This window comes from Magnolia sinica, chromosome 6 (genome assembly GCF_029962835.1).
Source record: "Magnolia sinica isolate HGM2019 chromosome 6, MsV1, whole genome shotgun sequence".
NCBI lineage: Eukaryota > Viridiplantae > Streptophyta > Magnoliopsida > Magnoliales > Magnoliaceae > Magnolia > Magnolia sinica.
In genome coordinates, this window is record NC_080578.1 from 37,431 (window position 1) to 109,519 (window position 72,089).

The 72,089-nt window shown below is 38.7% G+C and overlaps 1 protein-coding gene and 2 long non-coding RNA genes across 7 annotated transcripts; 2 read left to right on the forward strand and 1 right to left on the reverse strand.

Annotated features, from left to right (window-relative positions):
- The first annotated feature begins 29,845 nt into the window (after positions 1 to 29,845).
- Positions 29,846 to 34,669, forward strand: LOC131247832 (uncharacterized). Of its 5 annotated transcripts, none has more exons than XR_009172048.1 (6): positions 29,846 to 29,975; positions 30,126 to 30,206; positions 32,778 to 32,897; positions 32,994 to 33,059; positions 34,004 to 34,259; positions 34,423 to 34,669. It is a non-coding gene; the product is annotated as an uncharacterized LOC131247832 (long non-coding RNA). The 5 variants fall into 5 exon arrangements; XR_009172050.1 differs by lacking the exon at positions 29,846 to 29,975 and adding an exon at positions 30,997 to 31,131 and having other exon boundaries at positions 30,048 to 30,206; XR_009172046.1 differs by lacking the exon at positions 29,846 to 29,975 and having other exon boundaries at positions 30,048 to 30,206.
- Positions 34,670 to 34,821: 152 nt separating this feature from the next.
- On the forward strand, positions 34,822 to 36,714 carry LOC131249820 (uncharacterized). The gene is made up of 2 exons (XR_009172865.1): positions 34,822 to 35,823; positions 36,677 to 36,714. It is a non-coding gene; the product is annotated as an uncharacterized LOC131249820 (long non-coding RNA).
- An 8,567-nt stretch (positions 36,715 to 45,281) lies between these two features.
- Positions 45,282 to 52,629, reverse strand: LOC131247834 (FACT complex subunit SPT16-like). Its single transcript, XM_058247749.1, is given in 2 exon segments — positions 45,282 to 49,031; positions 52,614 to 52,629. A coding segment is annotated over 1 exon segment (3,201 nt). The 5' UTR covers positions 48,896 to 49,031; positions 52,614 to 52,629; the 3' UTR covers positions 45,282 to 45,694.
- Between the last annotated feature and the right edge of the window lie 19,460 nt (positions 52,630 to 72,089).

A 72,089-nucleotide genomic window follows, 5' to 3' on the forward strand; every position in this document is an offset into this window, starting at 1 on the left:
CTGGGCCATTTCTAATTATCCAAACCTTTCACATGCTTGGGCCATTTTAATGGATCAAAATCATTAATGTGTTTGGGCATTTTAGTGGATTTGAACTTCTTATATGATTCGTCCCATTTAGCGATCCAAATTCATCATATGAATCGTGCTGCTGTTAGTGATCTAAACTCATCATATGATTGAAGCCTCTTTCCATGACCCATCCCAATGGATATGCTAAGTTGAACCATCTGTTAGTAATACTTAAGGCTGGTTCTCAGTGATCCATTTCATTAATTTTGTAGGACTCTTCAGTTCTATACAAAATTCAAAGAATCAAGTTCCTTTTTACAACGATCCAAATTCATATGATATGGCCCATATCTACTGATCCAAACCTTCAACATGCGCCATTTTGATGGATAGAAAACATTGACATGCTTGGGCCATTCAATGGATCCAAATTGTTCATATAATTCGGCTTATTCAGCGATCCATTCTCGTCACACGATTGAAGTTGCTTTTCATGATCCAAACTCATCATATGATTCAAGTTGCTTGTCATGATCCACACTCATCATATGAGTGAAGCTACTTTTCATGATCCAAACTCATCATATGATTAAAGCTGCTTTTCATGATCCTTGGCAATGGATATGCTAAGTTGATCCATGCCCAAAATGTTGTAGGACCCTCTTTAGCTTTACTAATGATCCTAATTGTTCATTTGATTTGGCCCGTTTCTAGTGATCCAAACCTTTGACATGCTTGGGCCATTTCAATAGATCAAAACCATTAACGTGTTTGGGCATTTTAGCGGATTTGAACTTCTTATATGATTCGTCCCATTTAGCGATCCAAATGCATCATGTGAATCGTGCTACTGTTTGTGATCTAAACTTTTCATGTGATTGAAGCCTCTTTCCATGACCCATCCCAATGGATATGCTAAGTTGAACCATCTATTAGTAATACTCGAGGCTGGTTCTCAGTGATCCACTTCGTTAATTTTGTAAGACTCTTCAGTTCTATACACAATTCAAAGAATCAAGTTCCTTTTTACAACGATCCAAATTCATATGATTTGGCCCATATCTACTGATCCAAACCTTCAACATGCGCCATTTCGATGGATAGAAAACATTGACATGCTTGGGCCATTCAATGGATCCAAATTGTTCATATAATTCGGCTTATTCAGCGATCCATTCTCGTCGCACGATTGAAGTTGCTTTTCAAGATCCAAACTCATCATATGAGTGAAGCTACTTTTCATGATCCAAACTCATCATATGATTAAAGCTGCTTTTCATGATCCTTGGCAATGGATATGCAAAGTTGATCCATGCGCAAAATTTTGTCGGACCCTCTTCTGTCCCATTTCTAGTGATCGAAACTGTTCATATGATTTGGCCCGTTTCTAGTGATCCAAACCTTTGACATGCTTGGGCCATTTCAATAGATCAAAACCTTTAACGTGCTTGGGCAATTTAGCGGATTTGAACTTCTTATATGATTCAGCCCATTCAGTGATCCAAATGCATCATATGATTTGTGCTGCTGTTAGTGATCTAAACTCATCATATGATTGAAGCCTCTTTCCATGACCCATCCCAATGGATATGTTAAGTTGATCCATCTCTTCATAATATTTGAGGTTGGTTCTCAGTGATCCACATCGTTAATTTTGTAGGACCATCTTCAATTCTATACACAATTCAAACAGTCAGGTTTCTTTTTAAAAGGATCCAAATTCATATGATTTAGCCCATTTCTAGTGATCCAAACCTTTGACATGGGCCATTTCGATGGATAAAAAACATTGACATGCTTGGGCCATTTAGTGGATCCAAATTGTTCATATGATTTGACTCATTTGGCGATCCAAACTCATCATACGATTGAAGTTGCTTTTCATGATCCAAACTCATCATATGATTGAAGTTGCTATTCATGATCCAAACTCATCATATGATTAAAGGCTTTTCATGATCCTTGGCAATGGATATACTAAGTTGATCCATGCCCAAAATTTTGTAGGACCCTCTTCAACATTTACAACGATCCAAATTCATATGATTTGTCCCATTTCTAGTGATCCAAAACTTTGACATGCCTGGGCTATTTTAATGGATCAAAACCTTTGACGTGATTTGGCCATTTCGACGGATTTGGACTTCTCATATGATTCAGCCCATTCAGGGATCCAAATGCATCATATTATTCGTGCTGTTGTTAGTGATCTAAACTCATTATATAATGGAAGCCTCTTTCCATGACCCATCCCAATGGATATGTTAAGTTGATCCATCTATTCATAATATTTAAGGTTGGTTCTCGGTAATCTACATCGTTAATTTTGTAGTACCATCTTTAGTCATATACACAATTGAAACAATCAGGTTTCTTTTTACAACGATCCATATTCATATCATTTGGCCCATTTCTAGTGATCCAACCTTTGGCATGGGCCATTTCGATGGATAAAAAACATTGACATGCGTGGGGCATTCAGTGGATCCAAATTGTTCATATAATTCAGCTTATTCGGCAATCCAAACTCATCATACGATTAAAGCTGCTTTTCATGATCCAAACTCATCATTTGATTGAAGCTGCTTTTCATGATCCAAACTCATCGTATGGTTGAAGCTGCTTTTCATGATCCAAACTCATCATATGATATTAGCGGCTTTTCATGATCCTTGGCAATGGATATGATAAGTTGATCCATGCCCAAAATTTTGTAGGACCCTCTTCAACATTACTAATGATCGAAAATATTCATATGATCTGGGCCATTTCTAGTCATCCAAACCTTTGACATGCTTGGGCCATTTCAATGGATCAAAACCATTAACGTGCTTGGGCAATTTAGTGAATTTGAACTTCTTATATGATTCGGCCCATATAATTCGACTTATTAGGTGATACAAACTCATAATACGTTTGAAGCTGCTTTTCATTACTCATCCCAATGGATATGCTAAGTTGAACAATCTATTTGTAATATTTGAGGTTGGTTCTCGGTGATCCATTTCATTCATATTGTAAGACTCTTTAGTTGTATACAAAATTCAAAGAATAAGGTTTCTTTTTACAGTGATCCAAATTCATATGATTTGGCCCATTTCTATTGATCCAAACCTTTGACATGGGCCATTTCGATGGATAAAAACATTGACATGCTTGGGCCATTCAATGGATCCAAATTGTTCATATAATTCGGCTTATTCGATCCATTCTCGTCACACGATTGAAGTTGCTTTTCATGATCCAAACTCATCATATGATTGAAGTTGCTTGTCATGATCCACACTCATCATATGAGTGAAGCTACTTTTCATGATCCAAACTCATCATATGATTAAAGCTGCTTTTCATGATCCTTGGCAATGGATATGCTAAGTTGATCCATGCCCTAAATTTTGTAGGACCCTCTTCAACGTTACAAATGATCCAAACTGTTCGTATTATCTTTTCAATTTCTAGTGATCCAAACCTTAGACATGCTTGGGAAATTTAAATGGATCAAAACCTCTAACGTGCTTGTGAAATTTAGAGGATTTGAACTTCTAATATGATTCGGCCCATTCAACGATCCAAATGCATCATATGATTCGTGTTGTTAGTGATCTAAACTTTTCATGTGATTGAAGCCTCTTTCCATGACCCATCCCAATGGATATTCTAGGTTGAACCATCTATTAGTAATACTGGAGGCTGGTTCTCAGTGATCCACTTCGTTAATTTTGGGAGACTTCACTTCTATACACAATTCAAAGAATCGAGTTTCTTTTTATAACGATCCAAATTCATATAATTTGGCCAATTTCTATTGAACCAAACCTTTGACATGGGCCATTTCGATGGATAAAAAACATTGACATGCTTGGGCCATCCAGTAGATCCAAATTGTTCATATAATTCGGCTCATTCGGCGATCCAAACTCATCCTACGATTGAAGTTGCTTTTCATGATCCAAACTCATCATATGGTTGAAGCTATTTTTCATGATCCAAACTCATCATATGATTAAAGCTGCTTTTCATCATCCATCGCAATGGATATGCTAAGTTGATCCATGCCCTAAATTTTGTAGGACTCCCTTCTGCTTTACCAATGGTCCAAATTGTTCATATGATCTGGCCATTTCTAGTGATCCAAACCTTTGACATGCTTGGGCCATTTCAATGGATGAAAACCTCTAACGTGCTTGGGCAATTTAGCGGATTTGAACTTCTTCTATGATTCGGCCCATTCTCTGATCCAAATGTATCATGCTACTGTTAGTTATCTAAACTCATCATATGATGGAAGCCTCTTTTCGTGACCCATCCCAATGGATATGTTAAGTTGAACCATCTATTCATAATATTTGAGGTTGCTTCTCAGTGATCCACATCGTTAATTTTGTAGGACCCTCTTCGGTTCTATAGACAATTCAAACAATCAAGATTCTTTTTACAGCGATCCAAATTCCATATGATTTGGCCCGTTTCTATTGATCCAAACCTTTGACATGGGCCATTTCGATGGATAAAAAACATTGACATGCTTGGGCCATTTAGTGGATCCAAATTGTTCACATAATTCGGCTTATTCGGCGATCCATTCTCGTCACACGATTGAAGTTGCTATTCATGATCCAACCTCATCCTACGATTGAAGTTGCTTTTCATGATCCAAACTCATCATATGGTTGAAGCGATTTTTCGTGATCCAAACTCATCATATGATATAACCGGCTTTTCATGATCCTTGGCAATGGATATACTAAGTTGATCCATGCCCAAAATTTTGTTGGACCCTCTTCAACATTACTTATGATCCAAACTGTTCATATGATCTGGGCCATTTCTAATTATCCAAACCTTTCACATGCTTGGGCCATTTTAATGGATCAAAATCATTAATGTGTTTGGGCATTTTAGCGGATTTGAACTTCTTATATGATTCGTCCCATTTAGCGATCCAAATTCATCATATGAATCGTGCTGCTGTTAGTGATCTAAACTCATCATATGATTGAAGCCTCTTTCCATGACTCATCTCAATGGATATGCTAAGTTGAACAATCTATTTGTAATATTTGAGGCTGGTTCTCAGTGATCCATTTCATTAATTTTGTAGGACTCTTCAGTTCTATACAAAATTCAAAGAATCAAGTTCCTTTTTACAACGATCCAAATTCATATGATTTGGCCCATATCTGGCCATTTCTAGTTATCCAAACCTTTGACATGCTTGGGCCATTTCAATGGATCCAAATTGTTCATATAATTCAGCTTATTCGGCGTTTGAAGTTGCTTTTCATGATCCAAACTCATCATATGATTGAAGTTGCTTGTCATGATCCACACTCATCATATGAGTGAAGCTACTTTTCATGATCCAAACTCATCATATGATTAAAGCTGCTTTTCATGATCCTTGGCAATGGATATGCTAAGTTGATCCATGCCCAAAATGTTGTAGGACTCTCTTCTGCTTTACCAATTGTCCAAATTGTTCAGATGATCTGGCCATTTCTACTGATCCAAACCTTTTACATGCTTGGAATATTTCAATGGATCCAAATCTTTAACATGCTTGGGCAATTTAACTGATTTGAACTTATATGATTCAACCCATTCAGCGATCCAAATGCATCATATGATTTGTGCTGCTGTTGGTGATCTAAACACATCATATGATTAAAGCCTCTTTCTATGACCCATCTCAATAGATATGTTAAGTTGAACCATCTAGTGATCCACTTCGTTAATTTTGTAAGACCCTCTTCAGTTCTAGACACAATTCAAATAATCAAGTTTCCTTTTACAACAATCCAAAATCATATGATTTTTTGCCCATTTATAGTCATCCAAACCTTTGACATGGGCCATTTCGATCGATAGAAAACATTAACATGCTGGACCATTTAGTGGATCCAAATTGTTCATATGATTCGACTCATTCGGCGATCCAAACTCATCATACGATTGAAGCTGCCCAAACTCGTCATATGATTGAAGCTGTTTTTCATGATCCATGGCAATGGATATCCTAAGTTGATCCATGCCCTAAATTTTGTGGGACCCTCTTCTACTTTACCAATGATCCAAACTGTTCATACGATTTGGCCCATTTCTAGTGATTTAAACCTTTAACATGCTTGGGCCATTTCAATGGATAAAAACCTTTGACGTGCTTGGGCCAATAAAGTGGAATTGACTTCTTATATCATTCGGCCCCTTTAGCGATCCAAATGCATGATATGATTCGTGCTGCTGTAAGTGTTCTAAACTCATCATATGGTTAAAGCCTCTTTCCATGACCCATCCCACTAGATATGTTAAGTTGATCCATCTATTCATAATATTTGAGGTTGGTTCTCAGTGATTCACAACGTTAATTTTGTAGGACCCTCTTCAATTTTATACACAATTCAAATAATCAGGTTTCTTTTTACATCGATTCAAATTCATATGATTTGGCCCGTTTCTATTGATCCAACCTTTGGCATGGGCCATTTCGATGGATAAAAAACATTGACATGCGTGGGGCATTCAGTGGATCCAAATTGTTCATATAATTCAGCTTATTCGGTGATCCAAACTCATCATACGATTGAAGCTGCTTTTCATGATCCAAACTCATCATATGATTGAAGCTACTTTTCATGATCCAAACTCATCATATGATTAAAGTTGCTTTTCATGTTCCTTTGCAATAGATATGCTAAGTTGATCCATGCCCAAAATGTTGTAGTACCCTCTTTAGCTTTACTAATGATCCAAACTGTTCGTATGATCTAGCCCATTTCTATTAATCCGAACCTTTGACATGCTTGGGCCATTTCAATGGATCAAAACCATTAACGTGTTGTGGGAATTTTAGCGGAATTGAACTTCTTATATGATTCATCCCATTTAGCGATCCAAATGTATCATATGAATCGTGCTACTGTTAGTGATCTAAACTCATCATATGATTGAAGCCTCTTTCCATGACCCATCCCGATGGATGTGTTAAGTTGATCCATCTATTCATAATATTTGAGGTTGGTTCTTAGTGATCCACATCATTAATTTTGTAGAACCCTCTTCAGTTCTATAAACAATTCAAATAATATGGTTTCTTTTTATAGCGATCCAAATTCATATGATTTGGCCCATCTCTATTGATCCAAACCTTTGACATGGGCTATTTCGATGGATAGAAAACATTGACATGCTTGGGCCATTCAATGGATCCAAATTGTTCATATAATTCGGCTTATTCAGCGATCCATTCTCGTCACACGATTGAAGTTGCTTTTCACGATCCAAACTCATCATATGATTGAAGTTGCTTGTCATGATCCACACTCATCATATGAGTGAAGCTACTTTTCATGATCCAAACTCATCATATGATTAAAGCTGCTTTTCATGATCCTTTGCAATAGATATGCTAAGTTGATCCATGCCCAAAATGTTGTAGGACCCTCTTTAGCTTTACTAATGATCCAAACTGTTCATATCATCTGGCCCATTTCTAGTGATCCAAACCTTTGACATGCTTGGGCCATTTCAATGGATCAAGACCTTTAATGTGCTTCAACCATTTTAGCAGATTTGAACTTCCTATATGAATCGGCCTGTTTAGCGATCCAAATGCATCATATGATTCATGCTACTGCCTGCTGTTAGTGATCTAAACTCATCATATGATTGAAGCCTCTTTCCATGACTCATCCCAATGGATATGATAAGTTGAACAATCTATTTGTAATATTTGAGGCTGGTTCTCAGTGATCCATTTCATTAATTTTGTAGGACTCTTCAGTTCTATACAAAATTCAAAGAATCAAGTTCCTTTTTACAACGATCCAAATTCATATGATTTGGCCAATTTCTATTGAACCAAACCTTTAACATGGGCCATTTCGATGGATTAAAAACATTGACATGCTTGGGCCATCCAGTAGATCCAAATTGTTCATATAATTCGGCTCATTCGGCGATCCAAACTCATCCTACGATTGAAGTTGCTTTTCATGGTCCAAACTCATCATATGGTTGAAGCTATTTTTCGTGATCCAAACTCATCATATGATATAACCGGCTTTTCATGATCCTTGGCAATGGATATACTAAGTTGATCCATGCCCAAAATTTTGTTGGACCCTCTTCAACATTACTAATGATCCAAATTGTTCATATGATCGGCCATTTCTAGTTATCCAAACCTTTTACATGCTTGGGCTATTTCAATGGATCAAAACCTTTGACATGCTTGGGCCATTTCAGCAGACTTGAACTTCTTATATGATTCGTCCCATTCAGTGATCCAAATGCATCATATGATTCATGCTGCTGTTAATTATCTAAACTCATCATATGATTAAAGCCTCTTTCCATGACCCATCCCAATGAATATGTTAAGTTGATCCATCTATTCATAATATTTGAGGCTGGTTCTCAGTGATCCACATGGTTAATTTTGTAGGACCTTTTTCAGTTCTATATACAATTCAAAAAATTAGGTTTCTTTTTACAACTATCCAATTTCATATGATTTGGCCCGTTTCTATTGATCCAAACCTTTGACATGGGCCATTTCGATGGATAAAAAACATTTACATGCTTGGGCCATTTAGTGGATCCAAATTGTTCACATAATTCGGCTTATTCGGCGATCCAAACTCATCATACGATTGAAGTTGCTTTTCATGATCCAAACTCATCATATGATTGAAGCTGCTTTTCATGATCCAAACTCATCATATGATTGAAGCTGCTTTTCATGATCCAAACTCATCATATGATATAAGCGGCTTTTCATGATCCTTGGCAATGGATATGCTAAGTTGATCCATGCCCAAAATTTTGTAGGACCCTCTTCAACATTACTAATGATCCAAACTGTTCATATGATCTGGGCTATTTCTAGTGATCCAAACCTTTGACATGCTTGGGCCATTTCAATGGATCAAAACCATTAACGTTTTTGGGGCATTTTAGCGGATTTGAACTTCTTATATGATTCGTCCCATTTAGCGATCCAAATGCATCATATGAATCGTGCTACTGTTAGTGATCTAAACTCATCATATGATTGAAGCCTCTTTCCATGACTCATCCCAATGGATATGCTAAGTTGAACAATCTATTTGTAATATTTGAGGCTGGTTCTCAGTGATCCATTTCATTAATTTTGTAGGACTCTTCAGTTCTATACAAAATTCAAAGAATCAAGTTCCTTTTTACAACGATCCAAATTCATATGATTTGGCCCATATCTACTGATCCAAACCTTCAACATGCGCCATTTCGATGGATAGAAAACATTGACATGCTTGGGCCATTCAATGGATCCAAATTGTTCATATAATTCGGCTTATTCAGCGATCCATTCTCGTCACACGATTGAAGTTGCTTTTCATGATCCAAACTCATCATATGATTGAAGTTGCTTGTCATGATCCACACTCATCATATGAGTGAAGCTACTTTTCATGATCCAAACTCATCATATGATTGAAGCTACTTTTCATGATCCAAACTCATCATATGATTAAAGTTGCTTTTCATGATCCAAACTCATCATATGATTTGGCCCATTTCTAGTGATTCAAACCTTTGACATGCTTGGGATATTTCAATGGATGAAAACCTATAACATGTCTGGGGCATTTTATCGGATTTGAACTTCTTATATGATTCGTCCCATTTAGCGATCCAAATGCATCATATGAATGGTGCTACTGTTAGTGATCTAAACTCATCATATGAATGAAGCCTCTTTCCATGACCCATCCCAATGGATATGCTAAGTTGAACAATCTATTTGTAATATTTGAGGCTGGTTCTCAGTGATCCATTTCATTAATTTTGTAGGACTCTTCAATTCTATACACAATTCAAAGAATCGAGTTTCTTTTTATAACGATCCAAATTCATATAATTTGGCCAATTTCTATTGAACCAAACCTTTGACATGGGCCATTTCGATGGATAAAAAACATTGACATGCTTGGGCCATCCAAATTGTTCATATAATTCGGCTCATTCGGCGATCCAAACTCATCCTACGATTGAAGTTGCTTTTCATGATCCAAACTCATCATATGGTTGAAGCTATTTTTCATGATCCAAACTCATCATATGATTAAAGCTGCTTTTCATGATCCATCGCAATGGATATGCTAAGTTGATCCATGCCCAAAATTTTGTAGGACCCTCTTCAACATTTCTAATGATCCAAACTGTTCATATGATCTGGGCCATTTCTAGTGATCCAAACCTTTGACATGCTTGGGCCATTTCAATGGATCAAAACCTTTGACGTGTTTGTGCCAATTCAGCGGATTCGACTTCTTATATCATTCAGCCCCTTCAGCGATCCAAATGCATTATATGATCCGTGTTGCTGTTAGTGATCTAAACTCATCATATGATTGAAGCCTCTTTCCATGACCCATCCCAATAGATATGTTAAGTTGATCCATCTATTCATAATATTTGAGGTTGGTTCTATTTAGTTTTATACACAATTCAAACAATTAGGTTTTGTTTTACAGCGATCCAATTTCATATGATTTGGCCCGTTTCTATTGATCCAAACCTTTGACATGGGCCATTTCGATGGATAAAAAACATTTACATGCTGGGGCCATTTAGTGGATCCAAATTGTTCACATAATTCAGCTTATTCAGCGATCCAAACTCATCATACGATTGAAGGTGCTTTTCATTATCCAAACTCATCATTTGATTTAAGTTGCTTTTCATGATCCAAACTCATCATATGATTAAAGCGCCTTTTCATGATCCAAACTCATCATATGATATAAGCGGCTTTTCATGATCCTTGGCAATGGATATGCTAAGTTGATCCATGCCCAAAATTTTGTAGGACCCTCTTCAACATTACTAATGATCCAAACTGTTCATATGATCTGGGCCATTTCTAGTGATCCAAACCTTTGACATGCTTGGGCCATTTCAATGGATCAAAACCATTAACGTGTTTGGGGCATTTTAGCGGATTTGAACTTCTTATATGATTCGTCCCATTTAGCGATCCAAATGCATCATATGAATCGTGTTAGTGATCTAAACTCATCATATGATTGAAGCCTCTTTCCATGACTCATCCCAATGGATATGATAAGTTGAACAATCTATTTGTAATATTTGAGGCTGGTTCTCAGTGATCCATTTCATTAATTTTGTAGGACTCTTCAGTTCTATACAAAATTCAAAGAATCAAGTTCCTTTTTACAACGATCCAAATTCATATGATTTGGCCCATATCTACTGATCCAAACCTTCAACATGCGCCATTTCGATGGATAGAAAACATTGACATGCTTGGGCCATTCAATGGATCCAAATTGTTCATATAATTCGGCTTATTCTCGTCACACGATTGAAGTTGCTTTTCACGATCCAAACTCATCATATGATTGAAGTTGCTTGTCATGATCCACACTCATCATATGAGTGAAGCTACTTTTCATGATCCAAACTCATCATATGATTAAAGCTGCTTTTCATGATCCTTTGCAATAGATATGCTAAGTTGATCCATGCCCAAAATGTTGTAGGACCCTCTTTAGCTTTACTAATGATCCAAACTGTTCATATCATCTGGCCCATTTCTAGTGATCCAAACCTTTGACATGCTTGGGCCATTTCAATGGATGAAAACCTCTAACGTGCTTGGGCAATTTAGCGGATTTGAACTTCTTCTATGATTCGGCCCATTCTGTGATCCAAATGTATCATATGATTCGTGCCGCTATTAGTGATCTAAACTTTTCATGTGATTGAAGCCTCTTTCCATGACCCATCCCAATGGATATGCTAAGTTGAACCATCTATTAGTAATACTCGAGGCTGGTTCTCAGTGATCCACTTCGTTAATTTTGTAAGACTCTTCAGTTCTATACACAATTCAAAGAATCGAGTTTCTTTTTATAACGATCCAAATTCATATAATTTGGCCAATTTCTATTGAACCAAACCTTTGACATGGGCCATTTCGATGGATAAAAAACATTGACATGCTTGGGCCATCCAGTAGATCCAAATTGTTCATATAATTCGGCTCATTCGGCGATCCAAACTCATCCTACGATTGAAGTTGCTTTTCATGATCCAAACTCATCATATGGTTGAAGCTATTTTTCATGATCCAAACTCATCATATGATTAAAGCTGCTTTTCATGATCCTTGGCAATGGATATACTAAGTTGATCCATGCCCAAAATTTTGTTGGACCCTCTTCAACATTACTTATGATCCAAACTGTTCATACGATCTGGGCCAGTTCTAATTATCCAAACCTTTGACATGCTTGGGCCATTTCAATGGATCAAAACCATTAACGTGTTTGTGCCAATTCAGCGGATTCGACTTCTTATATGAAGGGCCTGCGATCCAAACTCAACGTATGATTCATGCTGTTGTTAGTGATCTAAACTCATCATAAGGTTGAAGCCTCTTTCCATGACTCATCCCAATGGATCTATTAATTCGATCCATCTATACGTAATATTTGAGGTTGGTTTTCAGTGATCCACATCGTTAATTTTGTAGGACCCTCTTCAGTTCAATACACAATTCAAGCAATCAGGTTTTATTTTACACCAATCCAAATTCATATGATTTGGCCCATTTCTATTGATCCAAACCTTTGACATGGGCCATTTCGATGGACAAAAAACATTGACATGCTTGGGCCGTTCAATGCATCCAAATTGTTCATATAATTCGGCTTATTCGACAATCCAAACTCATCATATGATTGAAGCCTCTTTTCATGATCCAAACTCATCATATGATTAAAGCTGCTTCTCATGATCCAAACTCATCATATTATTAAAGCTGCTTTTCATGATCCAAACTCATCATATGATTAAAGCAGCTTTTCATGATCCTTGGCAACAGATATGCAAAGTTGATCCATGCCCAAAGTTTTGTAGGACCCTCTTCAACGTTACTAATGATCCAAACTGTTCATATGATCTGGGCCATTTCTAGTGATCCAAACCTTTGACATGCTTGGGCCATTTCAATGGATCAAAACCATTAACGTAGCGGATTTGAACTTCTTATATGATTCGTCCCATTTAGCGATCCAATGCATCATATGATTCGCGGTTGTTAGTGATCTAAACTCATCATATGATTGAAGCCTCTTTCCATGACCCATCCCAATGGATATGCTAAGTTAATCCATGCGCTAAATTTTGTAGGAACCTCTGCAGCTTTACAAAATGATCTAAACTCATCACATGATCCATGGCAATGGATATGCTAAGTTGATCCATGCGCTAAATTTTATATAGGAACCATATCTATTGATCCAAACCTTCAACATGCGCAATTTCGATGGATGGAAAACATTGACATGCTTGGGCCATTCAATGGATCCAAATTGTTCATATAATTTGGCTTATTCAGCGATTGAAGTTGCTTTTCATGATCCAAACTCATCATATGATTGAAGTTGCTTGTCATGATCCAAACTCATCATATGAGTGAAGCTACTTTTCATTATCCAAACTCATCATATGATTAAAGCTGCTTTTCATGATCCTTGGCAATGGATATGCTAAGTTGATCCATGCCCAAAATTTTGTAGGACCCTCTTCAACATTACTAATGATCCAAACTGTTCATATGATCTGGGCTATTTCTAGTGATCCAAACCTTTGACATGCTTGGGCCATTTCAATGGATCAAAACCATTAACGTTTTTGGGGCATTTTAGCGGATTTGAACTTCTTATATGATTCGTCCCATTTAGCGATCCAAATGCATCATATGAATCGTGTTAGTGATCTAAACTCATCATATGATTGAAGCCTCATTCCATTACTCATCCCAATGGATATGCTAAGTTGAACAATCTATTTGTAATATTTGAGGCTGGTTCTCAGTGATCCATTTCATTAATTTTGTAGGACTCTTCAGTTCTATACAAAATTCAAAGAATCAAGTTTCTTTTTATAACGATCCAAATTCATATAATTTGGCCAATTTCTATTGAACCAAACCTTTGACATGGGCTATTTCGATGGATCGAAAACATTGACATGCTTGGGCCATTCAATGGATCCAAATTGTTCATATAATTCGGCTTATTCAACGATCCATTCTCGTCACACAATTGAAGTTGCTTTTCATATGATTGAAGTTGCTTGTCATGATCCACACTCATCATATGAGTGAAGCTACTTTTCATGATCCAAACTCATCATATGATTAAAGCTGCTTTTCATGATCCTTGGCAATGGATATGCTAAGTTGATCCATGCCCAAAATGTTGTAGGACCCTCTTTAGCTTTACTAATGATCCAAACTGTTCATATCATCTGGCCCATTTCTAGTGATCCAAACCTTTGACATGCTTGGGCCATTTCAATGGATGAAAACCTTTAACGTGCTTGGGCAATTTAGCGGATTTGAACAACTTCTATGATTCGGCCCATTCTGTGATCCAAATGTATGATATGATTCGTGCCGTTATCAGTGATCTAAACTTTTCATGTGATTGAAGCCTCTTTCCATGACACATCCCGATGGATATGCTAAGTTGAACCATCTATTGGTAATACTTGACGCTGGTTCTCAGTGATCCACTTCGTTAAATTTGTAAGACTCTTCAGTTCTATACACAATTCAAAGAATCGAGTTTCTTTTTGTAACGATCCAAATTCATATAATTTGGCCAATTTCTACTGATCCAAACCTTCAACATGGGCCATTTCGATGGATAGAAGACATTGACATGCTTGGGCCATCCAATAGATCCAAATTGTTCATATAATTCGGCTCATTCGGTGATCCAAACTCATCCTACGATTGAAGTTGCTTTTCATGGTCCAAACTCATCATATGGTTGAAGCTATTTTTCGTGCTCTAAACTCATCATATGATTAAAGCTGCTTTTCATGATCCATCGCAATGGATATGCTAAGTTGATCCATGCCCAAAATTTTGTAGGACCCTCTTCAACATTACTAATGATCCAAACTGTTCATATGATCTGGGCTATTTTTAGTGATCCAAACCTTTGACATGCTTGGGCCATTTCAATGGATAAAAAACTATGACGTGCTTTGGTCATTTAAGCGGATTCGAACTTCTTATATGATTTAGCCCATTCAGTGATCCAAATGCATCATATGATTCATGCTGCTGTTAATAATCGAAACTCATCATATGATTGAAGCCTCTTTCCATGACCCATCCCAATAGATATGTTAAGTTGATCCATCTATTCATAATATTTGAGGTTGGTTCTCATTGATCCACATTATTATTTTGTAGGACGGACCCTCTTCAGTTCTATACACAATTCAAACAATTAGGTTTTGTTTTACAGCGATCCAATTTCATATGATTTGGCCCGTTTCTATTGATCCAAACCTTTGACATGAGCCATTTCGATGGATAAAAAACATTTACATGCTTGGGCCATTTAGTGGATCCAAATTGTTCACATAATTCGGCTTATTCGGCGATCCAAACTCATCATACGAATGAAGGTGCTTTTCATTATCCAAACTCATCATATGATTTAAGTTGCTTTTCATGATCCAAACTCATCATATGATTAAAGCGGCTTTTCATGATCCAAACTCATCATATGATTGAAGCTGCTTTTCATGATCCAAACTCATCATATGATATAAGCGGCTTTTCATGATCCTTGGCAATGGATATGCTAAGTTGATCCATGCCCAAAATTTTGTAGGACCCTCTTCAACATTACTAATGATCCAAACTGTTCATATGATCTGGGCCATTTCTAGTGATCCAAACCTTTGACATGCTTGGGCCATTTCAATGGATCAAAACCATTAACGTGTTTGGGCATTTTAGCGGATTTGAACTTCTTATATGATTCGTCCCATTTAGCGATCCAAATGCATCATATGAATCGTGCTACTTTTAGTGATCTAAACTCATCATATGATTGAAGCCTCTTTCCATTACTCATCCCAATGGATATGCTAAGTTGAACAATCTATTTGTAATATTTGAGGCTGGTTCTCAGTGATCCATTTCATTAATTTTGTAGGACTCTTCAATTCTATACAAAATTCAAAGAATCAAGTTCCTTTTTACAACGATCCAAATTCATATGATTTGGCCCATATCTACTGATCCAAACCTTCAACATGCGCCATTTCTAGTCATCCAAACCTTTGACATGCTTGGGCCATTTCAATGGATCCAAATTGTTCATATAATTCGGCTTATTCGGCCATTCTCGTCACACGATTGAAGTTGCTTTTCATGATCCAAACTCATCATATGATTGAAGTTGCTTGTCATGATCCACACTCATCATATGAGTGAAGCTACTTTTCATGATCCAAACTCATCATATGATTAAAGTTGCTTATCATGATCCTTGGCAATGGATATGCTAAGTTGATCCATGCCCTAAATTTTGTAGGACTCCCTTCTGCTTTACCAATGGTCCAAATTGTTCATATGATCTGGCCATTTCTAGTGATCCAAACCTTTGACATGCTTGGGCCATTTCAATGGATGAAAACCTCTAACGTGCTTGGGCAATTTAGCGGATTTGAACTTCTTATATGATTCGTCCCATTTAGCGATCCGAATGCATCACGTGAATCGTGCTACTGTTAGTGATCTAAACTTTTCATGTGATTGAAGCCTCTTTCCATGACCCATCCCAATGGATATGCTAAGTTGATCCATCTATTAGTAATACTCGAGGCTGGTTCTCAGTGATCCACTTCGTTAATTTTGTAAGACTCTTCAGTTCTATACACAATTCAAAGAATCGAGTTTCTTTTTATAACGATCCAAATTCATATAATTTGGCCAATTTCTATTGAACCAAACCTTTGACATGGGCCATTTCGATGGATAAAAAACATTGACATGCTTGGGCCATCCAGTAGATCCAAATTGTTCATATAATTCGGCTCATTCGGCGATCCAAACTCATCCTACGATTGAAGTTGCTTTTCATGATCCAAACTCATCATATGGTTGAAGCTATTTTTCATGATCCAAACTCATCATATGATTAAAGCTGCTTTTCATGATCCATCGCAATGGATATGCTAAGTTGATCCATGCCCTAAATTTTGTAGGACTCTCTTCTGCTTTACCAATGGTCCAAATTGTTCATATGATCTGGCCATTTCTAGTGATCCAAACCTTTGACATGCTTGGGCCATTTCAATGGATCAAAACCTTTGACGTGATTGTGCCAATTCAGCGGATTCGACTTCTTATATTATTCAGCCCCTTCAGCAATCCAAATGCATTATATGATCCGTGTTGCTGTTAGTGATCTAAACTCATCATATGATTGAAGCCTCTTTCCATGACCCATCCCAATAGATATGTTAAGTTGATCCATCTATTCATAATATTTGAGGTTGGTTCTCATTGATCCACATTATTATTTTGTAGGACGGACCCTCTTCAGTTTTATACACAATTCAAACAATTAGGTTTTGTTTTACAGCGATCCAATTTCATATGATTTGGCCCGTTTCTATTGATCCAAACCTTTGACATGAGCCATTTCGATGGATAAAAAACATTTACATGCTTGGGCCATTTAGTGGATCCAAATTGTTCACATAATTCGGCGATCCAAACTCATCATACGAATGAAGGTGCTTTTCATTATCCAAACTCATCATATGATTTAAGTTGCTTTTCATGATCCAAACTCTTCATATGATTAAAGCGGCTTTTCATGATCCAAACTCATCATATGATTGAAGCTGCTTTTCATGATCCAAACTCATCATATGATATAAGCGGCTTTACATGACCCTTGGCAATGGATATGCAAAGTTGATCCATGCCCAAAATTTTGTAGGACCCTCTTCAACGTTACTAATGATCCAAACTGTTCATATGATCTGGGCCATTTCTAGTGATCCAAACCTTTGACATGCTTGGGCCATTTCAATGGATCAAAACCATTAACGTGTCTGGGGCATTTTAGCGGATTTGAACTTCTTATATGATTCGTCCCATTTAGCGATCCAAATGCATCATGTGAATCGTGCTACTGTTAGTGATCTAAACTTTTCATGTGATTGAAGCCTCTTTCCATGACCCATCCCAATGGATATGCTAAGTTGAACCATCTATTAGTAATACTCGAGGCTGGTTCTCAGTGATCCACTTCGTTAATTTTGTAAGACTCTTCAGTTCTATACACAATTCAAAGAATCAAGTTCCTTTTTACAACGATCCAAATTCATATGATTTGGCCCATATCTACTGATCCAAACCTTCAACATGGGCCATTTCGATGGATAGAAAACATTGACATGGGCCATTTCGATGGATAAAAAACATTGACATGCTTGGGCCATCCAGTAGATCCAAATTGTTCATATAATTCGGCTCATTCGGCGATCCAAACTCATCCTACGATTGAAGTTGCCTTTCATGATCCAAACTCATCATATGGTTGAAGCTATTTTTCATGATCCAAACTCATCATATGATTAAAGCTGCTTTTCATCATCCATCGCAATGGATATGCTAAGTTGATCCATGCCCTAAATTTTGTAGGACTCCCTTCTGCTTTACCAATGGTCCAAATTGTTCATATGATCTGGCCATTTCTAGTGATCCAAACCTTTGACATGCTTGGGCCATTTCAATGGATGAAAACCTCTAACGTGCTTGGGCAATTTAGCGGATTTGAACTTCTTCTATGATTCGGCCCATTCTGTGATCCAAATGTATCATATGATTCGTGCCGTTGTTAGTGATCTAAACTTTTCATGTGATTGAAGCCTCTTTCCATGACCCATCCCAATGGATATTCTAAGTTGAACCATCTATTAGTAATACTGGAGGCTGGTTCTCAGTGATCCACTTCGTTAATTTTGGGAGACTTCAGTTCTATACACAATTCAAAGAATCGAGTTTCTTTTTATAACGATCCAAATTCATATAATTTGGCCAATTTCTATTGAACCAAACCTTTGACATGGGCCATTTCGATGGATAAAAAACATTGACATGCTTGGGCCATCCAGTAGATCCAAATTGTTCATATAATGATGCTCGTTCCGCGATCCAAACTCATCCTACGATTGAAGTTGCTTTTCATGATCCAAACTCATCATATGGTTGAAGCTATTTTTCATGATCCAAACTCATCATATGATTAAAGCTGCTTTTCATCATCCATCGCAATGGATATGCTAAGTTGATCCATGCCCTAAATTTTGTAGGACTCCCTTCTGCTTTACCAATGGTCCAAATTGTTCATATGATCTGGCCATTTCTAGTGATCCAAACCTTTGACATGCTTGGGCCATTTCAATGGATCAAAACCTTTGACGCGATTGTGCCAATTCAGCGGATTCGACTTCTTATATTATTCAGCCCCTTCAGTGATCCAAATGCTTTATATGATCCGTGTTGCTGTTAGTGATCTAAACTCATCATATGATTGAAGCCTCTTTCCATGACCCATCCCAATAGATATGTTAAGTTGATCCATCTATTCATAATATTTGAGGTTGGTTCTCATTGATCCACATTATTATTTTGTAGGACGGACCCTCTTCAGTTCTATACACAATTCAAACAATTAGGTTTTGTTTTACAGCGATCCAATTTCATATGATTTGGCCCGTTTCTATTGATCCAAACCATTGACATGGGCCATTTCGATGGATAAAAAACATTTACATGCTTGGGCCATTTAGTGGATCCAAATTGTTCACATAATTCGGCTTATTCGGCGATCCAAACTCATCATACGAATGAAGGTGCTTTTCATTATCCAAACTCATCATATGATTTAAGTTGCTTTTCATGATCCAAACTCTTCATATGATTAAAGCGGCTTTTCATGATCCAAACTCATCATACGATTAAAGCGGCTTTTCATGATCCAAACTCATCATATGATATCCATCGCAATGGATATGCTAAGTTGATCCATGCCCTAAATTTTGTAGGACTCCCTTCTGCTTTACCAATGGTCCAAATTGTTCATATGATCTGGCCATTTCTAGTGATCCAAACCTTTGACATGCTTGGGCCATTTCAATGGATCAAAACCATTAACGTGTCTGGGGCATTTTAGCGGATTTGAACTTCTTATATGATTCGTCCCATTTAGCGATCCAAATGCATCATATGAATCGTCCTACTGTTAGTGATCTAAACTCATCATGTGATTGAAGCCTCTTTCCATGACTCATCCCAATGGATATGATAAGTTGAACAATCTATTTGTAATATTTGAGGCTGGTTCTCAGTGATCCATTTCATTAATTTTGTAGGACTCTTCAGTTCTATACAAAATTCAAAGAATCAAGTTCCTTTTTACAACGATCCAAATTCATATGATTTGGCCCATATCTACTGATCCAAACCTTCAACATGCGCCATTTCGATGGATAGAAAACATTGACATGCTTGGGCCATTCAATGGATCCAAATTGTTCATATAATTCGGCTTATTCAGCGATCCATTCTCGTCACACGATTGAAGTTGCTTTTCATGATCCAAACTCATCATATGATTCAAGTTGCTTGTCATGATCCACACTCATCATATGAGTGAAGCTACTTTTCATGATCCAAACTCATCATATGATTAAAGCTGCTTTTCATGATCCTTGGCAATGGATATGCTAAGTTGATCCATGCCCAAAATGTTGTAGGACCCTCTTTAGCTTTACTAATGATCCAAACTGTTCATATCATCTGGCCCATTTCTAGTGATCCAAACCTTTGACATGCTTGGGCCATTTCAATGGATGAAAACCTTTAACGTGCTTGGGCAATTTAGCGGATTTGAACTTCTTCTATGATTCGGCCCATTCTGTGATCCAAATGTATCATATGATTCGTGCCGTTGTTAGTGATCTAAACTTTTCATGTGATTGAAGCCTCTTTCCATGACCCATCCCAATGGATATGCTAAGTTGAACCATCTATTAGTAATACTTGAGGCTGGTTCTCAGTGATCCACTTCGTTAATTTTGTAAGACTCTTCAGTTCTATACACAATTCAAAGAATCAAGTTTCTTTTTATAACGATCCAAATTCATATAATTTGGCCAATTTCTATTGAACCAAACCTTTGACATGGGCCAATTCGATGGATAAAAAACATTGAGATGCTTGGGCCATCCAGTAGATCCAAATTGTTCATATAATTCGGCTCATTTGGCGATCCAAACTCATCCTACGATTGAAGTTGCTTTTCATGGTCCAAACTCATCATATGGTTGAAGCTATTTTTCGTGATCCAAACTCATCATATGATTAAAGCTGCTTTTCATGATCCATGCCCAAAATTTTGTAGGACCCTCTTCAACATTACTTATGATCCAAACTGTTCATATGATCTAGGCCATTTCTAGTGATCCAAACCTTTGACACGCTTGGGCCATTTCAATGGATCAAAACCAGTAAATAGAAAAAAAATTAAAAAATAATATAAAATGGCACCCCAAATCTGTAAAATGCATATTAACATTTTCTACTATGATTAACACATCACATGACATGATTAAAACAACAAAACTATCATTAAAAAATTATTTTTCGAATTTAAAAAAAAAGGGCCATAATTAATGCGTAAATAAAAAAATATAAAAAAAATTATAAAATGGCACCCCAAATCTGTAAAATGCACATTAACATATTCTACTATGATTAACACATCATATGGCATGATTAAAACAGCAAAACAACCATTAAAAATTGATTTTTCGAATTTTAAAAAAAATGGCCAAAATTCATGCGTAAATAGAAAAAAATATTAAAAAAAATATAAAATGGCACCCCAAATCTGTAAAATGAACATTAACATGTTCTACTATGATTAACACATCATATGGCATGATTAAAACAGCAATATAACCATTAAAAATTGATTTTTCGAATTTTAAAGAAAATGGCTAAAATTCTTGCGTAAATAGAAAAAAATATAAAAATATATATAAAATGGCACCCCAAATCTGTAAAATGTGCATTAACATGTTCTACTATGATTAACACATCATATGGCATGATTAAAATAGTAAAACAACCATTAAAAATTGATATTTCGAATTTTTTTAAAAAAAAAAAGGATCAAAATTCATGCGTAAATAGAAAAAAATATAAAAAAATATTAAATGGCACCCAAAATCTATAAAATGCACAGTAACATGTTCTACTATGATTAACCCATCATATGGCATGATTAAAACGGCAACAGAGCTTAAAATGAAAAAAAAAAGTTACCGTTTTTGTACCATTACGGGCTAGCTGTTACAGGTCAGTAACGGCCGTTACGCCGGTAACGGGCCCGTATCGGCCGATACGGGCACAAAAAACGATAACCGCCGATACGACCCCGAAACGCGTATCGACCCTTACCATTATCGTTACGTATCGGCCGATACAGCCGATACTTAACCGTTTTGGCACACCCTGGCTATTTCGTAGATTCAAGCCAAGTTATATTCTAAGGCTGATCTTCAGTAATAAAATTAATGATGTATTTAGGCTGATTGACATTGATATAAACCAATCCTTATAAATATTCGAGTTGATTTTCATTGATCCAAACCATTGTTTGGTTGAGCACTATTCGATCTTCCAAGCTATTCATATGATTTGGCTTATGTTTAGTGATACAAACCCTTTATATTCTTCGGTCCATTTTGATGATTCAAGCCAAGTTATATTAGAAGGCTGATGTTTAGTAATCGAATTGAGGATGTATATGGGTGAATTTTCAATGATATCAACTAATCATTATATTTATTTGGGCGGATTTTTCTCTGATCCAAATTTTTGTTTGATTGAGCCCTATTCAATCTTCCAAGCCTTTCATATGATTTGGCGTATGTTTATTCATCCAAACCCTTCCTATGCTTCGGGCTATTTCATAGATTCAAGCCAAGTTATATTCTAAGGCTGATGCTCAGTAATAAAATTGATGATATATTGGGCCGAATGACATTGATATAAACCAATCGTTATATATATTTGAGCTGGTTTTCATTCATCCAAACCATTCGTTTGATTGAGCCATATTCGATCTTCCATGCCATTCATATGATTTGGCTTATGTTTAGTGATCTCGATTCAAGCTAAGTTATATTCGAAGGCTGATGTTTTGTAATCCAATTGAGGATATATTTGGGTTAATTTTCAGTGATATCAACTAATCATTATATATATATTTGGGCGGATTTTTCATTGATCCAAACCATTGTTTGATTGAGCCCTATTCGATCTTCTAAGCCTTGCATATGATTTGGCGTATGTTTAGTGATCCAAACCCTTCATATGCTTCGAGCTATTTCGTAGATTCAAGCCAAGTTATATACTAAGGCTGATGCTCAGTAATAAATTTGATGATATATTTAGGCCGATTGACATTGATATAAACCAATTGTTATATATATTTGGGCTGTTTTTCATTGATCCAAATCATTCGTTTGATTGAGCCTTATTCGATCTTCCATGCCATTCATATGATTTGGCTTACGTAGAGTGATCTCGATTGAAGGTAAGTTATATTCGAAGGCTGATGTTTTGTAATCCAATTGAGGATATATTTGGGTGAATTTTCTGTGATATCAACTAATCATTATATGTATTTGGGTGGATTTTTCATTGATCCAAACCATTGTTTGATTGAACCCTATTCGATCTTCTAAGCTTTTCATATGGTTTGGCGTATGTTTAGTGATCCAAACCCTTCGTATGCTTCGGGCTATTTCGTAGATACAAGCAAAGTTATATTCTAAGGCTGATGCTCAGTAATAAAATTGATGATATATTTGGGCCGATTGACATTGATATAACCAATCATTATATATATTTGGGCTGATTTTCATTGACGCAAATCATTCGTTTGATTGAGCCCTATTCAATCTTCCATGCTATTCATATGATTTGGCATAACCCTTCATATCCTTCGGGCCATTTCATTGATTCAAGCCAAGTTATATTCAAAGGTTGATGTTTAGTAAACCAGTTGAGGATATATATATATATATATATATATATATATGAGTGAATTTTCAATGATATCAGCTAATCATTATATATATTTGGACGGATTTTTTATTTATCCAAACAAAATTTTGATTGGGCCCTATCGATCTTCTAAGCCTTCAATATGATTCGGTGTATGTTTAGTGATCCAAGCCCTTTGTATGCTTCGGGCTATTTCGTAGATTCAAGCCAACTTATATTCTAAGGCTGATCTTCAGTAATAAAATTAATGATATATTTAGGCCGATTGACATTGATATAAACCAATCCGTATATATATTAGGGCTGATTTTCATTGGTCCAAACCATTCGCTTGATTGAGCCCTATTCAATCTTCCATGCCCTTCATATGATTTGGCTCATGATTAGTGATCCAAGCCCATCATATGCTTCGGGCCATTTTGTTGATTTAAGGCAAGTTAGATTCAAAGGCTGATGTTTAGTAATCTAATTGAGGATATATATGGGTGCATTTTCACTGATTTCAACTAATAATTATACATATATTTGGGCAGATTTTTCATTAATCCGAACCATTGTTTGATAGGGCCCTATTGGATCTTCTCAGCCTTTCATATCATTTGAAATATGTTTAGTGATCCAAACCCTTCCCATGCTTCGGGCTATTTCGTAGATTCAAGCCAAGGTATATTCTAAGGCTGATGTTTAGTAATAAAATTGATGATATATTTAGATGATTGACATTGATATAAAGCAATCGTTATATACATTTGGGCTGATTTTCATTGATCCAAACCATTCATTTCATTGCGCCTTATTCGATCTTCCATCCCATTCATATGATTTTGCTTATGTTTAGTGATCTCGATTCAAGCTAAGTTATATTCGAAGGCTGATGTTTCGTAATCCAATTGACAATATATTTGGGTGAATTTTCAATGACATCAACTAATCATTATATTTATTTGGGCGGATTTTTCATTGATCCAAACCATTGTTTGATTGAGCCCTATTCGATCTTCTAAGCCTTTCATATGTTTTGGCGTATGTTTAGTGATCCAAACCCTTCGTATGCTATGGGCTATTTTGTAGATTCAAGCCAAGTTATATTCCAAGGCTGATGCTCAGTAATAAAATTGATGATATATTTGGGCTGATTGACATACATAACCAATCGTTATATATATTTGGGCTGATTTTCATTGACACAAGCCATTCATTTGATTGAGCCCTATTTGATCTTCCATGATATTCATATGATTTGGCTTATGTTTAGTGATCCAAACCCTTCATATTCTTCAGGCCATTTCATTGATTCAAGCCTAGTTGTATTCGAAGGTTGATGGTTAGTAAACCAGTTGAGGATAAATATATGGGTGAATTTCCAATGATATCAACTAATCATTATATATATTTGGGCGGATTTTTTATTAATCCAAACCATTGTTTGATTGGGCCCTATCGATCTTCTATGCCTTCAATATGATTCACCGTATGTTTAGTGACCCAAACCCTTCGTATGCTTTGGGCTATTTCGTAAATTCAAGCCAACTTATATTCTAAGGCTGATGTTCAGTAATAAAATTAATGATATATTTAGGCCGATTGACATTGCTATAAACCAATCCTTATATATATTAGGGCTGATTTTGATTGATCAAAACAATTCGTTTGATTGAGACCTATTCGATCGTCCATACCCTTCATATGATTTGGCTTATGATTAGTGATCCAAACCCATCATATGCTTCGGGCCATTTCGTTGATTTAAGCCAAGTTATATTTGAAGGCTGATGTTTAGTAATCCATTGATGATATAAAAGGGTGCATTTTCACTGACATCAACTAATCATTATATATATTTGGGCGGATTTTTCATTTATCCAAACCATTGTTTGATTGAGCCTTATTTGATCTTCTAAGCCTTTCATATCATTTGGTGTTTGTTTAGTGATCCAAACCCTTTCTATGCTTCGAACTATTTTGTAGATTCAAGCCAAGGTATATTCTAAGGCTGATGTTCAGTAATAAAATTGATGATATATTTAGCCGATTGACATTGATATAGACCAATCGTTATATGGATTTGGGCTCATTTTTGTTGATCTAAACCATTCGTATGATAGAGCCCTATTCGATCTTCCATGCCATTCATATGATTTTGCTTATGTTTAGTGATCTCGATTCAAGCTAACTTATATTTGAAGGCTGATGTTTTGTATTCCAATTGAGGATATATTTGGGTGAATTTTCAGTGATATCAACTAATCATTATATATATTTGGGCGGATTTTTCATTGATCCAAACCATTCTTTGATTGAGCCCTATTTGATCTTCTAAGCCTTTCATATGTTTTGGCGTATGTTTAGTGATCCAAACCCTTCGTATGCTTTGGGCTATTTCATAGATTCAAGCCAAGTTATATTCTAAGGCTAATGCTCAGTAATAAAATTGATGATATATTTGGGCTGATTGACATTGATATAAACCAATCGTTATATATATTTGGGCTGATTTTCATTGACGCAAACCATTCGTTTGATTGAGTCCTATTCGATCTTCCATGATATTAATATGATTTGGCTTATGTTTAGTGATCTAAGCCCTTCATATTCTTCGGGCCATTTCATCGATTCAAGCCATGTTATATTCGAAGGTTGATGGTTAGTAAACCAGTTGAGGATTTATATATGGGTGAATTTTCAATGATATCAACTAATCATTATATATATTTGGGTGGATTTTTTCTTAATACAAACCATTGTTTAATTGGGCCCTATCGATCTTCTAAGCCTTCAATATGATTCGGCATATGTTTAGTGATCCAAACCCTTCGTATGCTTTGGGCTATTTCGTAGATTCAAGCCAACTTATATTCTAAGGCTGATGTTCAGTAATAAAATTAATGATATATTTAGGCCGATTGACATCGCTATAAACCAATCCTTATATATATTAGAGCTGATTTTCATTGGTGCAAACCATTCGCTTGATTGAGCCCTATTCGATCTTCCATGCTCTTCATATGATTTGGCTTATAATTAGTGATCCAAACCAGTGTTCGAGTTGTCGGTATCGCTACAAGTTTCGCTGGCCAGAGATAAAGATATAATATCGTTATCGCCGATAATATCGCCGATAACTAGAAATGCAGGGAAAAAGGGGGAAACATGGAGAAAATGGTGGAATTTTTCAGTGAAACTTCATGACATGTCTAAATACACATATTTACATATTTAGGATTGAAAAAATTACAAAAAGAATGCATTAAATAAGAAGTTTCCATTTAATGGGGGCCAAAAGGCACGCGTTGTCGTAAGAAATCACTCAAATAATAACCAAAATGAGTTTATGTAATACAAATGTAAGCTTATAATAATTAAGACATGCAAAAGTAAATGCATTTAAAAAAAAATACACATTTATGGCCACATTTCATCCCTATATAGAATGACAAGGTGACTCGTAATCATTGTTCAGATCTCGTGGCCGTTGAGAGTAATACTGTGGCCCACTATGAATGTGCGCGGGTTATCCACGCTGACCATCTATTTTTTCAGCTCATTTTAATAGTTGTTTCGAAATTTGAAGCATGTCCAAAGCTCAAGTGGACCACACCACATGAAACATTGGTAATAATGATTTTCACAGTTGAAACCTTGGTCGGGCCTACAGTGATGTTTATTTGTCATCTAACCTGTCCATAAGGTCGCAAAGACATGGATGAAGGAAAAACACAAATAATATATTGATCCAGATTTTCTTAGGCCTCATGGAATTTTAGATGTTATAATTTCAATTCACATTGTTTCCGTGGTGAGGTCCACTTGAGATTTGGATATAATTGGTTTTTGAGCTAAAGCCCTCAAATTATTTGTTAAAATGGATGGACGGAGTGGATAAAATATGTAAATCATGGTGGACCCCACATAATTTACTCAGTACTCAAATACATATGTACTTGAGTCGGTGGCTTAGCTACGACGGGTTGAGCGGCAAGACTTGCCACCGTAGTGACGTGTAGCTGTTATCTGGCCCACCATGGTTTATGTTTCGTATCCACACCGTCCAACCATTGGAAGATATCATTTTACTGTACAAGATAAAGAATGTGTCAGATCCAAATCTCTAATGAACCACACCACATGAAAACAATAATGATTGGATATCCACCGTTAAAATCCTCCTATGGCCCACTGTACTATTTATTTGATATTCAATCTGTATGATTACGTCATACAGACCTAGATGAGGGCAAAAATCAAATATTAGCTTCATCCAATACTTTTATAGGTCCCAAAAGGTTTTTAATGGTCCACGTTATTCCTGTCATGTGGTCCACTTGAGATTGGGATATACCTCATTTTTGATCTCATACTCTAAAATTGTCTCGAAAAATAGATGGACGGTAAGGATACAATACATACATCATGGTGGGGCCTACAAAACGTTATGGTGGCCCAACGAATTGTTTAATGGTGAAAATCATTATCTCCGCTGCTATTTGTGGTGTGGTCCACATGATCTTTGGATATGATTCATTTTCTGGATAATGCCCTAAAATAATCTCTAAAAATAGATGAACGGTGTAGATATAATAAATACATCACTGTGGGGCCCACGTAACTTTAATCTCCTTTGAACCGTTCGTAAACTCGGAGCTCGAGGAGCGTTAGTGCTCGTCTGCGCACGCCACGTACCTATAGCAGCTATACAGCTACTGTGTGTACACCACCCATTCCACTTCCCTTTTTTTGATGAACCGACCCCGACGATGGCGATTTCGATGGGTTTTTGTTAAAGCTTCCAAAAATCTCTCCCCAAATTCTGATATTTTTTCAAATCCCAAATCAAATCCCCGTAAGCCTAGGTAGAATCCAGTTTCCTTTCAAAGCTATTCCATTCGAAGAAAAAAGGGGATTTTAGGTTTTTCGTTCTTGTGAAAGATCCGGCGCTGTTGACCACGATTGGACAACCAAATTCAGCCGAAGGCCACTCCTTGGGTAGATCTTGAGTAAAAAGGTAAGAGAGCTTCTTCTTCTTCTTCTTCTTCTTCTTCTTCTTCTATATTTTTTTTTTCCGAATAAGAGGGTCGTCGCCTAATGTCGCCGAAAACACGGCATTTGTTTTGCCTATTTTATCGAAATCTATAGGGGAGATTTGGCCAGTGATCCGAAAATATCGCCGATAATATCGAAAATATCGGCGACATCTAGAAGAGAAACGAAATATTGGGGTTTCGGTATCGCAGGTCTGGCGACACCGATAATATCGGCGATATTATCGATTTCTCGCCGATAACTCAAACACTGTTCACTACCAAAAAAAGGGAAAAGGATACAGACCACGTTAGCTTTTTGTTACGGATATAAACCGTAGATATAGTTACTACGGTTTTAATCCGTAGCTGAAAAGTTTTCACACCATTAATAATTAAAGGTGGTGTAAGGGGCTCTATAGGGCCTAAAAAACTATATGTATTCTATCTAAGCTGTCCATATATTTTGAAATATTATTTTAGATCATGAAATCAAAAATCAGCTAGATTTAAGGCTCAAGTGAACCACACGGTAGGAAATATGATGATTAAATCAAATTTGCTTCATATGGTGTGGTCCACTTGGGCCTTAAATATACTTTAATTTTGGAATCATGAAGTAAAATAATTTATTAAAATTAATGGTCGGAATGGATAAACCAAATACATCATGGTGGGCCCCACGGAGCCCCTAACTGGACCGTCAATGGTCCGTCTCTCGAAACGACGCCCAAAAACTAGGCGCGCTCTCAAAACAGAGCTGCGCCCAAAAAACTCTCTCTCTCTCTCTCTCTCTCTCTCTCTCTCTCTCTTTTTCTCTCTCTCTCCATCTCTCCCTATCTCTGCTCCATCTTTCTCATTCTCCTCCCTCTCTCTCCAATGCATCTCCGCCGTCTCTTCTATCTCTCTCCATTGCAGCAGCCGTGAAGCTCCACTACAAGAAAACCCGGCATAGACAGCACCTTGGGGTATCTTTTGCCGACACTAACAAAAAATGAGCGCTGTTAAAGATTCCTATAAATACGTTACAAAAAAAAAAAAACCTACCCTATTTTCCACTGCTCTCCCCGCCCCTCTCTCTCTCTCTCTCTCTCTCTCTCTCTCTCATGCGCGCGCAGGGCATTGAATGTTGGATCTAGCATGGCGTCGGCACTGAGAAGTGAAGCATCTCTCTCTATCTCTGTAGCAGATCTTGAAAGGTAATTTTCGTGCCCTAATTTCTTCGATCTCTGTTTGCAATGATTTGAGGAGAGGATTTCGTTCTGTTTTTGGAAATCTAACATGGATTTTGTTTATTTTCTAATGACTTTACTTCTTGCTTGGGATTTCTGAGGGTTTTTATTGGAAGTTCTTTTCAAATCATATTGGGATGTGCTACTATGTATATTTTTTGCTTTTAAGGTTTCACATTTGCTACTTTTAGACGAGATTTTTATGGATATTTCACATTTTCAGTGGTGATTTCTAAGGAGTATTTAGGCTTCTACTTTTTTCTTTTTCTTTTTTTCCTTTTTTTTTTTAATAAGAAACTAAATCAGGCACATAACATGGGTCTTTCAAAAACTTGAAGAAGTCCTGCAAATCCATTCGCATGTTTTCCTCCACAGACTCGACTCAAGACCATTTGTGCAGACCAGGCTGTTGAATTTCTATGCAAAATATGAAGAGATTGGGTGTGCATGTGGGGTGTTTGATGAAATTCCTAAGAGGAATTTGATCATGTGGAGTGTAATGATTTGTGTGACTCAATCATTTCAAAATCTGAGAACTTTGAATTAAAAACTCCATGGGAAGTGTTGATGATAATCAAATAGTCTACAACAAGCCAACCAATCAGTGGCCTGCAAAAGCAGCGGTTTTCTCAAAACAGAGATGATCTGTGTAGCTCATCATGATGCCCTAGCTTAATGGTCCTGTGGGTCCTGATAACTATCTTTCATGTGTGGTAGGATTCCTTGATTGATTGATTCAAAGACATTTGATTCTCAGGTTCATGTCGCCCATGATGCCCTGGCTTAACGGTTGTTGTTTTCTCGCATCAATGAAGAGCTTGATCAAATAAAGAAAGTGAAAAATGGATGAAGATGGTCAGGTCATGCAGGTGGACCGTTCACCCATTTGAAGGTGGGCCCCTCAATCACAGCCCTTCCAATCCACATGAATAGAGATATACCGTGATTGATGCTCCTGTGCTTGGTGGATAGATATGTGCTATGATTTGGCTGGCTGATAGTAGTTGTACAAGATTGGCTCAAATTCTTTAATATTGAGCAATGCTCGAGTCCGATTCCCAGATTTTTAGACGGGGTCCACATGTACTTTCCAGCCATATCTCTAACAGCCCAACTAATCCATGGTCCCACGTATGACAGATTGGGTCGCACGCTATATTAACTACTACATTTAAAATGCCAGATGGGCTTTCTCTCCATAGGGTTGTGTAGTCCACAAATTCCCAATTGAATTGACCTGGATGGTTGGACTATTTAAACTTTGAATTAAAAACAATACTGAGTGTCATAGCCCTACCCAATGTTGTCAAATCGCATATGCGATCGCATGCGATCAGCATATGCTGTTCGCATATGCGATCGCACAATCACATATGCCATGGCATATTTTTTAAAAAATAACAAAAATTTGACAAAAAAAAAAAAAGGAAAAAATTTAAAAAAAAAATTGAAAAAAAATCTTTAAAAAAAAAAGGGAAAAACTCGTCTAATTATTACACATGATTGGATTGGGTTATTTTACTTATTTCATTATAGTTTGAGTGTTTCATTAAGTGATATATTTAATTACTTATATTATATTATACAAATTTAACAAAACAATCAATAAGCTACATTAAAAGATAACTAATTATTATAAACTTCGAACAAAGAAATTTTAATGATAAATGGATAACTTGAAATAACTTACAAGTTATAACTTACAACTTAATTTACAAAAAGTAAGCACAACTTATAAAATACAAAAAATAAACATAATTGAAATAATTGTAGAGAGATTAGAGTAAGAAAGAAAGAGGTGTAAGAGATTAAGAGATTTAGAGCTTTGGAGTAAAGAATAGTGAAAATGGAGGGGATATGAGTGCCTATTTATAGGCGAAAGTTCTCCAATTTGAAAAAATAAAAAATAAAAATAAAAATCTTCCGCTCTTGGCTATTGGGAAATATGCGATTGCATATGCAGTATGCGATCGCATATAAAAGTATGCCATGGCATACTTGCCAGGATCACGTATGCCATGGCATATGCGATTTGATCAACAGTATGCGCATATGCGATCGCATTTGACAACAATGGCCCTACCATCTTCTTTCTACTTTTCTGTTTGCTATTTTACCTTTTGATTATGGAATTTTACTAAATTAAAATATCTTTCTAGCTATGCAAATATATTGACAACACGGAAGATTGCATTAATATTCAAGTAATTGTTTGTACATGAAGAATTCTCTCTTTTACAATACATGTGGTTTTATTTGGATGGAAATAGAATGTTACTGCTTTATTTTTTCTTTTAAAAAAATAAATAAAGCCATGTTAGTCATGGTTTTTTTTCCCCTCTGCCGCAGCTTGACAATCATCGAAATCAATTGATTCAGGTGAGATTTTATAAGGACATTGGTAATGAACTGCCCATGCATTAGATTCTTTTCTTCAGTTTGATCTCCAAGTTCTTCCATTTTACTACTGACAGTAGTTGTTTAAATTGCAATGCACTGTTTGGGGATATAGTTATCTTTTCTTCTATTCCATTGCAGTTAGAGATCTTCCTTAGCTCAGGAACTGTTTGCCTCTCTATTTATTCATTGGTTGCCGGGATCTTTGGCGTGAATCTCCCATATACATGGAATCTAAACCATGGATATCTATTTAAATGGGTACATTTTCTCTTCCTTTTTTTTTCTTTCAAATAGACAATCTGTGCTTGACCAAGCACATGTTGTTTTCATATATATTAACATTCCTCCCTTCAGGAATTGACTCTGCTTCCCAACTGCTACATTGAGGATAAGATGTGGCTGCTGAAATTGTACATTAAGGTTAGAGAAAACCCAGTTAGCCCAGGGTTGTCAGTGGGCTCGTCACAGCCTCCAGCCAATTCAAACTCTGGACTTAAACCAACCCAGTTCAGATGATCTGCCATTAAGGGCCCATTTGAACGGGTGGATTGGAAGGGATTGAATGGTATTAGGGTGGATGGCATGGATTTCAAGGCAATGATGGTGTTGTCAGTGGATTGTCTTAAGATCCATGGGATTGCTATTCCGAGGATTGCTATATCGAGTCTGTTTGGCACGCCCTGCCAATCCCGGGATTAAACCTTCCCATCCCTTCCAATCCCTCGAACCAAACACGTCCCAGGCAAATTTGAATGGATTAGGGTGGATTGGATGGGATTTAAAGGTAATGATGGTGTTGTCAGTGGATTGTCTTAAGATCCATGGGATTGCTATATCTCAGGATCAGATCACCCAGTCTGTTTGGCACGCCCAGCCAATCCCAGGATTCAACTTCCAATTCCTTCCAATCCGCCCGGCCAAATGGGCCCTAAAGCAGTTAAATCAGGTGGTCAATCTGTACAAAAAAATGAACTCTTGATTGCAAGTGGTTTTAAAAAAAAAAAAAAAAAACTTTATTTTAAAGATTGACATTGGCATACCCTTAGGCAGCCTAATTGTTTTGGTCCGATGATCTAATGATGGTTTCACCTGATAAACTGGATTGGATCTCCTGTGCATGTGCCAGGTTGGCATGTCTATTGGTGTAGAGATGACTGTGGAGGGGATTGCAAACCTCTAAGGCCTTGTGCCTGGATACAGTAATTTGCCACATTTAGCTGTAGGTTTCTTGCAATTTCGTTTTTAGTAACTAGCAATATCCTGGCCATGCCTGGACAATCTCCTTTTGATTTTTACATGGATGCTTATTCAAAAAATGATGCGTGTAGAGTTGTTGGTTGACATGAGCTGGTTTTTGGCTACAGGTAATTGATTATGGAGTTCATAAGCTTTGGAAATACAATAACGTTGGGGTATTTCATCTATTACCTACCTTGTCAATTCCATGTTGAATTGCCTCATTGAGCTGCTTGTGAAAACTATCCGGTCCTCTTCTTAATAGACCTTTTTTTTTTTTTCAAAAGGAGGGGTCTCACCCCCATATTTGACAATATGAACAGGGGATGTACAATCCACACACATTCAGGTGGGCACCACAAAAATGTCGGGCCTCACAATCAAGTAACTCATGCTGCAATGGAATTCTTCACAGCAATTACTGGGGATCTCCTTGAACTTTGTTTGACATGTTCTTCCTACAAACTAGGACTTTCTTTTTTATTGCTGGTATCTCCTTCCAACTTTGTTTGATGTGTTACTTGGAATTTTCATTTTTTATTGGTAGGTGTTGCTGCAAATTCGTTTAAAGCAAGCCGTTTCATATTTCTGGTGTGGCCCTATTTAAATCAAGGGAAGGCATCTCCTCTCACATTGTTCCCTTGTGTTGTGGCCCACATGACTGTTGGATCAGGTGGATTTAGGTAATGTGTGGTGATACATCTGATAGATAGGGTTGGTGGCCTTCATACATCAAGTGGGTGCCACATACCAGTACCACTCTAGCATAGCTGGGATGAGACCATGATGATGATGATGGCCAATCTTTCCTTTTTTTTCTTTTTTCTTTTTTGCTTCCATTTGCTATGGTATTACATTGCTATCAAATTGGATGTGGCACTGCAGTCTATTATCTGGGAAGCTCCTTGGGTGGGCCACTCTTGAAAAATGGTACAGACTGGATGATCTTACCAATATGAATGCTGGGCTTTTCATGTTTCCCGTGGTGCGGTCAACTGAGATTTTGATGTCCCTCATTTTTTGACTCATGCCCTAAAATAAATTGTCAAGATGGATAGAAGGTGTGGGTAAAACACATACATCATGGTGGGGCCTCAAAGCACTATGGAACGGCAAGTCACCGATGACAATGTCAGTAGGCAAACGTCCCAAATAAATACCCACCCTTGACACCTTCTAAAGGGTGTGTTCGTGAAATCCAGCCCGTCCAAAAGGTGCAACCCATCATGATGTCCACATGAACTAATAATCAGGCTGATCTAATCATCAAGTGGGCCACAATTGAATTTGGAGGGTTTTGGGTTGTGTACACTTTTTATGGTATGGCCCACCTAATTGCTGGATTGGCCTGATTTTTTGTTTGTGTGATCAAAATGGTGGGAGGCACCTGTTGGATGGGTTGGATATCATATACACATGGACACATGCGCCCCAATGCGGACCCCACAATGCCTTGACCCTACTACCTTTTTTAAGAAGAATAATAGATGACGTCATTTTAGTCATTTTACTCACCAAAAAGCAATCTATTGTACTTTAAAAAGGTTGGGGCACTCTTTGGTATAATCAAAATTCCATGATCAGTTAACTTCTGTCCGCATTTCGTTGTAGGACAGGGATTTGCTTTCCTTTATCAGATCTCTCAAGGGTATGATACAATCTACCAATGCAGTTGCGATGATTACTTTCCCTCCATCTGTTCTGTCACCTTCCTTCTGTAAGAGATGTCAGCATTTGGCGGATACTCTGCTCTCTGTCAGGGCAATCCCAGGTTATTATTCTACATATCCGTTCATCTACAGCCCAAGTGTATCTGTGATAATTTGTGGATCTGTTTGGGGAAACCTTTTTGAATCAGATGAGGACAGAGATGGCGAAACTCCTCACAGGTTATCAGGACATGGTTGGCCTTCTGCATGTCCATAAAGTGGCTCAGATTAATACTCAGGTATTCCTGAAAGCTTAAAGTGCCTTCATCTGATGTCTGCTTTCATCTTAGAAAATGATATTTATGCAGCTTGCGTCCTCCAAGTTCCATGTAACTCCATCCTTACAGCGGTAGCCATCCAATTAACGGCCATTAAAAGGAATGATGAGAGCAATGACTCACATTTAACCTGAAAACTCACAACTGGTGGTCCTAGTTTTGTTCGACCACTGTCATTTTTGGCCTATAACCTATCCACATCAACATTGCCGACCCTGCATGTTTTCCATGCGTACCACAGGGAGGATTGAATTGAACTTCGGTGAAAAATGAGCTCCATTATAGCAATTTATACAATGTTAGTTTACTTCTCCGGTTCTTTGCCACTTTTATGATGTGGGCATGATAGAATTTCTTGACTCGATTCTTCTCTCTCTCTCTCTCTCTCTCTCTCTCTCTCTCTCTCTCTCTCTTTTATTCACCTTTTTTGGTCGTGTGGGCATGCTCGAATTTATGGACTTTGGATCATTTTCATGTTGTTTTACCATTATATTGATACAGTTATGATTGGATTGTATGATTCTAGTCCAATCTCTGCTCTTTTTCTTTTTGCCATTTTATGTATGTATGATTGAACTTTATGATTCCAATGCAGTTGTCTGTTCTCTTTCCATTTGTATTGTGGATATTATTTTTGGGGTGGGAAGGTTGAAAAGCTTAATCTGCATATTCATTTCATGTCTGCCCCAAACTTGCGGTTTGCACAGAATGGGATTTTTTTTTCACTTATCTTGAGGAACATCTGAAAATTTGTAGTTGTTGGATTTGTTGTTAGATGGTTAGATGTTGATGAAAGGATTTAATTTTATGGCAGGATGATTATGTGGCGCCCGATGACGATGAATATGAGGAGAAGATGAAGAAAGAAAATATATCGTTTTTCTTTTTAGATTGGTTTAAACATCTGCTTCTCTCAATTTTTATTTATATATATTTTTTTAAAATTCAGATATTATAATTTTTATCAGGGAATGTACTGGTAAGAGAAACCATCACTATGAAAAAATTAACAAAGGCTATTAGCTACGGCTATTAACTGTAGCTTATTATCTAGAAACCGTAGCTGTTGCTGACTAGAACTTATTGCACAGTTCTCGCTGTACTTTCAGCTACAAATATAACCCGTGGCTGTATGCACTTTTAGGTACGGATACTATAGATACAGCTACCGATTGAATTCGTAGCTAGACCTATAGCGACAGTACCGATTGCTACGGGCTCAACCGTGGCTAGTAGTAATTAGCTACGGCTTTTATTCGTAGCTTTTTGCCCTTTTTATGGTAGTGTATTATTCTGTTATCACAATTACCATTTAATCCTGAACTGACCCACTCTTAAGGCCGGGAGATTTTCAAAATGAAAGAGTAAGCCACGTGATGGATGGTGAAGTAGAAAGGAAACTGAGATTTTTGTCCATCAACTTTGGTTCTCTTTTTCATTCCTATTGCTATATCAAAACAGCCTATAGTCGCCATCTAATGTGGATTAATAAACAAAAGGGAAAGAATTCTGATACTCCAGCGGAGTGAGAACAGCTCACGACACATACGTAAATTAACTGTCCAGATCAGGGGGACCCATTTAAGATTCCCATGACCAAAATAATCACACCGACCAGATGATCCCAATGGGCTGATCGTTGGACATCTAACTGATTGTTAAAATAAGAAATATTCAAATCTCCAAATTCAACAAACATCCCTGAATCACAGGTCAGAACCACCAAATCAATCTGATCAGGGGCTCCACCCAATCTATAGTGGGTCACACTCTTTGGATGATTTTGATTTAGGTACAAAGGCAACTGCATAGAATGAGATCAGACACCAAAAATGAGTGGTTATTCTTAATTGCAACCGAAGAAGATCAAAACTAATCCACAAAAGCAACCTAAAAACCATGATTTCTACAATGGAATATAGACAGGAGTACAAGAGACTGTCATTTGCTTGATCAGCAAGCTTTCAGAGTCAGGACACACCGATATGCCACATCAGCATTGTCTTAAGACATTTCAAAGACCAACGATATGCTAAACTAGTGCCAATGTAGTTGGGTTTAAGGGTTCTAGATAAGGGTTCGGGGTTTATAATCAGTCATCTGTAAGCAGTCAAAAATCTGTTCTATACTATGAAAAGAAGGTGAGAGAGGAATCATCTCATTCCTAGTATGCCATCTGCATTGGAATGGTCAGGAATCCAGGGTGTCAGTAGAATGCACCCATAAGATTGGGATTGCCATCGATTCATTACCATATGTAGTTGGTGTTGCAGTTGTGCCCTGAAAAGCCAATGTGATGTTCTGATCCATTGAATTAACAATGTTGACCATAGATCATGATGACCATAGTGTCCTATTTAGACATTTTATTAATGTTATAACCAATAAGTGAACATCTCCTGATCATGTGTTATAGAAAAAATGGACCAACTAATAAAAAAATGTCAGATTGGGACTCTATGCATTTCGCCAGATCGAACGACAACGGATACGACTAAAAATCAAACCTCTGACCACAGACCGAGTGAGAAATGAGGTCGGGCTTGGTATCTCGCCAGCAGGTCAGAATATCCACTGATCCCTAGACCGAGCGGGAAATAGGGTCGAGCTCGGTATCTCGTCAGCAGGTCGGAAGATTCACTAATCTACCCGATACCAAAAGAAGCTCAACCACTCGCCAAAGGAGTCAGGTCAGCACAACCCACGTTCTGTTAGTCCCGACTTGATCCCAACTGCATCTATCCAAGATCATAGCCGAAGATCTAGGAAGTCGACCACAATACGAATCCACCCGAGATCCTAGCCAAGAATCTAGGGAGATCCTCACAACTTGTGTAAGATCTGAATCCTACTACAACACATCCCTGCTAAATAGGGAGATCTCCTCTACACCACCGACTCTCCTCACCTATAAATGGGAGTTCCTCCAATGGTGAGAGGGACACATAATTCTAAGCCTAAAACCTTACTCTCGACTAGACCTAGATTCCCTAGCCTGACTTTGGCATCAGAGGGTCTCCTTTGTCTGTTCCTTGTGCAGGCATTCGAAGGTTCAGGGAAGGCTAACCAGTTTTCTGCATTAACAACATGTATTCTGTTATTTCACAACCACTTAGCAAGTTGTAGGATGAACATATGATTATTTTCATTTGATCATCGTATGTCAGGGAAGCAATAATGTCGGGATGAAACGTCCCCATGATCGAGCTTAATGACAAGTTGGTGTCAATGCCCTATCCTACATATGAACATAGGATCATTAGTATTCATAGATAATGGGAACTTCTTATTAGACCCGTTGAGTACTTACATTGGAGATCACTTCCAAGTCTCTAAATTGGGTGACCCATCATGCCTGATATAGATTGATTTGCATATATACTAACTTTAACTAATCCTTAGACTTAAAGGATGTGCGAAGGGTTCAAATTCTTGATATAATGTGCTTTAACCCTTAACCCTAAACCTTAAACCCTCAACCCTAACCCTAAACCCTAAATGCCTTTAAGCCCTAGGCCCTTACCACTAATCCCTAAGCCCTAAGCTTAAAGCCCTAATAACTAAGCCCTAAGCGTTCAGCCCTAAGCCTTAAACCCTGATCCCTGATCCTTAAGCCTTTAACCCTAAGCCATAACCCTAAAAACCCTAAACCCTCGACCCTATACCCTAAACCCTAAGCCCTAAGTCCTACTCCCTACGCCCTAAGCCCTATTCCCTAAGCCCTAAACCCTAAACCTTAAACCCTCGACCCTATACCCTAAACCCTAAGCACTAAGTCTTACTCCCTACACCCTGAGCCCTATTCCTAAGCCCTAAACCCTAAAAACCCTAAACCTGAACTTTTCGATTGCCATTTTTCAATCTCGATGGTTAATCTTTCAAAATCATGCGATCCAACGAAAACGCTCATTTCTCCCTCGTTACATGTCGAACTGGGTCGATCTTAGCGTCATTGGAAAGATAATTTAGTGCTCTTCAATACTAACCGGAATCGTCGCATTCCGAGACCATTTGGGTATCCAAAAGCAAGGTTAACGTCATCGGGCCTTAATTTTTTCGACATCTCATGTTCCCACGGAAACCCTCATAATTCCATCATCAGATGTCTGATTTCTACAATTTTTAGGTCGTTGGAAAGGTGACTTGACAAGCTTTTCTACAAGACAAGAATGTCTGATTCGAAGACTCTTCGCTATCCCAAAAGCTCGGTAGAAGACTTTGGTCATCATTTTTCTATCTTGATCGTTAATCTTTTTAAATCTCGTGATCCAACGAAAATGCTCATAACCGTTCCCACTAAAACACTCATTACTCCCTCGTTAGAGGTTGGATTTAGACAATATTTAGCTCATTAGAAATGTAACACGACCAGCTTTCAAAAAAGAGAAGAATTGCCATATTCGGAGACCGTTCGATATCCCAAATGCACGCTAGAAGTCTTCGATCATCATTTTTAAATCTCGATCATTATTCTTTTAAAATCGCATGATCCAACAAAAGCACTATCTCCCTCGTTACATGTCGGATTAGGTTGATCTAGCGTCATTAGAAAGGTAATTCAAATTTTGTTTTGGTATCCAAAAATGGGGTCAAAGTCATCAGTCCTAAATTTTTATGACATCTCATGTTCCCACGGAAACCCTGATAACTCCCCCATCAAAAGTTAAATTTGGATTAATTTTTGTTCGTTGGAAAGGTAATTTGACAAGCTTTCCAATGAGACAGGAACCGTCTGATTCGGAGACCGTTCGATGTACCAAAAGCCCGGTAGAAGACTTTGGTTGTCATTTTTTGATCTCAATCGTTAATCTTTTTAAATCACGTGATCCAATGAAAATGCACATAACGTCTTCGTTATATGTCGAATTGGGTCGACATTAGGGTCATTGGAAAGGTAATTCAGTGCTCTTTCAATCCTGATTGAAATCATCGCATTCGGAGATCATTCATGCATCCAAAAGTGGGGTCAAAGTCGTTCGTCCTAATTTTTTATGACATCTCCTGTTCCCATGGAAACTCCCCCATCAGATGTCGGATTTGGACGGTTTTTAGCTCATTGGAAAGGTAACTTCACAAGCTTCCATACGAGACAATAATTGTCTGATCCGTAGTCCATTCGATATCCTAAAATCACTCTAAAAATCTTTGATCGTCTTTTTTCGATCTCGATCGTTAATCTTTAGAAATTGCGTAATCCAACAAAAATACTCATTACTCCCTCGTTACATGTCAAATAGGCTGAATCGTAGGGTCATTGGAAATGTAATTCAGTGTTCTTTCAATCCTGACTAAAATCGTCGCACTCAGAGGCCATTTGGGCATCTAAAAGTGGGGTCAAAGTTGTCAGTTATGAATTTTTATAACATCTCTTGTTCCCATGGAAACATTCATAACTCCCTCATCAGAGGTCAAATTTAGACGATGTTTAGTTCCTTGGAAAGGTAACTTGACAAGCTTTCCAACAAGACAAGAATCGTCTGATTCGAAAACCGTTTGATATCCTAAAAGCACGGTAGAAGACTTTGGTTGTCATTTTTCGATCTCGATAATTATTCTTTTTAAATCATCTGATCCAAGGAAAACGCTCATTACTCCGTTACATATCGAATTGGGTCAATATTAGGGTCATTGGGAAGGTATTTCAGTACTCTTTCAATGCTGACCAAAATCGCCGCATTTAGAGACCATTCGGGCATCCAAAAGTGAGGTCAAAGTCATCGGTCTTAAATTTTTTCAACACTTCATGTTCCCATGGAAACCCTCATAACTCCCCCCATCATAAGTCGAATTTGGACGATTTTTAGCTCGTTGGAAAGGTAACTTCACAAGTTTTCATACGAGACAATAATACCTGATTCAGAGTCCATTCGATATCCTAAAAGCATGCTAGAAGTCTTCGATTGTCTTTTTTCAATCTCAATCATTAATCTTTCGAAATCGTGTGATCCAATGAAAACACTCATTACTTCCCTGTTACATGTCAAATTGGCTAAATTTAGGGTCACTAGAAAGGTAATTCAGTGCTCTTTCAATCCTGGCTAGAATTGTCACATTCAGAGGCCATTTGGGCATTTAAAAGTGGGGTCAAGGTTGTCGGTTTTGAATTTTTCTGACATCTCATGTTCTCACGGAAACCCTCATAACTCTCTCATCAGGGGTCTGATTTGGACGATTTTTAGCACATTGGAAAGGTAACTTGACAAGCTTTCAAAAAACACAAGAATCACCTGATTTGGAGACCATTTGACATCCCAAAAGCATTGTAGAAGTCTTCAATCATCCTTTTTCAATCTTGATCATTAATCTTTCAAAATCATTTGATCCAATGAAAACGCTCATATCTCCCTCGTTACCTATCAGATTGGATCGATTTTAGGGTCATTGAAAAGGTCATTCAGTTCTCTTTCAATCCTAATTAGATTCGTCGCATTCAAAGACCATTTAATATCCAAAAGTATGGTCAAATTCATCGACATGAATTTTTCCAACATCTTATGTTCCCACAGAAACCTAACTCCCTCATCAGAAGTCGGATATGGACGATTTTTAGCTCGTTGGAAGGTAACTTAACAAGCTTTCCAACAAGACAACCGAAATCCCCCTTAACCTTGTGAAGTTATAATGATGCGGTTAGTTTATTAGGACCTGTTTGGAAGAGGCCTAAAAATGAGTTCATCGTAATTATTTATTTGAGATCATATTTCTTTTTGGTCAAGACTAGAAAGTAATTTTTATAACTAACAATCATAATTTCTCTAATACATAATTATTAAAAATGAGTTCATCTCATTTTTGTTAACAGTTATTATAGCTTATACAAATTAAATGTTTTAGTAAGAATTAAAGGAATCTCCATGTAAATATGAATGTTACCATAAAATGGGATTAAATTTTATATCTACCATATCATAATTCCTATTTTATAGCAAAGGGCAGAAGACATTTTTACCCCTTCCATTCTCATCCATCCTCTCTCATGGAGACCCCATAAAATCACATCTCATCATCTCACACTGATTGCCTGCGACACATGGAACTCTTGCAGTTACTAAGTGGGGCCCACTTCGATGTTTGTGAGAAATCGACCACATCCATCCGTTTTGTCAGAACGTGTTAGTACATGAGCCCAAAAATGAGGCAGATCCTAAACTCAAATGGGCTGCATAACAGGAAGAAGTAGGCAAGGAAATGCCTACCGTTGAAGGCTCCTTGGGGTCCACGGTCATGTTTATATGCCATTCAAACTGATTCCTACCAAAAATATTAGCCTGATCCTACCGAGTGTTTCATAACTTCCGTGTCCCCAGAAATGTTTCAGCGGGGAAACATTCTATCTGTTTCTTGCCCTGTGTCACACTTGAGTTTTGGACTTGCCTCATTTTTGGGATGATATATTAAAATAAGCTGGAAAAATGGATGGGGTGGATATGAAACACATACATCAAGGTGGCCCCACAGTCACGGCTCTGACATGACTGAATCATCTCCCGTCCCAATGGTCTCCTACCAGCGAGAGTTGTAAAGAGCTTCTGCATCAGTGAAGGGATTGGTCGCATGGGGTGGGACCCACCATGCTGTGTTGCCGAAACCATTGAGACCATCAGGTGCATAGACCATTTAAGCATAGGAGCCCATCTGTAATTCAGGTGGACCATGTATAGGGCAATGTGCTATAGCGTTTTACATAATAAGCTTTGAAGCCATGCTGAATTACAGATTGTCCTGTTTTTAGGCCCTAGGCATAAATGTTTTTGTGGCATCTAATGATTCAATTTTCACATAAGTATATCCTGTAAAAATCAAGGGTCAACATATTCGTTTGGTGGGGCTCATTTGAATCACATCTCAACCTGGTTTTTTGGCCTTGGGCCTAGCCCGGGATTACACATCTAATAGTTGGGCACCACTTTTAAGGAGTAATTCGCTTCTGCAAGGGAGATGGGAAACTGAGTTTCAGTTAAGGGTTAATTAGACTCTTCACCTTCCATCCATACGTTTAGAGGAATGTTTTAAGTAAATATAAAAGGTCAAAAATGTTCTTAGAATATCGTTCACTCCCATGAATTTTCGGAGTTAAAAATTTATTTTATTTTTTATTTTTTTTTTTTTTAAGAATTAAAAAAGTAACTTTTATAATCCATACTTTATATATAAAAAAATCCATCCAGTTCACTCGTGTTGTGCGCACGTGTGCTGAATATTGGACAATGGTCATTTTCTTTTACCACCCCAACTGGCACCTGTGATGGGAGATGGCCGTATAATTTCTCCTGATGGGGGATGAGGATCGAATTTCTCTTTACCTTAGGGGCTGTTTGGGAGCACCAAAAGTAAATTGGATGAAGGTCACGTTTTAGTGGAAAACATTTCCCAAGAATGCATTTTTATGGAAAGTCCTAAAAGATTTTCCAGCACATTAGGAAAAAAAAAAGAATAAAGAGACCAAAACCTAAGGTGTTTGGACACGCCAACAAATTGATTTGGAGATACTAGTATAATAAGTAGAAACGACCAAATTGCAGACTTGGGTAGCTCGATAATTCCTCATTTTGGAACACCAGGAGCATCCCGATATCCTCTTGATTAAACTGAATATTTAAAATTCAATTCAATTGCTCATCCAAACACAGCCCCATCTTAAAACACGGAAGAGAGAGAGAGAGAGAGAGAGAGAGAGAGAGAGAGAGAGAGAGAGACCATTCTCTCATTCTAACAGAACCAGTGTCAATTCACAAGCTATAGTGCAGCAACGAAAACAACAACAACCACGTCTTACTTTGATGCCCCTAAAAAACCCCCACCCCCCCCCCCCCAAAAAAAAAAAAAAAAAATCTAGAATATTGTTCTACTATAAGGAGAGCTTCCGGTAAAGAGCTCCTAAACTAAAAGAGGATCCCTGGCACTGCAGCAGTACTAGAAAACCCAGAAAGCACCTATTTACCTAAGCTTAGGCCTCTTGGACGGGACGCTTCTTACATCCCTCCTATCAGGGACACGGGACTTGCCAAAAGCTTTGATCTTCCCAAAAGCTTTGATCTTCCTCCTCTTCCTCTCTTCTTCACTGTCTGATTCGTCACCTTTCTCCCTGTCGGCATTGCTCGCCTCCCTCTCCAGCTCCTCCCAAGTCTTCCCCTTCTCTTCCTCTGAATCGCCCTTGCTGTCCTCATCTTCGTCCTCATTAGACTCCACCAACGACTCGCTTTCATCTTCCTCCTCCTCTGAGACAGATTCCAACTGCACGTCGGAGGGCTCATACCCTTGATCAGATTCCTCCGAGTTCTCGGAATCTGAGTCGCTCGCCTCCATGTTCAAGAACTCCCACCCGCCAAAAAAAAAAACAACAACAACAACAACAAAGAATAGACCAAAACCTAAGGTGTTTGGACGCACCAACAAACTGATTTGGAGATACTAATATAATAAGTAGAAACAACCGAATTGCAGACTTGGGTAGCTCGATAATTCCTCATTTTGGAACAGCAGGAGCATCCTGATATCCTCTTGATTAAACTGAATATTTAAAATTCAATTCAATTGCTCATCCAAACACAGCCCCATCTTAAAACACGGAAGAGAGAGAGAGAGAGAGAGAGAGAGAGAGAGAGAGAGAGAGACCATTCTCTCATTCTAACAGAACCAGTGTCAATTCACAAGCTAGAGTGCAGAAACTAAAACAACAACACCCACGTCTTACTTTGATGCCCCCCCCGGCAAAAAAAAAAAAAATCTAGAATATTGTTCTATGATAAGGAGAGCTTCCGGTAAAGAGCTCCTAAACTAAAAGAGGATCCCTGGCACTGCAGCAGTACTAGAAAACCCAGAAAGCACCTATTTACCTAAGCTTAGGCCTCTTGGACGGGACACTTCTTACATCCCTCCTATCAGCGACGCGGGACTTGCCAAAAGCTTTGATCTTCCTCCTCTTCCTCTCTTCTTCACTGTCTGATTCGTCACCTTTCTCCCTGTCGGCATTGCTCGCCTCCCTCTCCAGCTCCTCCCAAGTCTTCCCCTTCTCTTCCTCTGAATCGCCCCCGCTGTCCTCATCTTCGTCCTCATAAGACTCCACCAATGACTCGCTTTCATCATCTTCCTCCTCTGAGACAGATTCCGACTGCACGTCGGAGGGCTCATACCCTTGATCAGATTCCTCTGAGTTCTCGGAATCTGAATCGCTCACTTCCATGTTCAAGAACTCCCACCCGCCGTCCTCAATGAACTTCTCAGGATCATCAGTGATTGTCTTCAGGATGGGCCGCCAGTTCAGGTTCAGCCTGCTTTCATAGTACTTGAGGTCTGTGGTGTCAAGCCACTCCTTGATGCCATCAAGGGACGAGGATGGGATCGAGTCTATGCGGAGGACGTCCCGCTTGAAGTCCTTGAACACGATCGTCATGTCGAAGTTCTTCTGCCCAAGCCCCACCCTCTCTAGATTAACAATCTCAATCTCACTCAAAGTGATCACCAAGAATGGCGTTTCAATCAGTTCAACCAAGCAGCTCGATGTCGGAACAATGAAGGCGGAAGCTTTGTGAGGAACTCCATGGAAACCAAGCTCCCTCAGTGGCTGGTCGAACTCAAGATCAAGTCCTTTAAACTGTGGCTGGCCCCAAAGGTCATTGACCCGATTGACGAAATTGTTGAAATCCATGTTTATCTTGTTCTTCCTATCCCTCTCTCTCTGCTCTTCCTCAATCTCATCTGGGTCGTTCGCTGATCTCTTCCCGCCTCCCAATGTCTGCACAATGTCCATCACCTCAACATAGAACTGGACATCTTTGGTCTTCTTGTTGCCTACCATGATATGATTATGCAGGTGGAAATGCAGGAGAGTAATCATCTCCTTCTCTGCGGGCTGAAAGAACGCGTGCTTGATGTTCCCATACATGATGTCTACACGCTCGTTGGGCCTTGAGGTTGAATAACGGAAACCATTGGCGTGGCCTTCTAAGGTACCCGGCAGCTTCCTTCCCCGGCCGCCGAATACTGGACGGATCCACAAGTCGGTCAGTCTTATCGGCTTGAACTTGGAGCCTGCGAGCTGCAGTTTCTCCTGAGTGACCAAGGTGGCCCGCTCAGCTCTCTCCGACTCTCTTGAAGCAACCTGCCGACGGAGGGTCTTGATCAGCTGCACCACTTCGCTGATGTGCCTTGAATCCTTGGATCGGAACGAAACCTCCTTCAGATAAATGGATCCTTGGAATTTCAGAGAATTGGCATCGGGGGGATTGAACGGGGTTCCAGGTACATTGAAGAATATACGGATATAGCAATTTTTGCCGTCCTGCTGGCTTGAAACACTCTTGACGGTAGCAATGTGAAACGGCACCATGCTGCCGTGGATTGGCAAAAGGACAGCCTCATTCTTTTGGTCGATCTGTATCATTAATTCCCTCGACTGTGGGATATCATTGACATTCTTGTAGGCAATGAGATCGCTTGAAGCTTTTGCAGAACCACGGCCATCTCCAGCTGCAGAACCGCCCCCAGCCAACCTCCTCGCAGTTTCTTCATTCTTCTGCCGGGCCAGCTCAGCCTGATGCTGCCTCCGCAGCTCCTCCTTTGACATCTCCTGATTATCTGACCTTAGAGTCGCTTTCGACAAGAATGCCTCAGCTCCATTGGATTCAGCTTTGACCTTTGGATACTATTCTTCCTCCTCCTCTTCCTCATTGAATGAGTATGCAACATCCTTAACTAACTTGGAGCTGATTGAAGTCACAACTTCTGCAGCTTTTTCATTGACAATAATGGTGTCTGCAAGCAACAACGAGAACATCTTAGTCTTTGGATTGTTGGTTTCTGATTGCAAGTTCTGGAACCCAAGAGATACATTAAAAACCATTCCAGGCTTCAACACCCGATCGTTCCTGGCATTTAAACTCAATCCCGACTCACGGAACTCGAGACCGATTCCCGTTCCTGCTGACTTTGTAAGATGAGAGGCAAATTCAGGAGCATCCCTCTCTACCACCGAGACTGCTGCTTGGTAAACAGCACTGACCTTATTCCCAGCCTTCAATGCACCTATCGCTGCCTCATGGGCCTTGAGGAGAACCTCATAAGCCTTACTCTGCGTTGCATTTGCATCAATGAGAAATGTTCTGGCAATGTTTGAGCAGTAGCTGTTGTAGCGCGATCCGATTGCGCATAAGATCACACTTGTCGAGTCATAGTAGAGATCCTCATCATTGCTTGATGCACTCGGCTTGAGATCAAATTCACCCCCACTCTGAAAAATTGGGGGGTAACAGATGTCAACATTCTCCGCTTTTAGTTTGACTTTGACTTTTGCTGGATCAAGTATGGCCTTCTCTGTGTCATCCATCAGTGATGAATGAGAAACCTTCTTCTCCTCATCAATGATCTTCTCGAGCTTTGGGACAACGAAGTGTTTCATCACAGATGAAGTTAAGTACGCAGCCTTCTTCACGTTTGTAAGCTCAGTGCCATCCTTGACAGAGAATAGTTCGGAAAATCCATTTGTTATATCACTGAGCTGGAATGAGGAGGACTTCAACTTCTCAGCCCAGGTCTCTAAAAGCCTCCCCTCAGGGGCCTCTCTTGCAATGTATCCGACAATTGGACTATCAGACTGAGAGTGGACAGCCTGGAATATCTCATCCATTAAAGCACTCCCATCATCACTCTTTGCCTTGACGTGTATCACGATCTCAAGGTTGACAGCCTCCCTGGCAGATTTCTTCAGGGTTCCTAACAAAGAAGCCTTCTTCTGAGTACACAAGAAATGAATCTGTTTCTCCATGAAGACCATGATTGTTTCTGGGAACTCATATCCGAGCAACCAGACGTTCAACGCTGAAGATTTCAGATAACGTAGATCATCAGAAGCTGGGGGACTAGCAATTACAAGCACATCCGAAGCAGCCCAGAACTCAGTTTTGTGTTCCTTCCAGTGAGAATAGAACACTTTCAGCCGCTTCTGGAAGTTATCAAGATTGATCATGTAAGCACTGGGTGCCCCAGCAGCATTGTTGTCAGAAGGTTTTGCATTGCCATTTCGGTGTTCCGCCATTGAAGCTATGTCGGATCTAGAACAACTGAAATCCGCAACAAACCCAACAGAAAAATGCAGAGATAACCACAAATTTCAGAGAAGGTATGTCTCTTCTTTCCTTTCTCTTCTATTTCACGAACATAATGTAGTTCATCTGCAAATTACAGTTTTTTTAAGGATTTAGAACTTTTTAAAAAAATGAATACTGGTTGAAAAGAAGAAAAAATAACATTTTCATTATATATATATATATATATATATATATAACCCACGATCCAAACTTCAATTCCTGGTTTCCAAATTCCTGTTATACAATCATCATCTGAGCCTTTCTTCCATCGATTTGGGGTTGGCTTTAAATGGTAGATTGGCAAAAAGAAATTATGATTGGCTGCCAACTAGACACTCACCTTCCTCTTTACCAAGGTCTTGGAACCGGAAATGGCAAAGGCTCACATTGATACTGACTCACATGCCAAACATAATTCCACACTACACAATTAAGACTGCCAACAAGCTACTCGCATATTGCAGCAACATTTTAAAAAGGCAAAAATGCCCCTATTCCCAGTGGAGGTAAACTCCACGCTGTTGATGGGGCCGACAGGTATAATCTGAAACGTTGGTTGCTACACACATGTATGCCTCCAAATTACCTAAATACATGTTACGTTTGTTTCAAATTCCTCCCCATGTTCCTTGAAAATCCAAAGTTCATGATCCTCTGAAAACTATTTGCATGGGAAAAATTGCCCCTGGCTGATGCATACAGAGCTTTGCTAAGCCCACATGCATGTTCAAGTCAGCTAATGCACATGCCACCACATATTCAAGCAAGGTGAATAAGTGGAATGTCCAAGCCATCCATCATAAGGGTACCATGATGAGATTCCCTATCCCAAGAATCAGGTCAGTCCACTAGTCAGGTGGGCCACAATCAACTTAATGAATGTACGGTTGTGAAAAAAAAAAATAGCCAAAGTTTTCCAATCCGCTTGGCTTATTTCTACTATCATGGCACACCAACCGAATGGACCATCTTTATCTTTGGGCTCTACACAGTGAACTCCACCTAGTGGATGGCTAGGATGTTTCACTGGCCTACCATACTAGCATATACAGTGGGATGTGCATTAGCTGACTTGTAGACACGTGTGAGCTTAGCAAAGCTCCATACATACGTATATAGATTTACACTAGAATTGCTCTTTGACGATACGTTATCGTCCACCCAGCAGATAACCTCAAGTATATCCGCTGATAAATAACAAAATACTAAGTGTTGTCTACCTGATGAGTGGATGGGGGTGAATTTTACACAAGGTGATCCTCAAAGTGGGGCTAACCAATTAGACAGGTTGGATGTTGCACACAAATGCATTTTGAAAGTTATATCCGCTGGCAGATAGTAGCCTATCGTCCAACCATACATAAATATGGATGTACATATGTACAGACATAAAAACATACAGACGGTAACTTATCAATCTCTTCCAACCGGTTGGGTATGAGCATTTGTGTGTGTGTGTGTGGAGAGAGAGAGAGAGAGAGAAAGAGACTAGCGGTATCACATGCAATGCACATGGGAAGAGTGTTCAAAGGTTGCATATGGAGAGAGAGCTCAAAGAGGAAGGGTGCACGCTACATGCAAAGAAAGAGAGGGAGGGCAACGTGAGGAGAAAAAAGCTTTGTGGTGCATACAACCATGTCTGTGTGAATGACATCCAATCTGTCTATCAGTTGTATCCACTCATATTAGGATGTGATAACGAAAATCAGGTAAACCAAAATCTCAACTGGCCTGCAAAACAGGAAACAATGCAATGGAGATGCCCGACATTTAAGTTCTTAGGACCCACCAAGAGTTTGGATTAGGTTGATATTTTTAGTTTCACTTCATCCTGTTGGGACTCACCTTATGAACAAGTTGGATGATATACAAACATCGCAATGGGCCCTAAGGAGGATTTGATGGTGCTCATCCCCATCCCCACAGTTTCTTGTGATGTGACCCACTTGAGTATTATGTCTCTCATTTTGGCTGAGGTCCTAACATTAGCTGGAGAAACTAATGGAGTGAAGTGGATGTCACATAGACATCACTGTGGGCCCCACAGAGCTTTTGTTACAGTATTCCAAGGAATACTGTCGATTAAAGGGTGGGTGAGTTACATGCCAGGAGGAAAGTGAGGTAGCCACTCCGACTCACATCAAAAATATAAATGACAGAATTATCCCCAGTTGAAGATGCAGAGGCAACAACATCCCCTTTAAAAACCCAAAGTTTTCCGACACTTCCGTGACTAATTATGGGGGTGAAATTGCCCATATGTATATACTTTTTTTGAAGGATTCCATGTGTGCATACGTATGAGTGTTCATTGGGAATTTATCACATGCAATCAACTGTTTCACAATTTACAGCGAGTCACGCTGTGAAAGGACCACAGTGATGTGTCAGACATCCAACCCGTGCATCAATTGTGTCTCCAGTGTTAGGCCCAAAGCCCAAAAATCATGACTCATATGGGCCACACCACATGGAACAATGGATAAGGAATCCCACCATAGGTTCATGCATGTGGCCCACCATGATGTGTATATACTATCCAACCCATTCATCATGTGCATCCCAGCTGGATGAAGGCAAAACCCGAAAAACAGACCATTCCAAAACTGAGGTGGGACAAGCCACATGATTTTAGAGGTTTTAGGTATGATTTTACATTGCAAAGTTGACTGTGCGACGTGGTCTATAGTTCACTGTGTGATGATAGACATGCACATGCAATATTCCCATAGGTAAATCAACTGTACAGGTTGCAGTACGTTTGAGCTACCGTCAATCTGTTAATGACATCCACTGTTCATTAGTTGCGTGATTGCACCCCCTCATGTTAATCATACATACCAGAAATCAGGCCAATCCATAACTCCGGCAGGCCCACCATAGGGAACTGTGTAAAATCACACTTAAAACCTCCAAATCCATGTGTTGCAGCCCACATGAGTTTCCAAATGGCCGATTTTGTGTCCATCCTGATGGGGTGAATCATATAAGTGGATTGGATGGCATATACACAACATGGTGGGCCCCACAGAATGACCGGTGGACATCCCTCTCAACTTTTCTCTGTGGTGAGGCCCAAACTAAGTATTGAATTGACCTAATTCTTGGGCATACAATGGGATGGCCTATCTGACTGACGGGTTGGACGTTCCCATAGGGTTGACTGTATTGGACAACACATCCGATGGACAGGCCAGAAAATGGAACGCCACATCTGATGGACAGGTTGGAAGTTCCCATAGGGTTGAGTAGGTTGACTGTATGGAACAGCACCTCTGATGGACAGGTTGGAAGGTCCCATAGGGTTGACTTTATGGGATCGAACATTTTACACACAATCACCCAAATAACACAGGCTTTTTATAAACAGCAATAGGCCATGTTAAACAATGAAAACCCCATGATCTTCATAGAAAAGAAAATCAACTAAATGACTTCATTCATTTGATGTAAGATTATCCTGAAATGTACAAGCACAGCATTCAATTAATAAATAAGGAAGCGTACATGCAGCTGTTTTTGGTATGAAACTTTTAACAATTTTCATGCAGACAATGGGCCATAAACAGCTTCAAGGGATGGAAGGCGTTACTAACAAAAGCAGTCAACTTTGTTAACAAGACTATACATGAGGTCAATCAGGGCAATTGATAAGTAAAAACATACTCAAAGAGGAAGGTCAAGAGCAGTTTCCTTAGCAGGGTGCTGACCAACTGATTAGACTCCCTAGGTAGTAGATACATGATTGAGTATAATGTTAGACCCCACCACTAACATCCTAATGTAACTTGCAACAAAAGAGTGATCATGGTTCTGGACCCAAACCGGATGCCCCAGAAAATGAAATTACAGTTCTATTCAACTATAAGACATGAAATGGCTCTTTCAAGTCTTCAAGGGCATTCTAACCAAAGTCATTCTGATGGTCATCCTTAACTTGGAAGAAATTTGAACGAATCTAATCACTTAACTTGATGGAACAGAGGAAAATATTTTCCTTGTGTAAATAAAATCCAAAGAAAGTACAAATCCTTCATTAAATTAACTACACTGTTATCGAATTAGTCGATGGCAAATGAAGAATACAGCAGAAACATGCATTGCAACTCCAGTTTTACGCTGAAGAGTTATGCTAAAGTCGACATGATATGATTGAACAAAACCTCCAACTTCCCAATGGCCATGAACAAGGGCATTGCCCAGGAAGTTGCTGCTCATAATGGAAAAAATAAGATAAGGAGAAGAATGGGCATTCAGAATAATAATTAGGTGATTTGGAAATGAAGAAGGAGAAGAATACATTGGCATACACCAAGCAAGAAACCGCAATCCTAAGGGAGGCAACAACTGCCTCAAAATCAGGCCAACACAAAGCTTGATATGAGACCCAACAGCAGCAACGAGGGGACCTGCATATGTTCTGTTTGGATTTGGAAGCCAATAAAAGGGCTGATGCCATGCTCACATCAGCATGATGTCAAACCATATGCATAAGAGTACATGTGCATGGGGAGAAGGGATTTGATACTCTAGGAAAGCATGACGCTTGTTAGGCAGGCACTTAGAAATTGTACACGTGACAATCATTAACTCAAACTAAACCGACTAAACGGTGCAACCCACTGTCAAGACTGACTGCAGTATTTTTCCTTCTAGAAGGGGGAAAAAAGTGAGACACGTCTGGAGTTTGGAGTACTTTGAGGCCCTATCTATCAAGTTGGTGTTCTCTGCTCTTATTTTCCTCACAAGCGCATCTACAATATGTAATATGTTACACATTACTGTGGCAGAAATAATACAGCTATTGCCGACATTTCACTTGTGAGAGTTAAAATCCCTTCCTATTGACTGAAAATTCTCTACTTGCTGGAAATTGATTCCTAGCTGTTCCCAGCAGCTGGGATCTGACCCTAACTATTGGAAATTGGATTTTATCACTTGATTCTGTGTTCAAGCCTACAGAAGCCTACACACATCTGCTGGAGATTGCAATCAATCAAACATCTTTAAAAGATTGATAGAACTGCATCATTAGGCAATTGAAAAGGAGGAATTTAATTAGGTCCAAAGAAAGATAACAAAAGTGCAGACAGAATGTGAAGCCAAGTGCAAAGATTATCAGCAGCAATAACTAGGGCTGCAACTTGGGCAGGGCAGGTCAGGTCAGCTTTAGGGTCAACCCAAGCCCAACCCAACCTCAAGAGGACCCAAACCACAGTCCGACCTGACCCAAATTCCAACTTGAGGTGCCCAACCCAACTCGATTTCTTTTATGCTCAAACCTAACCCAACCCCAATATACGTGATTATTCCCAACACGAATTGAATTTGCTCAACCGAAACCCAACCCAATTTCAAATCAGGTTGGAGTTTTCCAACCCTAACTCGACCAGAGGACCATGGCAAACCGACCCAACCCATCCCAAACTTGGGTTGGCTCAGCAATAACATAAAAGGAAAACAGAATATGGTGAAGATTATTCACTACCCCTCTTTTTATTACAAAACGAAAAAAAAAAAAAGTTTCATACAAGAGAGCCTCTCCCTCATACTAGGACCCATTACAATTAGTCCATGAACCAAAAGCCATGTGCTTATAGCTGGCGACAGGTTGGGTCATTTCAAGAACCTTACAATCCCATCCACTTTAATAGACACCCCCACCTTTAAATTCTGCTAATATAGACCAGAACTTGTCAAGATATATATAAATTAGACTGGCTCATTGGTCGACCAAGCCAGGTCGGAATTCCCAGTTTTCACACAATGCCATGAAGCTGAAAAAGAAAACAAGAAAAAAGAATAAGGTTTCTTTTTGTTGGCACCAGTATAATTATCAAATAAATCCAACCACAGGTTTTGTATAACTAACTCAACACAATTATTGTTTGAAACCTACAATCGGATCCCCTCCCTAAAATTCATAGAACACCTAGTCCAAAAAAAAAAAAAAAAACTAATAATCAAATCATTGGCATAGCAGAAAGAGCCATAGTTTTTTCTTAATCAATAAGTACAACCACTATAGCAAATAACAAGAAGAGAGAGAGAGAGAGAGAGAGAGAGAGAGAGAGAGAGATGGTATTAGGGAAAAAAATCAAATCCAACCATAATTACCACGAGCCCACAACTAAAGAGCTTCCATCATATAGGAAGCAGAAGCCAGCATGACGGTCCAGAGGCAGAAACACCTGATGGTCAGATGATATAAACCATCAATCAGTCGTCTCTAAAAATGGTTCACAGTTAACAGGAAAATGTGCACCAACAGTTCATTTTGGATCTCCTGACACTGCAATTCTTGTCCACTGGTCCATCCACAGTATGGCACGCCTCTTGAATGCTTCTGATCACCGAAAGATTCCCCCAAAGAAAATTTGCGAAAATCAACCCATGAATTTCTTTAAAGCCTAAAAACAAATAAATAAAAAGAAAACAGGATTGAACCAACAACTCTTTTTTGTTTTATTCATACTAGATAGGTTCCTTATCTTCATTGCTTCCCGCTTATAAATATCACTTCAACAACATAATTACCATCACAGACAAAAACAATACCAAAAGCTAACAATAAAAACAATGTACAGGTACCGAAAATCACAATCCCTGCCAAACAGGCCAGAAAATCCCACTCGAAGAACAAATCAAAAGAACAGCGGAAGAGATAAACCAGAACCATGGATTCTTCCACCAACCACTAAATCAAGAGACAGAAACATAGGAAATACACCAAATTGCAGCCCAAGGGCTTAAGAGAAAAATTGCTTGAAAATACAATAATTACATCAAACCCTAAACTTTTCGGATGGGGGAGGTGTCTCTCTCTCTCTCTCTCTCTCTCTCTCTCTCTCTCTCTCTCTCTCTCTCTCTCTCTCTCTCTCTCTCGAAATTATCAAAAGCCCCCAAAAAATCGATATTAAGAACAAAAGACCCAATTTCATTTTCATTCCAATGAGGCCCTTGAAAGGTCACTCGCCAGGAAAACGAGAAAGGGCCCCCACCCCGCCCCACCGAATCAGACTGGGATTTCATCATATTTCGTCATTTCTGCAGTACAGAAAACAGGAAAAAGGAAATTGGATTTCTCTACAGTTGCCATGGATTTACTTTGCACGTCAGATGCGAAGATGTTGGTCTCAGTGGAAAAGGAATGCAAGCTGAAACCCTAAAACACTTGGGGCGAGAGAAGATCCAATTGTCAATTTTGGGGAGGAATTTCGGGTTGGATTGATATTAGGATTTGAGATAGCATCGGATGGGATATCGTATGGACTTTCAGGGATTCTCTATGGGATATAGAAATAGGGTTTGAGAGTGAGAAATTTTGAGAGAGAGAAAGAGAGAGAGAGAGAGGCTCTCTTTCGCTATGTATGGTTATTGAAAAAGAGGAGTTATATAATACTCTGGCTTGGTTTGAGCTTGATACGCAGGCACTCATGAATTGAGCACGTAGCATATTTTACCCCAAATAAAACCAATAAGATTGTGCATCTCACTGTCTCAAAGTCATATAACCGGTATTCCATTGATTGAACAATCCTATCCTCTGATTCGTATATACTTTCTTGTGGAAATAGGACTGTTGGGTATTTTTCATTTTTAACCGTCCAATAAATGTCCATTAATCCGATATTCAGATAATCAAATAAATTTTTTATTTTTTTGCTCATGATACATCTTTAATTAGTTCCATAATTTGTAAGTACAGTTTAATTTGACCAATCGTATTCCACATGTGCAATTTCTTAGTGATTTCTAAGTGCCTGCATTTTATCCATCATGCTCAACTAGAGTATCAATGTTTTTCTCTGATGGGAAAAAGGGGAGTTATATGATACTTAGGCTGCATATGACGCTTTATCCGCAAGCACTCGGATGTTGTATACGCTTCCTCACTGACCATCCTGCTTGAGAATATCATTGCAGATCCAGAAGATCCAACACATGGGAAGCTTTCGTGTGCTCCTCTTTGTTCTATGTGAACGTTATTTCCTCCTCTAAGGATCGGTAGATTGGCGCATACCAACTTTGCTGGACCACGCTACATCGCCGTGAAATTGCTACAACAATCTTCTCACAAATTCAATGGTATCCAGGTATTGCAGACAGGTATTTTTAGTGGTGATGCATGTAATGGAATTCCATTGCGTTATTGGGGAATAGAGGATCTAAAAACACCGTGTGATCGATCTTTTCCCTTGCATGTTGGGAGTCCTTATCTCTGTGTATACGACAATACACCCTATGAGTTGCAGTCGCATCTCTATGGGTGTTGGACCAAGATTTCCTCTCCCCCTACTATGCAGGCAACCCACGCAGTACATCATAAATATCGTTTTACAGACTGTTGTACCACCATGACATTTCTGCAATTCTGGAGAAAATCCGATAGATGGATTCACCCCCGGAGACTTGTGACATGACTTGTGCATGTCAATGTGACTGGGAGTAATGATCTTCTTCCGCAGTCAGAATCATATCGGGAATGGCTATATAAGAAAATTTTCAATGCTGGATGAAGAACCACCTTCCATGTCATCTGAAATATTTTTGGGGTTTCCTCTAAATCGCAGGTGTTGAAGGACAGAGGAGGTAATATTCCAATCTCAACGTCAATGACATTTGTAAATGATCATCACTGTTCTTCTATTATCAATGTTTCGTACGCAGCATATAAGAAGACATTCTGTGGGATTAATGCTACGAAATTATGCCTGTGAAGATGAACTTCTTAATATTTTCGGTTATTTTGAAATGAATATCCACATGATGCGTGATAGTTACTTCAAGAATACTGTGAAGGTTTCCATATAGCACCGTGAAATATACATTGTTGTCAGGACTAACTGTAACCCTATCCTGCGGTCCAGCCTTGCAAGAGTCCCGAGTCTCCCGACCCCCAAAGTTACCAGTATTTTTCATTTGAAACTATTAATAGGTGCGTTGTATACTGGTCACTTTATGCAATACTTGATGTAACTATGAGCATATTGATATACTTCTATAATTATTGCATTTTTTCTGTATGTTGCCCCGATTACTATTTCATATTTTTGCATAAACTAGCATACAAATTAACTTTTGTTACGTTTGATTCATGAAGGATTATTACTATCTTCAAGGAAATTTATATTGTGTAACAGATACATTATTTGTAGAATTCTTGTATGAGTATTATTATAAACAGTGTTATGGCATTGCTGTACATTTGGGATTTTCCTGTTATCGAAAATAATGTAAGCAGGGTAACTTGGAAAAGTAACAGGCCAGAACACATCACTCATGTGGTCTCACGGTGATAACTCTACGCAGGAAGACTCCTCCAATAGTGATTGGAATGAAACAGAAATTGCAGCAACATTAACCGCAATTACAGCCTCTGCATGTGTTATGGGAGCTGCTAAATACCATCGTTGATATTGTATAAAGTCGTTGCCTCCAGATTGTCATATAAGTAGAAATAGATTTATTAATGGAATCATCAAGAAGAGTGACATAAACTGTGTTACACAACTACGAATGGGTCGTGATAAATTCTTTGAGTTATGTTCTTTGTTAAGAAATAGGAATTTGTTATCCGATACGAGAAGATGCAGTTTAGAGGAACAAGTCGTCATCTTCCTTCATACTATTGGCCACAACGTGCGTAACCATGTCATTGGTAATCGGTTCTCACAGTCTGGTGAAACAGTGAGTCGACATTTCAATAGAGTTCTTGATATTATAATAAGTCTTTATCCGGAATACGTAAAGTTTCCCAGTTTACATACACCGAAAGAGATATCTGATAATCCAATGTGGAGTCCTTATTTTCAGGTAATACAGTGAACAGAATATGCAATTATAATACATTTAAATTGTTGTTAATATAATATAAACCTAAAAGTTAGCTTAATGTTTCTCGTAGGCTTGCATTGGGGCACTTGATGGCACCCACATACCGGCCTATTTGCCGAAAGAAACATCAAGGACCTTTCAAAATCGAAAAGATTTCTTGTCCCAGAATGTAATGGCAGCCTGTACTTTCGATATGAAATTCGCATGTGCTGGCGGGTTAGGATGGTTCTGCCAGCGATGCTCGTGTTTTGCAAAATGCTTTAACTCGTCGCCCTGATTGTTTTCTTGTGCCTCATGGTAAGGAATAATTGTTGCAAGTTTGATATAAATATGTTGCATGTAATGTGGCTAGTGCTTAATATTTATATATTGCTTTTGTAGGAAAATACTATGTTGTCGATGCGGGATATGGCTATACTCCAGGATTTATGGCACCTTATCGAGGTGTACAATATCATTTGAATGAATTTCGTACTGGGAGGAAGCCTGCTAATAAGAAAGAATTCTTCAATTATCGTCATGCTCAATTACGCAATGTAATTAAACACTGTTTCGGACTTTTAAAAGGAAGATTTCCTATACTGTGCATAGCACCACAATTCAAATTTAAAACGCAAGTAAAAATTGTTATAACTTGCTGTGTTATGCACAACTTCATCCGTGTTAGCAGTGAAGATAGATTTCTCAAAACAATAGAAGATGCTGAAGATAGTATGGAGGAAATTTCGCTATCCCCTATAGACATATCTGTCGCAGAGGAGGAGCGCGCAATGTCTACTGTGACAGACCGTGCGAAAGAGGAATGGACAAAAAAGAGGGATGAGATTGCGGAGAGGATGTGGAATGGCAGCCTTCCTCGAACGCGACAGCGACTTTAATTTCCTTTTTTCACAGTCACTGTTTTATGTTGTTATTATAACAGCCGTACTGCATGTTTGGATAATTTCATCTTGGATATGTAATGTTGGGGTGTTTGTTTCATTACATTTTCTGATATTTTATATGGATTATAAGATATGTGAGCACTTAGTTTAAATGTTATTGCAATATGCGTTATTATAATATGCTTGGATCAATCTAAAACTGTAATTTGTGTCTTTTAATTTCGATCATGAGATTGTATTTCCATTGACTATTACTGCAACGTAGGTAGGATGAATTTCCTTCAAAGCTCGAACAAGGGAGGGAAAGATAAGAATGAAGCTACCTCCCCCTCCAAAAGTACAACTTCACCCAAGAAGATTGTCGCATCAACGAGCAATATGTTCGGTATCCCGACAAAGACAGACTCAACGACACTACAACAAGCTCCACCCTCCATGTCTCCGAGTGCCCACACTCAAAGAACCGGAGAATCTAAGAATACAGCTCGCATTCAGTGGAGCGATCCAATGGATAATGCATTGGTTGATGTATTAGTCGAGCAAGCCAATCTGGGTCGTAAAAATGATATTGGTTTTAAGCCCGAAGCCTATAAGGCAACCATCTCTGAAATTTTCAACAAATGTGGGATGGAGTTAGAGAATAAGCATAATTCCAACCGCCTCCGAACGTTAAAAAAATTTTATTGGGCAGTCCAGGATATGCTAAATGCCAGTGGTTTCGGGTGGGATGCAGACCGCAGTATGGTGGTGGCAACAAATGATGTTTGGGATGGCTATATTTTGGTAAGTGGGATTAGCATTTCAATCATCGAAATTTCTGTCCCTATAAATACACCCTTATCGTACAGTTGTTACTATGTATAGCTGTTGAATAATCTTCATAGTTGCTTATACACATATGATTGTTTTGCAGTCTCATCCATGCGCTGAGAGAGTGCGTGGCAAACACATTGAGTGCTACAATGATTTGGCATATTTATTTGGTAATGATTGTGCACACGGTGCATTTGCCAGCACAGCGTACTCATCTCCTCTTTCTGGCAAACGTCGCGGCAAAGATGAACTCAATGCTGATGACATGTCTGATGACAATGGTACTGCAACTGTTCGCCTATCTTCGGATTCTGATGATGACCATGTAAGTGGTGCGCCATTTCATCCTAATGAAGGATCACAACAGCGGTCAAAGAGGATCCACAAAGGGTCTATGGAGACCTCTTATGGGTCTAGAAATAGCAAAAGCACCGCTACTGGCATATCCCGATGAAGAATGGGAAAGCCCAGTGATCATATAGGTGATAGAATGGGGGAAATGGTAGAGGCCGTCAAGACCTTTACCATAACAATGGCACAGGGCAAAACTATGACCCGACTACAAAAGTAGTTGGACATACTAGAGGAGGTAGATGGTCTGAGCCACGAAGATCAGGTCCGCGCAGCTAGGTTGATGCAAGAAGATATTGTCAGTGCAGGTTTCTTCAACAAAATGGGGCATGAGAGGTGCAAGGAGTGGGTGGAAAAGCTCCTAGACCGCAATCCGCCAATCTGAAACTGTGCTGCTTGGCCGGAATTGGAAACTTTAACAACTGAACTCTTTTTTCAACCATGTTTTGGTTTTTTTAAAAAAAATTATCAAGTGGATTGTGCATGGATATTTGGGCGCTAGATGAGCAGCCAACACGCTGCTGGTTGGACTTACTACAAACTGTTCTTAATGATGGTCGGACCATCACTGATATACGTATGTGGATAATCAGTTTCTTCTATTATCTAACTTCAAACAGGATTGGTATTTTACTCATTAGTGCAGGTACAGCAAGGGAATTTGCATCTGAACCAATGCATAAACTGCATATGTGATGTCTATACTGTGGTACTGTTTGATTGCTTTGAGATGTTTAGCTTGTTTCCATTTGTGATGTTTACACTATTGTGGTTATTTGATTGCTATGAGCTGTTCAGCTAGTTTCAATCCAGGGTGCTATGTTTGTTTAAAAGTCCAGGTTTGTAATTTTAACGGCTGTTTGTCTCTTTATGATATCTGAATGATAACAATGCCCTCTCTTAATTATTGAACTTGTACACATTTTATATCAGTAAGCAGGGTACGTATAAATCAACTACAGCAGGAAAAAATTTTGTTTCCACATTGACACGGTATTCAGATGTCGAGTTATTGTATGATTGTGAAATGTTGGGGTGAGACTACGAATGTATAACTATCGGTGAAATTTGCATGACTGCTTATATGAAATATTACCCACATAGTAAATTTTTCAATCAATTTTAGGATTTTGACCTGTTCATATAAGCTACAGTCAGCATAAAACATGAATGATTGACGATTCTAATATCCCCTATTTTATGCATGAAATCATGAAGAAATATTATGTGGTATTTGAGGGAAGAGTTTCAGGCCTTTATTACAATTGGGAGGATGCAAAAGCGCAGGTGGATCCATATTCAAGATGTAGACATCAGTCATACAAATCGTTCGAGGAGGCCGCAACAACTTGGCTTAACTTTCAAGTACGTTATATGCTTCATAATTCTGGATAGACGCACCTTCGGTGGTTTCTGTGTACTGATTTTTTGTTAATGAAATCACTCATCTAAGATTATCTGAGATTACTTTTCTTTTTTTTTTGATACCCCATAATATTTTCTTAAAATTCATTGTAGGCCATAAGGCAAAATTACTATAATGCGGGACCTTCGAAGAGACCCGTTGCTGAATCTTCACGTACTCATTATCCCGCTATAGATGAAGATCAAATTGTAGAGCCGCATTTCTCCGACGCTGCCGTTCCGGATGTGAAAGGAGATGAGGAGTCTTCGGTTGATGGTTCCGCAATATTGAAAGTTCTGATGGGGGGGTTGGTAATATATGTGGTGCTCGAATGGATTATTACAAAAATCATCTCTTAAGGAAGGTCTGCAACGTGATAGGCCTGCTGATGGAAGCATTTTAACTGAATGAAGGAGATGTATGTCCCTGCTTCATGTCTCTGATACTGCTACTCGGTTTTAAAGTTCATTCTCTTTGTGATGTAAGACCGAGTTGCCTGTGAACAGTATTTTACATTTTTTTTTTAAGTTCTATTTTCACTTCCATAATTTTAATTTCGTTCTTTTTTCATTTCACAACAGAAATGATCCGTCTAGTGTGTGGAGCCCACCACACACTTTCCTATTTGAAATGTACAGTGACTGCGGGTGTTGGTCAAGATGATTATATGCATGATGCTACGATATTGAGATGGTGATAAATCACAGCTGGACCACGCTCGTGGACTTGAATAAGGAAGGTGGATATCCGTCGTTGAAATATATGTGATAGGGTTATGTATCACATATTGAAAGCGTTCATGTGTTCAACGCTGATTGGATATCCACCTTTCGAAAACCCCATGAGAGGGTTATAAATCAGAGGTGGACCACACCACAAAAGTGACATTACTTGGATATCAACCGTATGTTACTTCTGAAAGGGTTAGAAATCGCAGGTGGACCAAGCCACATGACCTCGTTCATGTTTGGAATCCCCAGTAGCCAATCCGTTGCCCTACTTTTTCTAAGGAAAGACGCCGCGATATATATATATATATATATATATATATATATATATATATATATATATATATATATTGTACTCCGTTAATTACACATGGTGGGCCAAGCGCAGAGTACTCCGTTAATTACACATGGTAGGCCAGGCGCAGAGTCTCTTCCCAAACGTCGTGTTGGAATTCCACAATTAATACATATACGAATTCTGGTCATAAACAAATAGTGTCGTAGTTTACAACCTTTGGGACGTACACTATGCTACAGTGTGTGGAATACTGGCTCCGTACTAATTTACAGTGCAAAACAATACTATACGTGAATCCAAACACGCCCTAAGGGTAACACCCGGTAAAGTGCTTGCCAAGTAACACCTAATCCACTGCCTGGTTTGTAGGGCTGTCAATGGGTCGGGCCTGGGATAGGTCTTGGCCCGGATTTTGAAATGTTTCGGGCCGGTTTTATTCGAAATTATAAATTTTTAGGCCTGAGCCCAGCCCATTGACACCCCTATTGGTTTCAGATGCATTCCTCTCTTCTTTTTCTTCTTTTTTTTTTTCTTTTTTTTTTTTTTGAGATAATCTAAATATAAGAACTATAGTTTAGACGGTTCCATTTGAGTTACGTGTATGCCAGGTATATAATTTCTATGTAATAAGCTAGGGAACAATTTAATGTGCATGAAATCAAGACCATCCATCAGGTAGACCACTTTTTGTGTGGCCTTGATCCAAAACATCAGGTTGATTCAACACTCAACTAGGCCACCCAAAAAAAGTTGCACCTAGAATCTCTGAATTCACTAGTCATGGCTAACCTGCATTTTGTATTATTATGATTTTTGGGCAATAATTTCACCTGATGAGTCACCCAGGATGAATGGATTGGATGACATTTGAACACAACTTGCGAGCAGTTATGAAACAATACATTCATACGAAAGTATAGCTTAAATAAGGATCTTGAGAATATATTCATGTGTAGCTTAAATAAGAATCTTGAGATGGATGAGTGACATTGCAAGATATTATAGAATAAAAAATGAATGCATTCCATAAAGTTAGGAATAACATTTATAGATAATAAAATAAAGAAAATAGACTTGGATGATTTGATCACATGCAATGGAGACAAAAAAAAAATTTACATGAATGAGAATGAATAAGTTGGTACAAGTTGAAATCTCTAAGAGGACAGAAAATGGTAAGAAAAGACTTTATGACCTATGACTTGACCATAGTTATGGCCATTGATAGATTAAAATGGTAAAAATATCCATGTAGCCAACCTCAATTAGTTAAGATAAACCTTTTGATGATGATCATCATTTTTTGGTCTAATGGTTGAAAAAAGGCAACATACTTAATGGAGAAGGTGGATTTCATGAAAGTTTCACACATGTAGTTCTCGATTTGAGAAAGTAACTCACAAGAGTCTCAACACGAGGTCATGGTTCAAGTACCCATTGTGGTGAAATCCCACTGGGTGGTGTGAGTGCATGGGTGTATGTATGGAGTGTGAGTGCATGTTTTTTTTTTTTTTAAGTACATTAGTAGGGTTCATATGGTTATAGAGAGGTATGGTATTTGTGAAGCTCATGCAAATGTATAAAGCCTCTTCTATAAACATCAATGTATGTGCAAGTGTGCGGTGCTAAAGTGGGATGGATCTCTTTTATCTTAGCAGTGGTCCATTCTTAAGAAGGGCCACCATGTTAGAAATATATTGATGACTTAGAGAAACCTTTCCAAGTTCTTTTGTAGCCATCCATCTATTTTTTTAAACTATGCCCAGTAGTGGCTATGAAAAAAAATAGTCTTTTTATTATAATAAAGTTTGGATATGATCTTGATCATTCATTGGGTTGGAACATGTTTAGTTGCTCATCCCTCCCAAAAGTTTTGTTTGATTGCATCATTCTAACCATCCCATCCATGACTAAGAAATGAATTGTCCACTTTTTATATAAGAAAAGGCTTGATAATTGTAAATCATGCTGCATCATCCTAACCATCTCTCTTAAAAATAATTCTAATATGAATGGGGTTATATTTTGCCCAACCTATAGGAAGTTAATATGTTACGCTTTGGAGGTTGTCTCTCTTGCTAACTCACCGGGAGATTCCTCTCTCTTGTACTTTGTTTTATTAATAAAATCTCTGTTACCTTTTTATTTAAAAAAATAAAAAATAAAAATAAAAAAATCCTAATATGATGATAAACTATACCCAGCCAGTGGCTATGAAAATAAATAGTCTATGTTGATTATAATAAAGTTTTGATAATTGATCTTGATCGTTCACTGCGTTGAACCATGTTTAGTTGCCCATCCTCCAAAAGTTATGTTTGATTGCATCATCCTAGCCATCCCATCCATGACTAAGAAATGAATTGTCCACTGTTTATGTAAGAAAAGGCTCAATAATTATAAATCATGCTGCATCATCCTAACCATCCCTCTTAAAAATAACTCTAATATGATGATATTAACTGCTTGATCAGTGTATGAAAAATGGAAGATCCATCTTTATTATCTTGAAAAGGATCAGATCATTGGTATGAGATGTCCGTCATTTCAGGCAACATAATTTGTGTATGGGTCAGACCAAGGCAAGATTTAGCTTGCTAACAGTGTTGCTAGGCAACATAATTTGTGTATGGACAACCAGATAGATCTGGTATATGCTGTAATCGCAGCCTAGGAATAGATGATCACAGTTTTCTTGAAGTCTATTACAGAACTTGCATTGCCGTTTTACTCAGATCCTGAACTAGGCCAACATGTTGGCTACTGAGCTGTACTTAGCTTGCACTGGATGGCCATCCAAGATGTCAACAAGTGCTTGGAATGTGTCATTTCACCAGAAAAAAAAACCTGTCCATTGAACCTTGGGATGTGCTTTCTAGTGATGTTCTAGGCTGATGAGGGAAGAACTAACAACTTAAGCAACAGTCCAGCAAGATTCCACGTTGGGGATAAAATTCTTCCTTTGGAAAAAACATTGCATTAAGCAAAACCTGTGCTTGGTGGACCATGAAATTGTAATTAACGGACCAGATTTCACAAGCAATGTCAGTCACCTATATGCACATGCAACTCATTATCATTTGTAAAGGGCCTATCCTTGTGAAACCCATACATCTGTATCATGGAAAAAAACCCACTCAACTACACAAAAACCACATCGAAATACAAATCCCTAATTCAGGGTTTTAATTTCGAATCCATAATTAGGGTTTTTTAGTTTTGAATCTATAATCTGCAAATTAGGGAATCGACACTACAAATCCCTAATTAGGGATTCGAAGTTCGAAAATTGCGAATACCCAAATCATTGCACAGTGCTACTTAGGGATTAAAAAACACCCGAATTAATGAGATATGGATAGATAATGGAAGAAAGAGAGAGAGGGGGATACCTGATGTCGCTACTGCTGCTCCTTAACGTGCTGGACCAAAGAAAAGAAGAAAAATAATGAAATGAAATTAAAAAAAAAAAAAAAAACTAGAAAGAGGTCGACAGCGGAGAGGGGAGGGAGAGGGTTCGAAAGCTGAGGAGAGGGAGAGGGAGAGGGAGGGGGAGCGGAATGGGTACTAACCTCCAGTCCGCACGAGCGCGGATTAGGTGTTACACGGGTAACATCATAGTGGTTGTTACCCTTGCCGTAGGGCCCACCTTGATGATATGTTGTTATATCCACTCCGTCCATCCGTTTTTACAGCCCATTTTACAGTACGTTCCCAAAATTAATCATATCTAGATATTAAGTGGACTACAACACAAGAATTGTAATGATTAAATGCTCACAGTTAAAAATTTACTAATGCCCACTTTAAGCAGATCCATATTGTTTGTTTCCATCCAACGCGTTAATAAGGTCATATAGACACTTAACGAAGGTAAAACGCAAATATCATATTGATCCAAAGTTTCTGCGGCCCCAGCAGGTTTTCAGTAGTATGCGTTCAATGCCCATTGTTTTATGTGGTGTGGTCCACTTGAGCATTTAATCTGCCTCCTAAAACGAGTGTGCAAAGCTGGATGAACTGCATGGATAAAATACATACATCAAAATGGCCTACACATAAGTCTCTAGCTAGGTGCTGGTGGGGTAGTACCAATCGATGTCCATCACTGAGGTGGCTAGCGATCAGTACCATGTGGGCCCACCATAATGTATATTTTCATCCATGCCATCTATTCATTTTTATAGATCATTGTAGGGACTGGTACTAAAAGTGAAGCAGATATAAATATCAGCTGGACCACACCACAGGAAAACAATAATAATTGAATATCCACCGTTAAAAACCTCATAAGGCCCACTGTAGTGTTTATTTTACATCGAACCATTGATTAAGTCATACATTCGTGGATGAATAGAAAAACAAATATCAGCTTGATCCAATGAAAATAGTAATGAATAACCATTAAAACAATTTGTGGGCCACAAAAGTATTGGATCAATCTAATCTTTATCCATATCTTCTTGACATTATGAACGGGTTGGATTGCAAATAAACATTACTAAAACCTTAGAATCAGCCATTTGGAATTTTTAACGATGAGGCACTCAATTACCACGCACTTTTTTGGGTTTTCAAGAGGTTAGCAAAATGCACCGCACTTTTAGCCTAAAAATTAGCCCAATTTCGAAATCTGATCCATTCACTGTATGCTGCTCGTGAAGAGCTTCAATTTGATTAATTAGTCGCCCGATTAGGTTTTGAATGAGAAAGTTATTGGGCGGACAAGATCAAGCAATAATATGATGAGCCATATTTTGCGATCCAACAGTCAAATTTGAGTGAATTTCAATCTGGACCGATCAGATTGTCTAGATTTTGTCTAAATCTAGACAAACTGATCATGCCTATTTAAAAACTGTTTTAGATGAATCTGATTATTTTCAGGTTAGATTGGGCTGAATTTTGTTCTCTGTCCTAATCAGCATGTTCCGAACATATCTTACCATTAAGATCAACTTTACGATGGCATGATTATATAATTTGATCAATCACATCATTATAAGTAATTATTGAAATTACACCTTAGGGAACTTATGTGTATGCATAAACTGTTGGTGGTTCAATTAGTAGATGTCCCTGATAATTTATGTTTTGCCTTCATCTCGGTCTTTGTGACCTAATCATTGAATGGAAAATAAACATTACAGTGGATTTAGAAAGTTTTTTATAATGGGCATTCAATCAACATGGCTGAGATGGATAAAATGAGGATGTTGAGATGGATGAGTGGCAGGACACTGAAGGGAATTTGAAATGAATGCATTGGAGGGACAAGTAACACCAATGGGTAATAAAGTGAGGACAAGTATACTCAAATGCTTTGATCATGTGCAGCAAAGTCCAAGGAGTGTGCTAGTTAAGAGTATGTTGGCACAAGATGAAGGTTCTAAATTGGCAAGGGAAAGGCCCAAAAGAACATGTAGAGGTAGTAACAAAAAACTTCATGACATGTGATCTAACTGAAGTTATCACAGAGCATAAAGACGAAAGGAATTCATGTAGCCAAGCCAAACTTCATGACATGTGATCTAACTGAGTGCTAGTTATATTGCAAAAACTTACAACCACTGGTCTTTCTCATTATTAAAGACATCTCTTTCTTTATAAAATGCTAAAGGAAAAAAAAAAAAAAAAAAACCAATGAAAAGCTATACACAAGAATAGATAAAGGGAGCTTACTACTTAGACCAAGGCACTTGGTCTAGTCGGTAGTCTTCAATGGATCATCCGGATCTGCAGTTCAATAACAGCAAGCATCATTAAGTACTCTTTTCTTGCATGCAATAGAAAGACAATGCGAGTGAGAATGAATGCAACAAAGAATTAATTATCTGAGAGAATAAGAGTTATTTTCAGATGGAAGAGAAGTGGCCTCAGAGCTTGTGGTGCAAATGACCCGCGGCTTGAGTTATTTGACTGATAGTTCCATTGTGTTGCTAATGATGTAGTTCATAGTCGATGCATGTGGTGATAAGTTGTCACGCCCCAAACTCGGAAAACGGGCTCATAAAATTCTCAATCGCCGAATCCGGCGCCGACAGCCTCCGTAGTGCCCCATTCTCGAATCCCGACACTCACATGCCAGATTTCGATCCTGGAATCCTATGAGGAGAATTTTCAGTATGATTTTTTTTTAATAGAGCATAACCACAAGCATAACCGAGTCACCAAAACAACATCACCACATATCCACTATATAAAAAACTTTAAGTACAAAGCGGGAAGGGAAATACAAGGTGATCAAAAAGTTCCAAAATAAACTGATGCGCACTCCTACTTTAGCGCTACTGCTGTCCAACGCTACCTGCACGCAACGGTCGTGTATAAGCTTAGAGGGTGGTGTAAGTGTGTGCGCAAGGCAAGTGTCAAGTATATAATATCAGAGTAATGCGAAAATATGCAGTAAGTCTATGAATACAACCAGTAGTACCAAGGCTAAGTGATGCAAGACATGAATGCTATCGGCCATACCAAGGCCATGCGATGCGGAACATAAATGCTATTGGTCATACCGATACAATGCGAAGCGAGGCCTATGTAGCCAAATGTCATATGCGAGATACAAAGCAAGCATGCCAGTCCTTATCAAGTACACATATCAGTACAGTTCCTCTCTGGATATCACCGGGGTCTAATATACCTCACACTGACTGCCTCCTCCCTAGCTGCACAGTCAAGCAAGTAGAAGAGACCACACTATCCGTCTGACCAGTAGTTTGTCAATACCTACCCGGCTCGTCGATAATGGACTCATTTGTGAGCTAGTCAAACTCAGACTAGCTTATAGCCCCCTCACTCGGGCGGATAAGGCCACACCCCTTTCCAACAGACCACGACACAGTGGGAGACGAGGCCTAGTGGTATTCGGCACTTGGGCGCTCGTATATCCACTCGGTCTAGACGTTAGGGCATCTCTTGGTACTAAAAAGGTTCTGAAATTTTCACCCAAGGACATCCTAAGTGCCCACAATGCTAGAGCCAATATTTTCGGTATCCAATACGGTCATCCATGATGTGCCTGTAGAGGCCACAACCCTGATGTCACTAGGGCGTGCAGTGATCAAGTCACACATATGCGGAATGCATAAGTTACATCGTCAAATCATGCAGCAATCATGCGTGTACCACGCACTCATGTTGGACGCTCCGTCTCATAAGGAGTCCCGTAAATGTTTCAGTCCAACGGCTTATGCTATGATCAAATATTCCTCATATCAAGCATACATATGATGCGTATGGGCATGAATTATAGAGCTATACTAATCATGTTATAAAGTGATGAATTATCAACAAGTATGGGCCTATCAATGGGCCTTAAGGAGAGTTATAATGAGGACATTTAACCAACATTGTACTCACAATGTGGGCGTCAAACCATCATTGTTCCCTAGGCACGACCCGCCATAAATATCATTACATAATCCAAGATGGAATCACGTATTGCAATGGACCTTAGGTACACCCCATTGGGCCTTAAATACATCAAATGGGCCATACCACACGGACCTTATATTCATCAAGTGAGCCACATCAATGGGCCGCACCAATAAGCCTTATGTACATTGCAATGGGCCATAATCCATGGGCCTTATAATACATCAAAGTAGGCCTAATCACATGGGCCTTACATTCATAACAAGGTGGGCCTCAACAACGGACCATAAATGTGACAAGTGGGCCACATCACATGGGCCATAGGTGTATACCAAGGTGGGGTCCACTTGCACTATAGATCCGTCTTATTTTTAGCCTCAAGCCCTAAGACAAGCTTTTAAAATGGTTGGCCAGATTGGATGCAACACATGCATCATGGTGGGGGTCCACATGAAGGTCTACCATCATGTATATATCATGTATATATTATATATATACACACACACACACAATATATACAATATAATATATATACACACACACACAGCAGTCCCACGTGTGGGGTGGGTCCCACCATCCAGGGGTGGACGGTGCGGATAGAACACATCATGGTGGGGCCTGACCGGTACAGCACCCGAGTCAGGAGGGCCAAGCATGGATAAAACACATACATCACTGTGGGTCCCACGTGGGGCCCACCATAACGTATATTTGCAATCCAACCCGTTGGTAAGGTCACATGACCCTGGATGAAAGGGAAAAACAAATTTCATCTTGATCCAAAACTTCTGTGGCCCAGAAAAGGGGTTTCAAAGGTAGTCATTCAATCTTATTGTTTCCTATGATGTGGGCCACCTGAGCATCATATAGGGTTGATTTTTGGGGATGGCCCACAGCCCTAAAGGGCCCACAGAATGGACGGAGTGGATATACAAAAAAAAACATCATGGTGGGGCCACGGTTGGGACTGTGGGTCCCTGTCATCCACCCGCCCACCAGCATTGGCGCTGCCTGTGCCTTTGACAGCAGCAGCGTCAACTACTGCTTATAAATATATTTTTTTTTGAAAAATCTGTTTTTCAGGGGTTTTTCATACGTGGGGTCCGATTCAAGTGAATCCACCCCCAGCCTGTAAGACCCGTGTCCTAATCCGTACTGTTCCGTTAGCTTCCGCGGTCCTTCCGGTCAAATTCCGGCAACCTTCGCACCGTATCCGGTGTTTGCGCATGATCCTAAGCCAGGTCCCGCGCACCGACGTCGGCTTGGTCCGAAAGTTATATCATAGCGACCGTGTCGTCGCCGCGGTTCCAACGCCGTGACTTGCGCACCGAACCGATACCCAGGCAAGAAGATGCCGATCAGCGTTTATTCCGAAGAAACACCGCGCGTTGCGGATTTCGAGAGAATCTCTACAATTAGTCCCATCAATCAACCATTAAAGCATCCCAT